Source organism: Amblyraja radiata, chromosome 4 (genome assembly GCF_010909765.2).
Source record: "Amblyraja radiata isolate CabotCenter1 chromosome 4, sAmbRad1.1.pri, whole genome shotgun sequence".
Taxonomy (NCBI): Eukaryota; Metazoa; Chordata; class Chondrichthyes; order Rajiformes; family Rajidae; genus Amblyraja; species Amblyraja radiata.
Window position 1 is genome coordinate 101,111,559 of NC_045959.1, and position 72,089 is coordinate 101,183,647.

Genomic DNA, 72,089 nt, shown 5'->3' on the forward strand with positions numbered 1-72,089 from the left:
TGAGACCTGGATGTCCTTGTACACCAGTCACTGAAAGTAAACAAACAGGTACAGCAGGCAGTGGAGAAAGCTAATGGCATGTAGGCCTTCATAACAAGAGGATTTGAGTATAGGAGTAAAGAGGTCCTTCTGCAATTGTACAGGGCCCTGGTGAGACCACATCTGGAGTATTGTCTGCAGTTTTGGTCTCCTAATTTGAGGATGAACATCCTTGCTATTGAGGCAGTGCAGCCTAGGTTGACGAGGTTAATCCCCGGGATGGCAGGACTGTCATATGAGGAAAGATTGGAAAGTCTGGGCTCGTATTCACTGGAATTTAGAAGGATGAGAGGGTATCTAATAGAAAGATATAAAATGATAAAAGGACTGGACAAGCTAGATGCAGGAAAAATGTTCACAATGTTGGGGGAGTCCAGAACCAGGGGCCACAGTCTATGAATAAATGGGAGGCTAATTAAAACTGAGATGAGTAAACACTTTTTTGTGAATCTGTGGAATTCTCTGTCACAGAGGGCAGTGGAGGCCAATTCACTGGATGAATTTAAAAGAGAGTTAGATAGAGCTCTAGGGGCTAGTGGAATCAACGGGTATGGGGAGAAGGCAGGCACGGGTTACTGGTTGTGGATGATCAGCCATGATCACAATGAATGGTGGTACTGGCTCGAAGGGCCGAATGGCCTACTCCTGCACCTATTTTCTATGTTTCTATGTAACTTTATTTATGCCAGGAGTAAAATTGCTCGGCCAACCGTCATAAACACAAAATACATGAAACATTAAATTAAAGTGATGAATGGGAAGTCCAGGATTGGGGATGTGCAAAGATTGGTGAGGGTGGGGGGGGAGGGGAGTCAGTCTCAGTCTCCCCCACGACAGAAGGGGGAGGAGTTGTACAGTTTGATAGCCACAGGGAAGAAGGATCTCCTGTGGCGTTCTGTGCTGCATCTTGGTGGGACCAGTCTGTTGCTGAAGGTGCTCCTCAGGTTGACCAGTGTGTCACGGAGGGGGTGAGCTGTATTGTCCAGAATGTTCCACAGTTAGAGGAGCATCCTCCCCTCCAAGACCAACCTCCCGTGAATCCAACTCCAACTCCGCCCCCAGGATGGAGCCAGCCTTCCCGATGAGTTTGTTGATCCTGTTGGTGTCCGCAGCCTTCGGGGAATTTAATTTAATTTAGTTTAGTTTTGTTTAGTATAGAGATATGTATGGCGTGGAAACAGGCTTTTCGGCCAACCGAGTCTGCACCGACCAGCGTTCCCACCACACTAACATTATTCGGGAATTGTTTTCGGTTTTGGGCACTATGCTATGGGAAAGATATTGTCAAGCTGGAAAGGGGTGGGGAGATGATTTACGAGGATGTTGCCAAGCCTGAGCTTTAAGGGCCTGTCCCACTTGACAATTTTTTGGGCGACTGCCGGCATAATTGACTGACTTATCAGGTCACCGAAAACAATAGACAATAGACAATAGGTGCAGGAGTAGGCCATTTGGCCCTTCGAGCTAGCACCGCCATTCAATGTGATCATGGCTGATCATCCCCAATCAGTATCCCGTTCCTGCCTTCTCCCAATATCCCCTGACACTGCTATTATCAAGAGCCCTATCTAGCTCTCTCTTGAAAGCATCCAGAGAACCTGCCTCCACCGCCCTCTGAGGCAGAGAATTCCACAGACTCACCACTCTCTGTGAGAAAAAGTGTTTCCTCATCTCCGTTCTAAATGGCTTACTCCTTATTCTTAAACTGTGGCCCCTGCTTCTGGACTCCCCCAACATCGGGAACATGTTTCCTGCCTCTAGCGTGTCCAAGCCCTTAACAATCTTATATGTTTCAATGAGATGCCCTCTCATCCTTCTAAACTCCAGAGTGTACAAGCCCAGCTGCTCCATTCGATCCAGCGTGATGCGGCGTGTCTCGACGGTGATGCGGCGTGATGATGTATTGACACGCGGCGATTCCTCAGGTCACAACATTTTTTGAAATGTTCAAAATCCAGCAGCGACTGCCAGCAGTCGCCGAAACAAATCACCGAGTGGAACAGGCCCTTTAGGGAGAGGTTGTGCAGGCTAGGACTCTATTCACACAAAGGGCAGCGGGTGTATGGAACAAGGTGCTGGAGGAGGTAGTTGAGGCAGGTACCTTCGTAACATTTAAGAAACATTTAGACAGGTACATGGATAAGACAGGTTTAGAGGGATATGGGCCAAACGCAGGCAGGCGGGCCAAGTGTAGATAGGACGTTGGTTAGCATGGGCACGATGGGCCGAAGAGCCTGTTTCCACGCTGTGTCTCTATGACTCTATGGCCATCCCTCCACTTCCTAGTGCTCCGAATAGTCTGACTGTCCCCTTGTTTACATTTTATCTCTGTATACTTCGTTGTCTATTCTACATTATCCTTGATGTATATTCATCCCCTTTGATGTCTTGTTTTTACACCTTACCCTTCCTTATCTCTGTGTCTCCCTCTCCCCTGACTCTCATTCTGAAGAAGGGTCTTGACCCAAAACATCACCCATTCCTTCTCTCTAGAGATGCTGCCTGTCCCGCTGAGTTACTCCAGCATACACCACCAGGGGGCTCCATACGATTGGCAGCCTCGCCAACAGTCTGTCTGTTTTTTTAAATCTTTTTTTGTTATTTTTAGTGCGTTTTGAACATTTGTTTTAATGTTCTTTGGTTTGTTTTATGTGAAGGAGTGGAGGAGGGGGTCAAGGGAAACTTTTTTTCAATTTCTTACATTGCCTGAGATGCGATTGTTTTCCAGATCGTATCTCCGGTCGCTCTGCGGCCTAACATCATGGAGCTGGAGGCCTTGCTTGAGACTGACTGACCCCCCCCGCGGGGCCATGGACTTACCATCGGAGCCTGCGATCCCTTGCCTGGTATCAACGCTCCAAACACGGCCTGCGGATTTCACCATCGAGAGCTCGCAGTCTCGGAAGAGACCGCGGTTGTCGGGTGTTCCAACGACACAGAAGGATCGACAAGCCCGACCTGGGGTCCGATCGCCGGCGCGGAGGAGCTGAGATCCCCCGATGCAGGAGTGATCGCCCCGACGCAGAGGGCCTGACTGCCGCCGGCTACGGGAGTAGGATCGTCCCGTCAACGGAAGGCTCGAGGCCCCCGACCGCGGGTGAACAAAGAAGGGAAGAGATTGAACTTTCTTTTTGCCTTCCATCACAGTGAGGAATGTGGAGGAGTCACTGTGGTGGATGTTTATGTTCAAATGGATTTTGTGTGTTCTGTTGCTTTTTATTTGTATGACTGACTTGGCAAATGAAATTCCTTGTATGTTGCAAAACATACTTGGCTAATAAAGTATTATTGTATTATATTTTCATTTTGCGTCTATCTTCAGTCACAAAGAAACATAGAAACATAGAAAAATAGGTGCAGGAGTAGGCCATTTGGCCCTTCGAACCAGCACCGCCATTCAATATGATCATGGCTGATCATCTAAAAACAGTTTTTCCTGCTTTTTCCCCATATTCCTTGATTCCTTTAGCCCTAAGGGCTATATTTAACTCTCTCTTGAAAACATCCAGTGAATTGGCCTCCACTGCCTTCTGTGGCAGAGAATTCCACAGATTCACAACTCTCTGGGTATAAAAGTTTTTCCTCATCTCAGTCCGAAATGGCCTACCCCTTATTCTTAAACTGTGACCCCTGGTTCTGGACATTGTTCCTGCATCTAGCCTGGCCTATCCTTTAAGAATTTTATATGTTTGCATAGATGGAGGTGAAATCTGGCAGAGAGGAAAGAGGCAGTAGAAAAAAACACAACATTTTAAACGCAAAATTATTTTTCTGGATTTGAATACGTAATGAGATGAATAGAATGCAGCAAAAGGTTTTGTGCCTCATTACCATTTCTCATATTCTTTCATGGTAATTTAAACAGTGCAAGAAAATTACAGAGAGAAAAAAAAATCAAAAAATCGCCACGTCCTTAAGGCCTGTGAAACCTTATCAAAGGGCAATTGTTATAACATTTTGCAGATATCTATAGGGGAATGAAAATAATTAAACTGTGAATTTCCATTCAGAGGAGGGCAATGCGAGGCAGATTTGTAGCTCGTATTAACACAGCTAGTACTTTTCCTTTCGAATTAATCGCTAACAGATTTATAAATGATTTAGCCGCACCAACAAATTAACTTTACTCGTGCAGTCAGCCCAAACCAACACTCATTAATGGGCCTAGCAAGCGACCAGGTACGGTGGTGCGGCACAGTGTTGCACCGGTAGAGCTGCTGCCTCACAGCGGCAGAGACCCGGGTTCGATCGTGACTATAGGCGCTGTCTGTGCGGAGTTTGTACATCGTCGTCCCCCCCCCCCCCCCCCCCCCCCCCGTGAGCTGCCTGGGTTTTCTCCGGGTGCTCCGGTTTCCCAAAAAACTGCAGGTTTGTAGGTTAATTGGCTTTGGTACAAATTGTAAATTGTCCCTAGTGTGCGTAGGAGAGAGTTGGTCTACATGTTAGTGTTAGTCTTAGTCTACGGGGTCCGTTGGTCGTCGGCCGAAGGGTATCAAACTAAACTAAACTAAACTCAGTGGATCTGAATATAGTTTAGTTTAGTTTAGTTTAGTTTAGTTTGGAGATACAGTGCAGAAACAGGCCCTTCGGCCCACCGGGTCCATGCCGACCAGCATATTAGCACACTAGGGACAATTTTTACATATACCAAGCTAATTAACCTACAAACCTGCACGTCTTTGGGGTGCGGGAGGAAAACAAAGATCTCGGAGAAAACCCACACAGGTCACGGGGAGAATGTACAAACTCCGTAAAGACAGCACCCGTAGTCGGGATCGAACCCGGGTCTCAGGCGCGGGAAGCGCTGTAAGACAGCAACTCTACCGCTGCGCCACCGTGCCGCCCTGAATACTCCAGCACTTCTTTTTGTAAAGCAGCATTGTCAGTTCATAAGTTCATAGGTTGTAGGAGAGGAATTCGGCCCATCAAGTCTACTCTGCCATTCAATCATGGCTGATCTATCTTTCCCTCTCAACCCCATTCTCCTGCCTTCTCCCCATAACCCCTGGCACACGTACCAATCAGCATCTGTCCATCTCCGCCTTAGAAATAGCCAAAGATAGATACAAAATGCTGGAGTAACTCAGCGGGACAGGCAGCACCTCTGGATAGAAGGAATGGGTGACGTTTCAGATCGAGACCCTTCTTCAGACTGAGTCAAAAATATCCATCTACATTCCTTGTTTCTACAATTGATAAATTTCAACCAACAAATACAAACGTAAATTGGACTCAAACGAATTCACAAAAGGCAGTCTTTGCCTTTACACTGTTATATCTGTATTGTGTTGGTTCACACGCTTGATCAATGGTGTTTTATCATTAATGTTTTATTATTATTAATGTTTAGTGCTTTCTGAGTCATTCGTAACTGTCACTGTATGTCATGTTGTTACTTGTGGGCGGAGCACCAAGGCAAATTCCTTGTATGTGAATACTTGGCCAATAAGCTTACTTACTTACTTACTTATCTCTGGTTCTCGTGTAGTATACAGATTATATGTCCCAATTCACATTCATTCATGTTAATGCACAGATTCCTTGCAAATATCACGTTGTGGTGAGACCAGGCAGGTAAAGCAAAATGTTCTTTCTTAGCGAAACAACACTCGAACTACACGTTTGTACTTGGTCAGGAATAAACGATCTAAGCTCCTGTCGTCGTGAGGAGCATTAGCTACTGAACGCACTGAAAAGCCCGCGAACGGACCACCGGTCACGTGACAATCCCGACCAATGACGAGGGTTCTGAATACACAGCATCACCACTAGGTGCCGCTACATGATCCCCCCCTTCCCCCCCAGAACCAGAGGAAAGAAAACAAGCGAGAGTCCGAATAAGGCGGCCAGACCGCGTGGACACAGGCACAACAGGCGCAACAGGCACAACAGGCACAACAGGTGCAACAGGTGCAACAGGTGCAACAGGCAAAGGCGGGGGCGGGAGAGCCGGCGGACGACCTCTACGACGGGGCCCTCCTGCCGGCCCCTGACATCCAGAACGAAAGTCGCGACGCCGGGTCGCAACACCCGGAAAGGAATAAACGATCTAAGCTCCTGACGTCGCGAGGAGCACTCACTACTGAACACATCGAAAAGCCCGCGAACGAATCGCCGGTCACGTGACAGTCCCAACGAATGACAAGGGTTCTGAATACACACCTTCACCACTAGGTGCCGCTACAACGTATGCATTCATTTCAACACGACCTTGATGTACATTACAAGTACTTGTTCTGTTACCTGTCAAAACGCTGTTGCCAAGAACATGTTCACCCATCACCTCAGTCCTTACATCTTGTTTCATTTGTACCGAGTCTGACAATTATTGTCCTTGTTTGTGATTCCCTCCAAGCTCACGTCTGGATCTGTCTATATAATCACTTCCTGCTTCACAACAAGCCTACTGTAAGTCTGGCACTGCAAGGCTACAGATCCCAAAGGAGTGGTGGGCTTGAAGCAAATTGGAAGCATCAAGTCCATTTTAATTATGAACCCGGCTGCAAACCATATAATTTTGAACACTACAATAAAAGCTAGTCGCTGGCAGAATCTAAGCATGAGAGAGGCCAAAATAAGTGCTCTTGCTTATTTTTCTAAACTCTTTCCTTGCCAAGAGGTATAGATAGGCCCCTCGGATAAACATTTTAAGATGATAAGTCCATAAGTTCATGTTACGGGAGCAGAATTAGGGCATTCGGCCCATCAAGTCCACTCTGTCATTCAGTGATGAAGGAGATGAGGAGGAATGTGATCAGGGGGTATGGAGAGAAGGCAGGTACAGGATACTGAGTTGGATGATCAGCCATGATCATATTGAATAGCGGTGCAGGCTCGAAGGGCCGAATAGCCTACTCCTGCACCTATTTTTTATGTTTCTATGTTTCTATGAATTTCTTTAGTCAGAGGGCGGTGAATCTGTGAAATTCATTGCCACAGAAGGCTGTAGAGGCCGTCAATGGATATTTTTAAGGTGTAAATTTACAGATTCTTGATGAGTATGGGTGTCAGAGGTTATGGGGAGAAGACAGGAGAATGGGGTTGAGAGGGAAAGATAGATCAGCCATGTTTGAATGGCGGAGTAGACTTGATGGGCCGAATGGATCAATTCTGCTCTTATCACTTATAATGAACCGTAAGACATGGCTCAATGGTTTCTCTGTTATCACACATACCAAAGTACAGAAATAATTAGTACAATGGAGCAGAATCATGTATAGTTTTTCGTTGATCGGGTAGCACGCAACATTAAAGTTTTTCACTGTACCTCAATACATGTAGATTTTTTAATCTTGTTTGTCTGGGTGTCTAAATGTTTAGCTAATTAAGTTATTACATCGGATGGAAGTTGCATTCCAAATCTCGTTGTACCTCTGTGCAATGACAATAAAGATATATTATTATTATTATTATTAATATTATGTGACTATAATAAACTAAACTAATTAGGCCATTCGGCCCATCGAGTCTACTCAATGTTGAGACGGAGGTAGGGCGGCCATTTTTAATTTTGATTAGTCCGGGTGTCAGGGGTTATGGGGAGAAGGCAGGAGAATGGGGTTGAGAGGGAAATACAGATCATAAGATCATAAGTGATAGGAGTAGAATTAGGCCATTCGGCCCATCAAGTCTACTCCGCCATTCAATCATGGCTGATCTATCTCACCTTCCTAAGGTCAGATAGATCACCACAACCACTCCTTTCTAAAGCTACGTCCTTTTATTTTGAGTCTTATGGACATGCCAAAGGGCAAGAGGCTGTTTGTATCAATTTAAAGGGGAGTATTATTTCTTAACTTCTGTAGGTTGAATTGCTGATGCCTTAAAGGGCCTGTCCCACTTGGCTGTCATTTGCGCGCCATTTACGCGGCCTGGTAGCATGTGGGGAGCGTGTGGGTAGCGTGTGGCTAGCGTGGGACGGGCGCATGGAGTGGCGTGGAGGAGTGTGGAGTTGCGCGCGGTTGTGGTGGTACAGTTGATGCCTTCCAGCGCCAAAGTCCAGGGTTCGATCCTGACCACGAGTGCTGTCTGTACAGATTTTGTACATTCTCCCCGTGACCAGCGTGTGTTTTCTCCAAGATGTTCGGTTTCCTCCTGCACTCCAAAGACGTACAGGTTTGTAGGTTAATTGACTTCGGTAAAATTGTAAATTGTCCCGTGTGTGTGTAGGATAGCGTTAATGTGCGGGGATCGCTGGTCGGTGCGGACTCGGTTAGGCCGAAGGGCCTGTTCTGCGCTGTATCTCTGAACTTAACTAGAGCTAAAGGCCAGGTACTTGTCAAGAGACTTCCCCGCATTCCTTGTGGTCTATCAGGGGAAGAAATCCAATGCCCTTCATCCAAGCCTGAATTAACAGACTACATGCAAGCTCCTTTCACATTAACAGCTAGATTTCCAGACTTTGTTTTTATTTCAGGTTATAAAGTCGGCAATAAGTTGAAATGCCTTCCAAATTACTTGCTCTACTTACATCCTGACTTTGTGTTTCCTAAATGAGAACAATCAAGAACCTGGAAACAGGTTTAAGGTGAGAGGGTAAGATTTAATAGGAACCTGAGGGGCAATGGTTTTACACAAAGGGTGGTAGGTGTGTGGAACGAGGTGCCGAACGAGGTGGCTGAGGCTGTGGTTTTTTAGATTGGTTTAGTTAGAGATAACAGCGCGGAAACAGGCCCTTCGACCCACCGATTCCGTACCGACCAGCGATCCCCGTACACTAGCACTATCCTACACACTGGGGACAATTTACAATTTTTACAGATGCCTGTTGACCTACAAACCTGCACGTTTTTGGAGTGTGGGAGGAAACAGGAGCACCCGGTGAAAACCCACGCGGTCACCGGGAGAAAGTGCAAACTCATTACAGTCAGAGTCAGGATCGAACCCAGGTCTCTGGCGCTGCAAGGCAGCAACTCCACCTCTGCGCCACCGTGCTGCCCTATCACAACGTTAAAACAAACATTTGGAGAGGTGCATAGATAGGGTAGGTTTAAAGGGATATGGACCAAACGCAAGCAGGTGGGAATATCGGGAGTGTCGTAATGATGGAGAGAAGGCAGGAGAATGGCGTTAAGAGTAGAAGGATAGGTCAGCCATGATTGAATGGCGGAGTAGACTAGATGGGTCGAATGGCCTAATTCTACTATCACATGACCTAGTGCAGACAGGGCTTGTTGGTCGGCGTGGGCAAGTTGGGTCAAATTGCCCGTTTCCACATTGTATGACTCTATGATAATAAGATCACTTGATACAACAGCATTCAAGAGGGTCACAGTAAAATGAGTGCACAAAGTGTTGAAGGCAATATTAGCATGGCTTTGGGCCACAGAGATGGCATAAAATTGGGACGGCCATGGTTCCTAGTTAGACAGCTTTGCAACTTGGTGAAAGTATGCTTTTCAAGCTGATTTTCAAGTATGTTGCCAGGTCTCAAGTGCCTAAGGGTGATCTTGTAGAGATGTACAAAATCATGAAGGAGAAACACTCACCACCCTTTGTGTAAAAAAGTTACCCCTCAGGTTCCTAATATCTATGTCTAATATTGAAGGGACAGATTTGTCCAAATACTGAGGTTTATTTGTTACTAGACTAAGTGGGACCAGTTGGGTCCCATGTTCACACAGGAGGGCTGGTCCCCCGACGCTATATTCCACCTCTCCACCAATTCCAATATTGGTGGCCAGTGGGGGGGGCTTTCTGGAGCGCTGGTATGGGTTCTTGGGGTGGCAGCTCAGTCTCTCAAGCCTGATCTGCTGGCCGCTCACTCACGGCTGGTGGGCTGGCAGTTGACTCATGGCTATTCCATTTCAAGCAAGGGTGCAAGGCCAGCAAATTCAAAACCATTTTCCTACCATTTCAAGCAGGGTGCAAGGCCACCAAATTCAAGTGCAGTTTCCTACCACTTCAAGCAGGGTGCAAGGCCACCAAATTCAAGTGCAGTTTCATACCACTTTATGCTGGATCCAAGGCCACCAAATTCAAGTGCAGTTTCATACCACTTTCAGCAGGGTGCAAGGCCACCAAATTCAGTGCAGTTTCATACCACTTCAAGCAGGATACAAGGCCGCCAAATTCAAGTGCAGTTTCATTCCACTTCAAGCAGGGTGCAAGGCCACCAAATTCAAGTGCAGTTTCATTCAATTTCAAGCAGGGTGCAAGGCCACCAAATTCAAATGCAGCTTCATACCATTTCATGCAGGGTGAAACCACCATAAAACCACACAAAACACCAAATTCACAGTTCAGTAGACATTCAGCGTGTTCAGTTCATTTACAGCTCAGACAGAGTCGTGACCTCTCCCTCCCCCATCATGCAGAGACTGAGCCACACCCACACTTCCGGGTTTTATAACCCCTCCCCCTCCCACCGGAAAAGGTGTGACCTTCATGGCGTGATTGACAGGAGAGAGATTCTCAACATTTTTTAAACACTAATAACACTTTTATTTTTCATTGATGGGAAGAATGCTCTGCACCTGCTGAGCAGAGGGGGACTGAGTAAGATGGCCAAAAATCACAGCCGTAAGTGGTAGCGTTTTATCTAAAATCAATATAGAGTGCAAACAGGAAGTGCATTTGCAGTAGTGCCTTTTAACTTCAAGCCAAAGCACACAAACCACCATTTACAATAAGTAGTGCCTTTCAACTTCGCCAAAGCACCCAAGTCACCATTTGCAGTAAGTAGTGCCTTTCAACTTCAAGCCAAAGCACCCAAGCCACCATTTGCAGTAAGTAGTGCCTTTCAACTTCAAGCCAAAGCACCCAAGCCACCATTTGCAGTGTCGTGCCTTTCAACTTTAAGCCAAAGCACCCAAGCCACCATTTGTAGTAAGTAGTGCCTTTCAACTTCAAGCCAAAGCACCCAAGCCACCATTTGCAGTGCCTTTCAACTCCAAGCCAAAGCACCCAAGCCACCATGTGCAGTAAGTAGTGCCTTTCAACTTCAAGCCAAAGCACCCAAGCCACCATTTGCAGTAAGTAGTGCCTTTCAACTTCAAGCCAAAGCACCCAAGCCACCATTTGCAGTAAGTAGTGCCTTTCAACTTCAAGCCAAAGCACCCAAGCCACCATTTGCAGTTAGTGCCTTTTAATTTCAAGCCAAAGCACCCAAACAACCATTTGCAGGCAGTGCCTTTTTACTACAAACAAACCATATTTTCATTTTCAAACCACATTAAGGGGACTAACAGTTGAGTAGACACGTGTTCAGTGTTATTCAGAGCTCAGAGAGACGTGACCCTTTGGCTTCATCCATCTTGCAGGGACTGAGTGAGGCACACCACTTCCTGGTTTTATAGTCTCTCCCCCTCCCTCCAGCAGGGGCAGCAGAGAGAATGGTGAATTTTTTTAAAACATTAAAATCTCTCTGATTTGTCATCGATGGGAAAAATCCTCCGGTCCAGGAATGCGGAGGGGGGCTCTGAGCGAGCTGGCCAAATATGATGACCGTAGGTGGCGGCGTTCTCTCGGAAATCGCAGCACAGTGGGCCAAAAGTGTTCAAGATCAAACTTTTAGTAATATAGATTATGCAGTTTGGGCGGCACGGTGGCGCAGCAGTAGAGTTGCTGGCTCACAGCGCCAGAGCCCCGGGTTTGATCCTGACCATGGGTGCTGCGTTTATGGAGTTTGCACGTTCTCCCTGTGACCTGCATGGATTTTCCCCAGGTGCTCCGGTTTCCTCTCACATTCCAAAGGCGAGCAGGTTTGTAGGTTAATTGGCTTCTGCAAATTGTCCCTAGTGTGTGTGGGACAGATCTGGTGTGCGGGTGATTGTTGGGTGCGTGGAGGACCGAAGGGCCTGTTTTCATGCTGTATCTCTAAACTAAACTAACTAGGTGAAGAACAGCCTGAACAACAGTCTGAAGAAGGGTCTCGACCAAAAACATCACCTATTCCCCTTCTCCAAGGTAGGGCAAGTCAAGCTAGAACGGGTACGGAGAAGATTTACAAGGATGTTGCCATGTCTAGAGGGTCTGAGTTATAGGGAGAAATTGAGTAGGCTGGGACTTTTTTCCTTGGAGCACAGAAGGATGAGGGGTTATAAAATCATGAGAGGAATAGATCGGGTAGATGCACAGAGTCTCTTTCCCAGAGTAGGGGAATCGAGGACCAGAGGACATAGGTTTAAGGTGAAAGGGAAGAGATTTAATAGGAATATGAGGGGTAACTTTTACACACAAAGGGTTGTGGGTGTGTGGAACAAGCTGCCAGAGGTGATAGTTGAGGCAGGGACTATCCCAACATTTAAGAAACAGTTAGACAGGTATATGCATAGGACATGTTTGGAGGGATTAAGAAGGAACTGCAGATGCTGGAAAATCGAAGGTAGACAAAAGCGGGTGCAGCAGCATCTATGGAGCGAAGGAAATAGGCAAAGTTTAGGAAACGTTGCCTATTTTGTCTACCACAGGTTTGGAGGGATATGAACCAAACGCGGGCAGGTGGGACAAGTGTAGCTGAGACATGTTGGCCGGTGTTGGCAAGTTCGGCCGAAGGGCCTGTTTCCACACTGTATCACTCTATGACTCTGCAACTCCAAAGGTGCTGTCTTGACCCTCTGAGTTACTCCAGCTTTCTGTGTCTAACTAGTTGAATGATAGAAATTTGGGGGGAGATTGATGAGTATGAATGTTGAATTAAAAAAATAGGATTAGTACAGGATTAGTGTAGATGTGTGTATGATGTTTGGCACGGAATCTGTTTCCGTGCTGTGTCATTCAATAACTCCATCATAAAAAATTATAAATGGAATGAAACCAATGCAAGATAAATCATGTGTACTGAAGATGAAAGCTAATTTTGACATTAATGGGATTGAGTTTGGTGCTGTTTCGTCAGTGATTTATTCGGAATAATTCATTGGTGTCTGCATCTGCCCTCTGTGTATTCCTGCTACTCCATTCATTCCAGTGAATTATTACATATAATGAGCATTACTGCAGCATTAATAAATTTACTTTGACAGCCGTGGGCTCCGGAGACAACTGAGGCATCCTAGCGATGCTGAATACAGCGCGGAAAAATAATCCATTCATGGCCGTTCAATGTCATTCTTCTGTCAGATTGAGCGTCGAAAAAAAGATATCTGGAAACTTGAGTTGTCAGCAGCATATTAACAAACTCACCATTTTACATGACTTCACATCAAACTGAGTTGCTATCCGGTGAGTTCCTGCAAATAAAAATTGTGAAGCAACTTGATGCATGGTTTAGGGCGTCACGGTGGCGCAGCGGTAGAGTTGCTGCCTTACAGCGCCAGAGACCCGGGTTCGATCATGACTACGGGTGCCATTTGTACGTTCTCCCCGTGACCCGCGTGGGTTTACTCCGGGATCTCCGGTTTCCTCCCACACTCCAAAGACGTACAGGTTTGTAGGTTAATATCTGTTATATGCTGAGAGAATGGAGCGGCTGGGCTTGTACACTCTGGAGTTTAGAAGGATGAGAGGGTATCTTATTGAAACATATAAGATTGTAAAGGGTTTGGACACGCTAGAGGCAGGAAATGTGTTCCCAATGTTGGGGGATTCCAGAACCAGGAGCCACAGTTTAAGAATAAGGGGTAAGCCATTTAGAACGGAGACGAGGAAACACTTTTTCTCACAGGTGAGTCTGTGGAATTCTCTGCCTCAGAGGGCGGTGGGGACCGGTTCGCTGGATATTTTCAAGAGAGAGCTAGATAGGGCTCTTAAAAATAGCAGTCAGGAGATATGGGGAGAAGGCAGGAACTGGGTACTGATTGGGGATGATCAGCCATGATCACATTGAATGGCGATGCTGGCTCGAAGGGCCGAATGGCCTACTCCTGCACCTATTGTCTATTGATTGCTGTAACTGTAAAAAATTGTCCCTACCGTGTGTGTGTTGGATAGAGTCAGTGTGCGGGGATCGCTGGTCGGCATGGACTCAGTCGGCCGAAGGGTCTGTTCCAAACTCCATGCGACCATAATCAGGATGAAACCCGGGTCTCTGGCGCTGTAAGGCAGCAACTCTACCGCTGCGCCACCGTGCTGCCCCTGTCTGGCCAAAATGTGAATCTAGATCCACCAACGTGTTTGACTTTGAAATGGGCAAGCATGGCATTCGTTGGCACATGGCATTACCACAAAGGTGAAGCAGGGAAAAGAACAAACGCTACCTGGCATCAACCTACTGCCAACACTCAGAAACGACAGCGCCTCTCCCAGCCCCATCAACATTGTTTCAGTTTCAATTTTTGTTTCATTTTCAGTTTAGTTCATTCTCACGTGTACCAAGGTACAGTGAAAAGCTTTTGTCGCGTGTTCACAATCGTGTATGATTACAATCGAGCCATTTACAGTGCATAGATACATGATAAGGGAATAACGTTTAGTGCAAGGTAAAGCCAGTAAAGCCAAAAAAAAAAATAACCCGAGTCTCATGATCCGAGTCTCATGATCATGATACACCTCTATAATATCGCCCCTCATCCTCCTGCGCTCCAAGGAATAGAGACCCAGCCTACTCAACCTCTCCCTGTAGCTCACACCCTCTAGTCCTGGCAACATCCTTGTAAATCTTCCCTGAACCCTTTCAAGCTTGACAACATCTTTCCTATAACATGGTGCCCAGTACTGAACACAATATTCTAAATACGGCCTCACCAACGTCTTATACAACTGCAACATGACCTCCCACCTGCTATACCCAATCCTCTGGCTGATGAAGGCCAATGTGCCAAAAGCCTTTTTTGACTACCTTATCTACCTGCAACTCGACCTTCAAGGAACCATGCACCTGCACGCCTAGATCCCTCTGCTCTACAACACTCCAAAGAGCCCTACCATTCACTGTGTAGGTCCTGCCCATGTAGACATTCCCAAAATGCACCACCTCACATTTATCTGTATTAAATTCCATCAACCATTCCTCCGCCCACCTGGCCAATCGATCCAGATCCTGCTACAATTTTTCACAAACATCTTCAGTATCTGCAAAACCTCTTACTTTTGTATCAGCAAACTTGCTAATCTTGCCCTGTTTGTTCTCATCCAAATCATTGATGCAGATGACAAACAGTAACCCTGAGGCATACCAGTAGCCACAGGTCTCCAGTCCGAGAAACAACCTTCCACCATCACCCTCTGCTTCCTTCCATGAAGCCAATTTTCTATCCATTCAGCTATCTCTCCTTGGATCCCATGCGATGTAACCTTCCAGAGCAGCCTATCATGATGAACCTTGTCGACTGCTTTGCTGAAGTCCATGTACACATCTACAGCAATGTCTGTGCCAAACATGATGCCAAGGCCAACTCTTATCTGCTTGCACATAATCCATATCCCTCCATTCCCTACATGTGCCTATCCAGAAATCTATAAAAAAAACATTATCACATCTGCCTCCACCACCACCCCCAGCTGCGTGTTCCAGGAACCACCACACAACTTACCCAGCACATCCCCTTTAAACTTTGTCCCTCACAACTTAAAGTTATATCCTCTGGTATTTGATATTTCCACCCTGGTTAAAAGATTCTGTCCATGTTATATTTGATTCTCATAATCTTAAATCTTAAATATTTCCATCAGATCTTCCCACAACCTCCAGCATTACAGAGATAACAATCCAAGTCAGTTCGACCTCTCCATTTAGCTACTATCCCTTTGTTTATGTTTTAGAGATACAGCACGGAAACAGGCCCTTCAGCCCATCGAGTCCGCTCCGACCAGTGATCCCCGCACATCAACACTATCCTACACACACTAGGGTCAATTTTATATTTATTCCAAGCCAATTAACTTACAAACCTGTAAGTCTTTGGAGTACGGGAGGAAACCGAAGATACAAACTCCGTACAGACAGCACCCGTAGTCAGCATCAAACCTGGATCCCTGGCGCTATCAGCACTGTAAGGCAACAACTCTACCGCTGCGCCCCCGTGCAGATGCTGGTTAACACATAAAAGCTCGTAAAGAGCTGGAGTAACTTGTTAGATGACATCAATAAACTTAATTGTAATTTCAAGCAAAACAAGGCGGCACGGTGGGGCAGCGGTGGAGTCGTTGCCTTACTGCGCCAGGGATCTGGGTTCAATCCTGACTTCGGGTGCTGTCTGTACAGAGTTTGTACGTTCTCCCCGTGACCTGCGTGGGTTTTCTCCGAGATCATCGGTTTCCTCCCACACTCTAAAGACGTACAGGTTAGTAGGCTAATTGGCTTGGTATAAATGTAAATCCTCCCCAGTGTGTAGGATAGTGTTAGTGTGCGGGGATCGGTGTGGATTCGGTGGATCTCGGAGAAAACCCACGCAGGTCAAACGTACAAACTCCATACAGACAGCGCCCGTAGTCGGGATCGAACCCGGGTCTCCGGCGCTGCATTTTGTTGTAAGGCAGCAACTCTAGCACTTCGCCACCGTGACAGTATAAACCAGCATCTGCAGTATCCTTCCTATTCACGATTTTTTATTCCAGGAAGTCAAGGCATGAGAGGCAGAGGTTGCAATGTCTCTGTTGGCCAGTGTTCCCTGGAGCGGAAGTGCAGCCACTTGCACCAATGCAACCTCCAGTTCTGAATGTGTTGGAAGGAACTGCAGATACTGGTTTACACTGGATAGACATAAAAAGATGGAGTAACTCAGCGGGACAGGCAGCATCGCTGGAGAAAAGGAATGGGTGATGTTTCAAGTAGAAACCCTTCTTCAGACTGATTCCAATGACTATGTTGGCCAGTGTTCCCTGTAGCAGAGGTGCAGCCACTTACACCAATGCTCTGTGTGTCCTCCATTACCCACTTTGACCGGTCACCCTGAGGAAATGCAGCGTGTGAGGGTGAGGGTCAGGGTCAGGCCCGGCCCAGCTCAGCTCAGCTCAGGAGAAACAAATGATGGGCCTTTATATGCAAGAAGGAACTGCAGATGCTGGTTTAAATGGAAGATAGACACAACATTGCTGGAGTAACTCGGCGGGCCGGACAGCATCTCTGGAGAGAAGGAATGGGTGATGTTTCGGGTCGAGACCTTTCCTCAGAATAGGGGGGTTGCACGTAGGGTCATCGGGTCAAAGGGCGTGACCAGCTCAATCCATGTGGAGGACATGGCAGCTTCCGGCATATACTGTTAATATACAAAACACGTACTTTCTTACCCTTTAAAAACCGCTGAAAAGGTAATTTTTTGCGCTGTAAATAAGTGTGGAAATCGGGGTAAGTGTGAGAGACATTGAAAATATTGGGAATTATCGCGTTTGTTCACTACATCTCATATGACGCGTAAATGAGGCACAAATGACGGGCAAGTGAAACAGGCCTTTTGTGTTTTTTCTTTTTTACTTTGGTATCTAAAAAGTTTCAAAATTTTAAAATCGCCCATGATTCTGGTGGGTTTTTACATGCAAAAAGAAAACGCTTCTGAAGCTAAATTTATCCCAAAAAAATCTCCAGACGTACGAGTGGTGTGTGGAAAAGTAAGTTTTCTATCATTATGCTATTGAGATGTATATTTTGACAAATAATAAAATGTCTTGACAGCTTAAACACCCACTGCCTTTCAATAGGATATTGTCAATTTGCTGAGGTTGATTATGTCCAATTAACAGCTAACAATTATCCTTGGCTTGCATCCGAGTAAAATGTATTTCAAAACCCACGTATGGTTTGCGATTTTTTTAATGATAGATTTTGCTTCAGAAGCGTTTTCTTTTTGAAGAATAGAATGCCTTTTATTGTCATTCAAACAGCTTGGTTTGAACGAAATTGCATTTTCTACAGTCTTACATTACAAAAAAACCCAAGACCCACACTTAACACAGTTTACATAAACATCCATCACAATGAATCTCCAACACCTCCTCAATGTGATGGAAGGCAAAGTCTTATCTCTTTGTTCTTCTCCCGTGGTCCAGCAGTCCACCTGCAGCGTCGAGGCGAACTGGGGCTCCCGATGTTAAAGCCCCCGGCGGGCGATGGTAAGTCCTGTGGCCGTTTAAGCCGCACCGAGCGATGTTAGGCCCCGCTCCGTGTCCTTTATACCCCGCTATTCCAGCGGGAGAAGTTGCCGTTGCAGGAGCTCCTGAAAAGCGTTCTCCCACCAAGGACCTGCGAGCTCCCGATGTTACCGTCCACCGGGCCTGCGGTTGGAGCCCCGAAGCTCCGAAGTCGGGTCGCGCTGGCGCCCACACAGCTCTCCCCCTACAAATCGGCCAGCTCCGCGATGTCAGGTCGCGAGCTCCGCGATATGCTAAGGTTGGTCCGCGAGGCCGCTGCCGCTCACGAGGGCCCAACAACGGACCGACAGGGAAGAGTCTGGTCCCGAACGGAAGAGATTAGGTTTCCCCACCCCCAAACCCCCCACCCCCCACTATAACAGTAGGAAAATAATAAAATGGGTCAAGACTCATTTAACGGACAAAAAATTAAATAACAACGGACTGGTCGACCGCCGATAGCCAGCCGCCACCCCGAAACTGGCGATTTTTAAATTTTACGCGATTTACCAATACTGACTTTTAGATCAAGAACAAAAAAACACAAATAATGCCTTACTGTTGATGAAATGCAGTGAGCAAACGCGATATTATCTGAATGGTGGCCGATTAGGAAAAGGGGAGATGCAACGAGACCTGGGTGTCATGGTACATCAGTCATTGAAAGTAGGCATGCAGGTGCAGCAGGGATTAAAGAAAGCAAATGGTATGTTAGCATTCATAGCAAAAGGATTTGAGTATAGGAGCAGGGAGGTTCTACTGCAGTTGTACAGGGTCTTGGTGAGACCACACCTGGAGTATTGCGTACAGTTTTGGTCTCCTAGTCTGAGGAAATACATTCTTGCCATAGAGGGAGTACAGAGAAGGTTCACCAGACTGATTCCTGGGATGTCAGGACTTTCATATGAAGAACGACTGGATAGACTTGGCTTGTACTCGCTAGACTTTAGAAGATTGAGGGGGGATCTTATAGAAACTTACAAAATTCTTAAGGGGTTGGACAGGCTAGATGCAGGAAGATTGTTCCCGATGTTGGGGAAGTCCAGAACAAGGGGTCACAGTTTAAGGATAAGGCGGAAATCTTTTAGGACCGAGATGAAAAAAACATTTTTTACACAGAGAGTGGTGAATCTCTGGAATTCTCTGCCACAGAAGGTAGTTGAGGCCAGTTCATTGGCTATATTTAAGAGGGAGTTATATGTGGCTAAAGGGATCAGGGGGTATGGAGAGAAGGCAGGTACAGGATACTGAGTGGATGATCAGCCATGATCATATTGAATGGCGTTGCAGGCTCGAAGGGCCGAATGGCCTACTCCTGCACCTATTTTCTATGTTTCTATGATAATTGCCAATATTTTCAATCTCGATATCTGCACGGAGAATGTTCGCCAAGCACTTTAGCTGTTGTTGTCCCTTCAGCTGCCGCTTCTCTCTACCATCATTTCTCCTCACTTTTGGAATTCTGAAGTAGGATAAATGTTTCTCACGCTTACCCCGATTTCCATAATTATTTACAGCGCAAAAATTGACCATTTCAGCGGTTTTTAACGGGCCCGCAACGCTGGAAACAATGGTAAGTGCTTACCTGCAGTTCATCGCGTGTACTCCAGTTGGCATTGCGCGGCAACAGTACGGGTCACGGGTTGTGACCCGACTGCCATGCAACCTTCCTATAAGAAATGGTTGGGACAATTGTGTGAATGTGTGTGAGTGATTGGTGGTGGTCGGAGGGGCCGTAGGCGCAGATTGGCAGCCACGCTTACGTCAGTCTGCCCCAGGGCAGCTGTGGCTACAGAAGTAGCTTACCACCACCGAGTGTGACTGAGGAGTGAATGAATAATGCGATGTAAAGCGCCTTGAGTATTAGAAAGGCGCTATATAAATCCCATCCATTATTATTATTATAATAACAGCATTCAAAATACATTTGGACAGGTATGGTATGGTGCTTTATTTGTCACTTCTTTAGACCACTTCCTTGGCTGAACCCCAGAAATATCACCCATTCCTTCTCTCCAGAGTTGGTTGCTTGAGTTGATGGAGGGGAATTGGGTGCGCGCTCCCGCGGGGGGGGGGGAGTGGCTTGGTGCGTGCGCGCCCCCGGGGTTGGCCTACTTGCGTGCGCGCTCCCGTGGCGTCTACGTGCGCGCGCCCGCGGGCTCCAGGCAACCGGGCGAGGCAGATGGCGGCCATGACGGATGACCTGGACCAGCTCCTGGACGAGGTGGAGATGCGCTTCTGCAGGAGCGGCCCGGCGGCCGGGGGCAGCCTGGAGGGAGCGGAGGGAGCGGCCGGAGCCGGGGGCTCGGACAAGGAGGTGAAAACCAGGTTAAATGACCCACCATTTGTTTCTCCTGAGCCGGGCTGGGCTGGGCCTGACCCCGGCCTTCTGCATTCCCGCAGGGTCAAGGTGGGTCAATGGGGGAACGACACGCAGAGCTGGAGGTTGCATTGCTGCAAGTGGCTGCACCTCTACTCCAGGGTCCACTGGCCAACAGAGACATTGCAACCTCTCCCTCTCCTGCCTGGATGAAAGAGTCATGAATAGGCAGGGAACTGCAGATGCTGGTTTACACTGAAGACACAAAGTGCTGGAATAACTCTGGGTCAGGCAGCATCTTAGTTTCAAAGTGTAAGAAGGAACTGCAGATGCTGATTTATGCTGAAGACACAAAGTAACTCCGGGTCAGGCAGCATCTTAGTTTAAATACTTATTTAATATGCATCTAAGTGCTTATGTATAGTGATGCTTGTACTGATGATAGACACAAAATGCTGGAGTAACTCAGTGGGACAGACAGCATCTCTGGAGAAAAGGAATGGGTGACGTTTCGGGTCGAGATCCTTCTTCTGGATTCCGATCCGAAATGTCACCCATTCCTTCCCTCCAGAGTTGCAGCCTGTCCCACTGGGTTACTCCAGCATTTTGTGTCTATCTTCAGTTTAAATGTACAGCAGGCAGTGAAGAAAGCAAATGGCATGTTGGCCTTCATAACAAGAGGAGTTGAGTATAGGAGGAAAGAGTCCTTCTGCAGTTGTATAGAGCCCTAGTGAGGCCACACCTGGAGTATTGTGTGCAGTTTTGGTCCCCCAATTTGAGGAAGGACATTCTTGCTATTGAGGGAGTGCAGCGTAGGTTTACATGGTTAATTCCCGGGATGGTGGGACTGTCATATGATGAGAGAATGGAGCGGCTGGGCTTGTATACTCTGGAGTTTAGAAGCATGAGAGGGGATCTTGTTGAAACATATATGATTATTAAGAGTTTGGACATGAGGCATGTTCCCGATGTTGGGGGAGTCCAGAACCAGGGGTCACAGTTTAAGAATAAGGGGTAAGCCATTTAGAACAGAGACGAGGAAACACTTTTTCACTCAGAGAGTTGCGAGTCTGTGGAATTCTGTGCCTCAGAGGGCGGTGGAGGCTGGTCCTCTGGATACTTTCAAGAGAGAGCTAGATAGGGCTCTTAAAGATAGCGGAGTCAGGGGATATGGGGAGAAGGCAGGAACGGGGTACTGGGGATGATCAGCCATTGTCACATTAAATGGCGGTGCTGGCTTGAAGGGTCGAATGGCCTACTCCTATACCTAATGTCTATTGTCTAAACCAGTATCTGCAGTTCCTTCCAACACATTCAGAGCTGGAGGTTGCATTGGTGCAAGTGGCTGCACCTCTTCTCCGGGGAACGGGCCAACAGAGACATTGCGACCTCTGCCTCTCATGCCTCGACTTCCTGGATAAAAGAATCATGAATAGGAAATAAACTGCAGATGCTGGTTTGTAAAGAAGACACAAAGTGCTGGAGTAACTCTGGGTCAGGCAGCATCTTAGTTTCCATGTGGAAGAAGGAACTGCAGATGTTGGTTTATACCGAAGATGCACACAAAGTGCTGGAGTAACTGTGGATCAGACAGCATCTTATGGGCCTGTCCCACTTCGGCGATTTTTCAGGCGACTGCCGGCGACTGTCAGAGTGGAACACACACACACATCGCTTCCTTCACCAGCCCGTTGTGCAGGCGCGGGACAGGGCAAGCGGGGGGAGCGCTGTCTGAGTGAAATTCACACGTTACAATGCCAAGGTGATACAGACACACACCACGATGAACAGGATGGTTGGCGCTATAATTAAGACGGCTAAAGCACAGTGCACGGTAAGTCCTTTAAAAGAGGGGGGGAGAAGGAGTGGAGACAACTTTTAAGAAGCCAGAGATACACGGCTGTGAAGCTCGGCGGACATTTAGCATTACCGGTCGGTTATCCTTGGTTCTGAAAACTACTGCTTATGGGTTTTTTTCCCAATGAGCCAATGGAATTCACCGGTCAGCACCGGCTACAACCTACGAGAACCTTCGACCTCCTGGCAACCCACCTTGCTACTCCATAGCGGCTTCATTCTGGTTGCCGCTAGTTTTTCAACATGTTGAAAACATTTGTGGCGACAATAATGAGGCCGCGATTGGTTCCCAGAATGCGAGAACTCCTCACGACCATGAAGGCGACTCCCCAGCAACCACCCGCGAACATGTGGCGACAATGTGGCGACTGCATAGTCTCCTGCCGTCGCCTAAAAAGTCGCCTAAGTGGGACAGGACTATTCGTTTAAATGTTGATGAAGGAGCTGCAGATGCTGGTTTACACTGAAAACATAAAGTGCTGGAGTACTCAGTCGACTTTACCGGCTTTACCTTGCACTTAGCGTCATCCTTTACCATGTATCTGTACGCTGTGAATGGCCGATTATAATCGTGTATTGTTTTTCCGCTGACTGGGTAACACGCAACAAAAGCTTTTCATTGTACCTCAGTACGCTTGACAATAATCTAAACTAAACCATCTTATAAAACATTTACAGTTTTATATTCTCATCATATCCATTCAATTGTATTTTGGATGGAATTAACTCGAATCAAAATGCATTAGTGTTATCATCTGAGACAGACACAAAAAGCTGGAGCAACTCAGCGGGACAGGCAGCATCTCTGGAGAGAAGGAATGGGTGATGTTTCGGGTCGAGATCCTTTTTCAGCATCTGCAGTTCTTTCCTACACACACTGTTATCATCTTGACCATCAAAGTAAATTTGTCACTCTACCATCAGATGTTGCTGTTAAGGGCACATGTTTACATTGAGGTTTCTTATTTGAAAGCTGAAAGGCATTCTTGGTGATTTAAAGAATATGAAACTTACTATTTGCAAATATTGACTAGCCTGTGTATTTTGTGCAGGAAGGAACTGCAGATGCTGGTTTCCACCGAAGATAGACACAAAATGCTTGAGTAACTCAGCGGGACAGGCAGCATCTCTGGATAGAAGGAATGGGTGACGTTTCGGGTCAAGACCCTTCTTCAGACTGTGGCTCGACCCGAAATGTCACCCAAACCTTCTATCCTGAGATGCTGCCTGTCCCGCTGAGTTACTCCAACATTTTGTGTCTATCTTCTAGCCTGTGTATTTCTGATGTTTCCCATGTTTATTTCAAATTTATTGGCTATACTTTTAATCTACTCTATTCTGATTTTCAGATCACCGACAGTCCCATCAGTTGATGATGAAGAGGAAGATGATGAAGAGGGAGAAGATTTAAATGACCTTATTAAAGATATTTTCCAAGATGATCCAACTGTATTGGACCTTTCTGTAAGTTGTGTGAGATTTCTTATGTATAAACTCATTTATAAAATTCTACAAAAGTTTATGTAACGTGTGTGTTCAAGAGAGGAATTATACGTGACGATTCTTTAGATTTTATTTAGAGATACCACGTGGAGACGGGCTCCTCAGCCCACTGATTCCGCACCGACCAACGATCGTCCCATTCACCTACCCTATTCCACACACTATGGGCAATTTATAATTTTACTGAAACCAATTAACCTAGAAACCTACACGTCTTTGGAGTGTGGGAGGAAACCAGGGAAAACCCGGAGTCAGGATCGAACCCAGGTCTCTGCCGCTGTAAGGCAACAACACTACCGCTGCGCCACTGTGCCGATTCATTTTAACATTGTCATTATGTTAAAATCTAAATCTCCCCAACCTAAGATGAAGCAATTCCTTGAATTACATTACGGCTTCTTGTTTTATTGCAGTAGTTATCTGTGTTCAGATTGCTGTTAGGTGTGTTACCTGTTGAGAGTGCTCATCAAAAATTTGACTACCTGCTGAGTGTGCTTTTCCCAGTAAACGTTGAGATATTTGAGACATCCTACTGGAAGCGAATGGCATGGTGGCCTTCATAACAAGAGGAGTTGAGTACAGGAGCATAGAGGTCCTTCTGCAGTTGTACAGGGCCCTAGTGAGACCACACCTGGAGTAGTGTGTGCAGTTTTGGTCTCCATATTTGAGGAAGGACATTCTTGCTATTGAGGGAGTACAGCGTAGGTTCACCAGATTAATTCCCGGGATGGCGGGACTGTCATATGCTGGGAGAATGGAGCGGCTGGGGTTGTATACTCTGGAGTTTAGAAGGTTGAGAGGGGATCTTATTGAAACGTATAAGATTATTGAGAGTTTAGACACGCTAGAGGCAGAAAACATGTTCCCGATGTTGGGGTGTCCGATGTTGGGGTGTCCCTCATGTAGTCTGTCGATCTGTGGGTGACCACATTTTTCATTTATTTTTCTGGCTTTTACCCGAGCCAGACTGATAGAGATCATTCTACTGACTCTCAAAGCCTGTCACTCCCTCTTCTCCCCACTCCCTTCAGGCAAGAGAAGAAAACGCGCACCTCCAGATTCAATGACAGTTTCTTCCCGGCTGTTATTGGGCAACCTGAACCATCCTATCCCATCCTCTCCACTCCCGAAGAAAACCCACGCGGTCACAGGGAGAATGTACAAACTCCACACAGACCACCCGTAGTCCGAGTCTATGAGGCAGGTATTCTACCGCTGTGCCACAGTGACGATTATTTTATCATCTAAATCTCCCCAACCTCTGAGAGGTTGGTTCTGACCTACTGTCCACCTCAGTGGAGAGCCTCGAACTATCGTTAGTCGATCTTTACTGGACTTTATCTTGAACTAAACGTTATTCCCTTTATCCTTTATCTGTATATTGTGGACGGCTTGATTGTAATCTCATGCATTGACTTTCCGCTGATGGGTAGCACGCAACAAAAAAGCTTTCCACTCTACCCTGGTACACGTGACAATAAACTAAACTTTATCGTGTGAGTTTAAGCAGGCTCAGTCAATTCCTGGTGCATTTGAAACCATGACAAATGGTTGGTGTATCTGTGAAGTTCATTACCACAGACGGCTGTGGAGGCCAAATCAATGGATATATTTAAGGCAGTGATTGACAGATTCTTGATTAGTACGGGTGTCGGAGGTTCTGGGGAGAAGGCAGGAGAATGGTGTTGAGAGGGAGAGATGATTGAATGGCAGAGTAGACTTAATGGGCTGAATTTGTGGAATTCCCTACCACAGAGGGCAGTGGAGGCCATGTCACTGGATGGATTTAAGAGAGAGTTAGATAGAGCTCTAGGGGCTAGTGGAATCAAGGGATATGGGGAGAAGGCAGGCATGGGTTATTGATTGGGGACGACCAGCCATGATCGCAATGAATGGCGGTGCTGGCTCGAAGGGCCGAATGGTCTCCTCCTGCACCTATTTTCTATGTTTCTAATTCTGCTCCTATAAATTATGAACTTATGGCGCATGCTAGATTCTAAAAATTACTATTGAATTGTATGTGGAGTTAATGAGCTTATATTTAGCTTAAAATAAATGCTTGGCTGATTACCACCAACTGAGTGACACGATGCTACATTGGTAGTGTTGTTGTCTTACAGCGCCAGAAACCCGGTTACGATCCTGACCACGGGTGCTTACCTTTACATTCTCCCTGTGACCTGGGTGTGGTTTCTCCAGGATCTCCGGATTCCTCCCACACTCCAAAGACGTCCAGGTTTGTAGGTTAATTGGCTTGATGTAAATGTAAATTGTCCCTAGTGTGTGCATGATAGGGTTAGTGTACGGAGATGGCTGTTCGGCGCAGACTCGGTGAGCCGAAGGGCCTGTTTCCGCGCTGTGTCTCAAACTAGGGAAGCAAACTTTAACACGAGTGATTATAATAAACACTTGAAAGAAAATGTAAACCAGATTATGCTGTTGGGTTCAGATACAAATGGACATTTGCGATGCATAAACCTTGGCAGCATTAATATCGAGCAAAAGACTTAGTTCTGTGCTGGGTATAACAGGTAATCGATAAACTGCTGTATGCATTTCCATTTCTGAGGTTGCAAATTGATATTGATAGCACAATGGTTAAAATAAATTATCAGTGACTGTGGGTCTAATGTGCTGGTGCTGAGGGAGGGTCATGCAGCTAAGTGAATTCAGATCTAAACGGTTTGACTTGAAGAGATAAATTATTCATTGCAAGGGTTTGCATAGAATCCTTAGAGGAGCATTGCGGAATCATAGACAGGGTTGTGTTGTGCAGTCATTTACATAAGCATTCCCAGGATATACGAGCATAGCTAACTTTAAGTGCGGCACAGCGGTAGAGTTGCGGCCTTGTCGCGAGACCCGGGTTCGATCCCGACTATGGGTGCTGTCTGTACGGAGTTTGCACGTTCTCCCCGTGACCTCGTGGGTTTTCTTCGGTTTCCTCCCACCCTCTAAAAACGTACAGGTATGTAGGTCAATTGACCTTGTGTATGTGTACATTGTACCTAGTGTGTGTAGGGTAGTGTTAGTGTGAGGGGTGATCACTGGACTCTGTTTCCGCGCTGTATCTCTAAACTAAATTAAACACTCGTCAAGTCAAGAGAGTTTATTGTCATGTGTCCCAGGTAGGACAATGAAATTCTTGCTTGCTGCAGCACAACAGTATAGTAAGCATAAATACAGAACAGTTCAGTGTGTCTATATAGCGTAGACCATATATATACACATAAATAAACAGATAAAGTGCAAAAGGCCGTTATAGTTCAGTTTGTTTGATGGCAAATTTAATATCCTGATGGCTGTGGGGAAGAAGCTGTTCATGAACCTGGATGTACCAGATTTCAGGCTTGTGTACCTTCTACCTGATGGCAGCGGAGAGATGCGTGTGTGCCAGGATGGTGTGGGTCCTTGATGATGCTGCCAGCCTTTTTGAAGCAGCTCTGCGATAAATCCCTTCGATGGTGGGGAGGTCAGAGCCGATGATGGACTGGGCAGTGGTCACAACTTTCTGCATTCTTTTCCGCTCCTGGATGCCCAAGTTGCCGAACCAAGCCACGATGCAGCCAGTCAGCATGCTCTCTACTGTGCACCTGTAGAAGTTCGAGAGAGTTTTCTTTGACATATCGACTTCTCAGGAAGTAGAGGCGCTGATGTGCTTTCTTTATAATTGCATCAGTGTGCTGGGACCAGGAAAGATCTTTGGAAATATGCACGCCCAGGAATTTGAAGTTCTTGACCCTTGTCCTGTTGATATAAACAGGATTGTGGGTCTCTATCCTACCCCTTCCAAAGTCCACAATCAGTTCCTTGGTTTTGCTGGTGTTGAGAGCCAAGTTATTGTGCTGGCACCATTTGGTCAGTCGGTCGATCTCACTTCTATACTCTGCCCCATATACACCTAAACCTTACCTATCATGTTCATGATAGGAGTAGAGTTAGGCCATTCAGCCCATCAAGTCTACTCGACCATTCAATCATGGGTGATCTATCTTTCCCTCTCAACCTCATTCTCCTGCCTTCTCCCCATAACCCCTGACACCCGTACCATCCATGTACCTGAAGTTTAGTTTATTGTCAAGTGCACCAAGGTGCAGTGAAAAGCTTGTGTTGTGTGCTAACCAGTCAGCAGAAAGACAATACATGATTACAGTCGAACCATCTGCAGTGTATAGACACATGATAAAGGAAATCATGTCCCAATGTCTTTTAATGTTCTAAAATGAGACCTAATTTGAGTTATTTAAGAAGGAACTGCAGATGCTGGAGAAACTCAGCGGGTGAGGCAGCATCTATAGATGAGTTTCTCCAGCATTTTTGTCTACCTAATTTGAGTTAAATCAGATGCTCTATAATAAAGAAAAAATGTTAAATTTTGATTTTTATTAAATTCATCGGTTGAACTGTCACTCTTTGTCTTATTTTGTTTTCAGAAGTCAAGTGGAAGAGCAGTAACAAATTGTGCAGCTCATCAGGCCAATGGTAGAAAGTAAGTTTAATGAATACAATAGTTACATTATATTTATTTTTTATTGATAAAGTTCTGATCTGTGCACAGCAATGCTAAACGGTGGAAAATGTTAAAATCTTTATCTCAACCTGTTTATTTTTTTCTTTTGCTCCCCCTTTTTTATGCCAAATGTACTGATATTATATCAAAGATAAATGTTTATACTGCTTAAGAAGGAACTGCAGATGCTGGAAAATCGAAGGTAGACAAAAGTGCTGGAGAAACTCAGCAGGTGCGGCAGCATCTATGGAGCGAAGGAAATAGGCAATGTTTCGGGCCGAAACCCTTCTTCAGGCTGATGCAGGGTGAGGGGTGGGGGGGCGGGAAGAAGAAAGGAAGAGGAGGAGCCAGAGGGCTGAGGGAGAGCTGGGAAGGGGAGGAGACAGCAAGGGCTACTGGAAATTGGAGAAGTCAATGTTCAAGCCGCAGACTGCCCGAAACGTTGTCTATTTCCTTCGCTCCATAGATTCTGCCGCACCCGCTGAGTTTCTCCAGCACTTTTGTCGACCGTTAATGTTTATACTGTTGCTGATTTATATACTAGAAGTCTGGACGGCAGAATGATAATTTAGCCACCCATAAAATTGAATGATTAAGATATTGCGCAGCGGTAGAGTTGCTGCCTCACGGCACCAGAAGACCCCGGTTTGATTCTGACTATGGGTGCTGTCTGTATGGAGTTTGTACGTTCTCCCCGTGACCTGCGTGGGTTTTCTCCGGGTGCTCCGGTTTCCTCCCACACTCCAAAGACGTGCAGGTTTGCAGGTTAATTGGCTTCTGTTAAATTGCCCTTAATGCGTGGGATGCAAAACAGATAACATAATAGTATGGGTGATCGTTGGTCGGCGTGGACTTGTTGGGCCAAAGTTCACGTTCCCACGCTGTATCTCTAAAACTAAGTTTGAAGCTCTAGGTCGAGAACATAAAAATGTGGCGATCCAAAACAGAATTTCTGTCCACAAATTCTGGAGAAACAGTATATTACTAATGAAAATATTAGGTCAATTATTAATTATTTAAAAAAAACCTGAGCTCCCTTTAATTAGATGTTTATTATCAACCCTTTAATTAACTTTGGGGCACAGAGTAATTTAGATAATGAATCCATTATTTCCTACATACCAGATCTCTTACCACCTACTAGTTGATTGCTACTCCCAGAGCTATAAACAGTCGGTAACATTTATGCGGCATGGTGGCGCAGCGGTAGAGTTGCTGTCTTACAGCACCAGAGACCTGGGTTTGATCCTGACCATGGGTGCTGTCTGTACGTTCTCCCCATGACCTGAGAAGGTTTTCTCCGGGATCTCTGGTTTCCTCCCACACTCCAAAGACGTATAGGTTTGTGGGTTAATTGGCCTGGTATCATTGTAGATTGCCCAAGGGTGTGTAGGCTCGCGTCAATGTGTGGGGATCACTGTTTGGCCGGGAGTCCGGGACTCTAGTGGGCCGAAGATATGTTTCCGCCTTGTATCTCCAAACTTAACTCAATTAATTTAGTTGATTTACTCCTGCTTTTCTTTATCTCTCGCACAAAACATAAAGTGTTGGAGTTCTGAAGAAATTTCCTGACCCGAAACGTCGCCTATCCAAGTCCTCCACAGATACTGCCTGGCCCGCTGAGTTCCTCCAGCACTTTGTTCTGCTCAAGATTCCAGCATCTGCAGTTCCTTTGGTCGCTGTCGTAATCTCTTGCCTTTCATTCTCATTTCTGCTTAGCCTGAGACTTGCAGTAACGGGAGTCAAGGGAGACCAGAGTCAAGAGTGTTTTATTGTCAGATGTCCCAAAACAGAACAATGAAATTCTTACTTGCAGCAGCACAACAGATATATGTGAACATTGGGAGGTCATGTTGCAGTTGTGTAAGACGTTGGTGAGACCGCATTTAGAGTATTGTGTTCAGTTCTGGGCACCAAGTTATCGGAAAGATGTTGTCAAGCTTGAAAGGGTTCAGAAAAGATTTACGAGGATGTTGCCAGGACTAGAGGGTGTGAGCTATAGGGAGAGATTGAGTAGGCTGGAGCCCTATTCCTTGGAGCGATGAGGGGTAATCTTATAGAGGTGTACAAAATGATGAGAGGAATAGATCGGGTAGATGCACAGAGTCTCTTGCCCAGAGTAGGGGAATCGGGGACCAGAGGACATAGGTTTAAGGTGAAGGGGAAGAGATTTAATAGGAATCCGAGGGGTAATGTGTTCACACCGAGGGTGCTGGGTGTATGGAACAAGCTGCCAGAGGAGGTAGTTGAGGCTGGGACTATCCCATCGTTTAAGAAAAAGTTAGACAGGTACATGGATAGGACAGGTATGGATGGATATGGACCATACACAGGCAGGTGGGACTAGTGTAGCTGGGACATGTTGGCCGGTGTGGGCAAGTTGGGCCGAAGGGCCTGTTTCCGCACTGTATATAAAACACAAACAAACAATTATGATGCAACAACAATACCTTCCAAGTCTATGTAGTCCTGTGCATAGTTGGATATTGTAGTATTTACAGCCTGACTGTTGTGGGGAAGAAGCTGTTCCTGAACCTGGATGTTACAGTTTTCAGGCACCTGTACCTTCTTCCCGATGGCAGGGGTAAAATGAGAGTGTGGCCATGGTGGTGTGGGTCTCTGATGATGTTGGCTGCTTTATTGAGGCAGCAACTCCTGTAGATCCCTTCGATGGTGGGGAGGTCAGTACCCGTGATGGCCCGGGCAGTGGTCACAACATTTTGTAATCATCTTCGTTCCTGGGGGTTCGAGGTGCCAAACCAGTCTTAAGTTCTGTACCGTACACCTGTAGAGGTTCAAGACAAGTATTTGTTGATATACCGAAACTTCTCAATCTTCTCATTCATGGGATTTCTTTATGATTGCATCAGTGTGCTAGGTCCAAGGACAGATCTTAAGTCAACAAGATGCAAGTTTTGACTCTTCAGAGTACACTAACTTCTACTGGTCTTCCTATCCTCCACACCTCCGCTCAGTCCGCCTAAACCTTCCTGATCTCCCGATTGCTCAGCACATTAACTCCCCCTCCAACTCCCAATCTGACCTTTCTGTCCTGGACTATCAGAGTGAGGCCCGGCGCAAATTGGAGGAAGAGCACCTCATATTTCGCCTGGGCAGCTTACATCCCAGCGGTATGAACATTAACTTCTCTAACTTCAAGTACCCCTTGCTTTCCCACTCTCTCAATCCCCCCCCCCCCTTTACACTTCTCCGACCAGTCTTACTACATTTTATCTGTTTGCTTTGTTGTTACCTTCTCCCAACTAACAATGATCCGCATCCCCTTTGTCCTGTTTTCACACCCTATACTTCCTTATCTATGCACCGCCCACTCCCCTGACATCAGTCTGAAGAAGGGTCTTGACCCGAAACGTCACTCATTCCTTCTCCAGAGATGCAGCCTGTCCCACGGAATTACTCCAGCATTTTGTGTCTATCTTCGATTTAAACCAGCATCTGCAGTTTCTTCCCACACATAATAATTAGGGATCTTGGTTCAGAGATACAGTGCGGAGACAGGCCCTTCGGCCCACCGAATCGACACCGCCCATCAATCTCCGCACATTAACACTCCTACACACACTAGGGACAATTTACATTTATACCAAGCCAATGAACCTACAAACCTGTACGTCTATGGAGTGTTGGAAGAAAACGAAGATCTCGGAGAAAACCCACGCGGTCACGGGGAGAACGTACAAACTCCATACGGACAGCACCCGTAGTCGGGATGGAACCCGTGTCTCTGGCGCTGTGAGGCAGCAACTCTACCGCTGGGCTACCTTGCAACACTTGTTTACAATGTGCCCCATATTCACTTCCTTTTGTGATCCGGCATCACTTTTTGTACGTTTTTTAATTTGACGACAATGCTTTATTTTTAGATGTTCTCCAGTTTACCTTGGTGGCAGTTCTGCACCCCACGGACTGGGAACAAATACTTCTCACAGGTAACTCACGCATTTTCATGTTTTTTCTACTCACCTAGAATTTAACTCAACGAGACAGAAGATTATGAGGGATAGAGAAATAATATTTTACATCATCCTACAGTCATAGAGTGATACAGTGTGGAAACAGGCCCTTCTGCCCAACTTGCCCACACCGGCCAACATATCCCAGCTACACTAGTCCCACCTGCCTGCGTTTGGCCCACATCCCTCCAAACCTGTCCTATCCATGTACGTGTCTAACTGTTTCATAAACGTTGGGATAGTCCCAGCCTCAACTACCTCCTCTGGCAGCTTGTTCCATACACCCACCGCCCATGTTTGGGCTCGTTTTAATATCTCTGCAATTTCTCGCAGTCTTGTATAGAGCTGTAGCTAAACTGCTCTACGATGCATCCTGATACAATTCTTGCTCTGCCGTTAGTTTTTTTGATCAGTTGAGTTCAGATCCAAGTGATAATGTGTCTAGTGATACCGAAAGGAAAATCAGTGAGCATTGAACAAGATTGAAAGACATTCTTTTTACAGTTCATAACTGACTGGAGCAGAATTAGGCCATTCGGCCCATCAGGTCTACCCCGCAATTCAATCATGGCTGATCTATCTCTCCCTCCCAACCCTATTCTCCTGCCTTCTCCACATAACCCCTGACACCCTTACTAATCAAAAATCTATCGATCTCCACTTTACAAACATCCATTGACGGCCTCCACAGCATTCTGTGGCAATGAATTCCACAGATTCACTACCCTCTGATGAAAGAAATTCCTCCTCAACCCCTTCCTAAAGGTATACCCTTTATTCTGAGGATGTGACCTCTGGCCCTAGATTTCCCCATTAGTGGAAACATCCTCTCCACATCCACTCTATCCAGGCCTTTCACTACTTGATAGTTTTTGGACAAACATTGAACTATAAAAGAATTTCTGAGAAATAATTGAGTCTTTATTAAGTATTAAACATATAAAATTCTTAAGGGATTGGACAGGCTAGATGCAGGAAAAATGTTCCCCATGTTGGGGGGGGGAGTCCAGAACCAGGGGTCACAGTTTAAGAATAAGGGACAGGCCATTTAGGACTGAGATGAGGAAATACATTTTTCACCCAGAGAGTTGTGAATCTGTGGTATTCTCTGCCACGGAAGGTAGTGGAGGCCAATTCACTGGATGTATTCAAGAGATCGTTAGATTTAGCTCTTAGGGCTAACAGCATCAAGGGATGTGGGGAGAAAGCAGGAACGAGATACTGATTTTGGATGATCAGCCATGATCATATTGAATGGCGGTGCTGGCTTGAAGGACAGAATGGCCTTCTCCTGAAACATTTTCTATGTTTCTAAGTGAAAAATAAGGTCTAATAACGTGTAAGGGGGATGTCAGAATAGTCAGATAGACGAAAGACGTACGGGCTTGTAGGTTAACTGGCTTGTTAAATGTAAACATTGTCCCTAGTGGGTGTAGGATGGTGTTAGTATGCGGGGATCGCTGGTCGGCGCGGACCCGGTGAGCTGAAGTGCCTGTTTCCACGCTGTATCTCTAAACTAAACTAAACGAATGATTAAATGTTATCTGTAGGATTCTATTATGGTTAAGCATAAATACTTGGTTTGAACAGTGTATTATGGAAAGATTTTTTAAAATATTTTATTTACAGAACATGTGATCAGCTGCGATGTACTACTTGCGACTTTAGGGTAATTGCCATTGATGACTGTGAATGGAACAAGTCTTGCGACTACCTTTTTTTCAGGTACGTTTGAACATATATCGTTATTGATGACAAAAGTCAGGGGTCAGGTCGGGGGGAGTTCCTTCCCCCCCCCCCCCCCCTCCCCCCACGGATACCATGTAATCCCGTGCTACCTGCTCCATGGTCGGATAGTCGGCGACTAAACCGTCTCCCCCACCTGGTTTGCCAGGTGAGGAGGGGGCTGTGGACCCCCAGCAGGACCAAAAACAGGACCCGTCAAAGGGCGGATGAGCTCCTAGCGAGCCAACGGCCATCCACACTTCAGTAGAATTTGCGATCACTGTCGTACACGGCATTGTAAGGCACCGTGCCCGTTGATGTTTTCAACGATGATGATGATGATGACATAGGGCAGCACAGCACAGGATGTACAGGTGTCAGAGGTTATGGGGAGAAGGCAGGCCTGGCCCATTGGCCCACAATGTCATGGCTGAACACGATACCAGGATAAACTAATCTCCTATGCCTGCACATGATCCTTATCCCGCCATTCCCTGCATCTCCAGATGCCTATCTAAGCGCCTCTTAAATGCCACTATCATATCTGGACTCCACCAGCACCCTTGGCAGCACGCTCCAGGCACCCACCACTCTCTGTATTACTTGCCCCGTGTATCACCTTTAAACCTTACTCCTCTCACCTTAGATCTATATCTGACAATCCAGTGTGGAATGGAGAACTTCCAACCAAATTCTTATGATATATGTTTCTTAGGTTTTTATGTTGCTATGGAGGCCATAAAATTAATGTGAATGGCTTCATGTGGCAAACGTCATATGAAAGTCCACAGATAGAGTAATTGAGTGATGCAGTGTGGAAACAGGCCCTTCGGCCCAACTTGCCCACACCGGCCAACAATGTCCCAGCTACACTAGTCCCACCTGCCTGCGCTTGGTCTATATCCGTCCAAAGCTGTCCTATCCATGTACCTGTCTCTTAAACAATGGGATAGTCCCAGCATCAACTACACCCTCTGGCAGCTCGTTCCATACACACACCACCCTTTGTGTGTAAAGGTTACCCCTCAGATTCCAAATAAATCTTTTCCTCCTTCACCTTGAACCGATGTCCTCTGGTCCTCAATTCCCCTACTCTGGGCAAGAGACTCTGTGCATGTACCCGATCTATTCCTCTCATGATTTTGTACACCTCTATAAGATCCCTAGTGTGTGTAGGATAGTGTTAGTGTGCGGTGATCGCTGGTCGGCGCGGACTCGGTGGGCTGAAGGGCCTGTTTCTGCTCTGCATCCTTAAACTAAACTAAGAGCAGCTTCCTCCTCTGTTACATTCTCGTAGACTTCAGATATTTTACAAACTTTCCACTTCAACGTCCACCACCGATTATCCGGCGGCGCCTTGCTTTATTATCGGTTTTGCCGGACCAGCAGAGGTCACGGCCTTGGGGGGGGGCCAAGATATTGGCCTGCAAAGTCGGCTAAGGAGACAGATCTGCCGGCTCTGGCTCCGGCCGGAGTTCCAGTGTCCCGGCCGCAGGAGGTAAATGCCACCCACTGATCGGCACCCTCACCCGGCCTAGGTGCTACATTTTTTGGGGGGATTTTGTGCGGATTAAAAGGGGGGGCTGGGGCACCAGTTGCCGGGAAATCGGTAGTGGACCTGCATTGGTAAAACGCAACAAGGCTCAGATGTGAGCATTGGCTGATTGTGTTCCAGAATTTGATAACTGCCGCGAGTGGTTTTTCTTTTCAAATCAAATGAAGTTGTGAGCAACAAGTACGTTAGATTCACGCGTGCAAGTGCCATTTTTGTAACTTTGGCCAACAGAAACAGCATGCCTGACGTTAGTAAACTGGAAGTAAAGGCACTGAGCAAGAAAGGGGCCCGAGCATACGCCTGCCAGTGCAGCTGGAGGTCCGTCCACACCCTGACCGATATCAGGGAAGAGCAGCATCTTCGATGGGTCTGTGGCAAACACTAAGGGCTGGCCTTGTCCATTCCCCTTCAGAGAGGTAAGAGGGGGGGGGGGGGTTCTCTTCCGATGTATTACCTGAAATATCACCACATTTCCAGAACTTTATTACATGCACGACAAGCTGCATCAGTTTAAGCGGGCCTGCTGTTCGGGAAAACTAAAGCTGCCATTGGAATTCTTCTACAGGATGCTTTGAGGACTGGGGGGGTTGGTGCCAAACTGAACCGTTCAATGCACATTGGCATTTTCAGTCCAGTGCATTTGGACTTGCAAGACCAGAGGTTATTGTGCGACTGTGGAAAGTAAAACGACAAAGGTGGAAGGTGAAAATAACCCATTAAAAAGAAAACAAGGCCTTCTATTTTTTAAATCCTTTCAGAATTGACTGCTTATCGACGAGTTGTCATGATGTCAGGATTGTCATCCTTTAACGTTTGAGGACTTCATTGGGTTGGATCTATTCATAGCGATCGGACTCGCTGAATATCATCCGGTGTGATGGCAAACCCAACTGTACATTTGCAACCATACGGTTCGGAAACAATACAGGTTTCCAAGATTAACCTTTGGAAAAAGAAGTGTCCCACAGTGGGAGAGAAAACGGTTTTAAAGGTCACCACGCATCAGCCTGGAAGGAATTTATTGAGTTTATTAAATGATGCAAATTGGAATGCCCAGTATCAAAATGCCTGTACACTGGATAAAGAAATAGTGGGTATTCCATTTTATGTTTGTTATAGTTTATACAACAGTTTTTTTTTTTTTTTTAACATTTTGGCACTTTTAGGTACATTCCCTGCTATGAAAAGTATTTCGTTAAATATGTAAATAAAGTTGAATATTGGCAAGCAATTGTTGTTGTAATTATAATGTTTCTGTGTAGTTGATGTCTTTATCAGGCTTCATTGCTGAGCCTGGCAAATCATACTCATTCTTAAAGATTTATCCCTAATGATAGTTTTCAGCTTTGCTAAAACGCTAATATATTTGCATTATTCCTCTTAATACGTTTCCCTTCTCATCCATTTTGTTCACTGATTGGAACTGCTGGACGATTCTGTGAACTTAGAAATTTACAGCCTACCAAATCTACACCAACCCATTTTCATTCATCTTACAGATTGGAGCTGGTGTATAATTCTTTAACTTTACTATTTACAGTCTACCAAATCCACCCCGGACCCATTTTTATCAATCCTACGTTAATCCCACTGTTTTATTCTTCCCGCGTTCTCATGAACTCCCTCAGATTTTACCATTCGTCAACATTCTTGAGGCACTTTACACAGGACAACTAACATACCAACCCACATGTCTTTGGGGTGTGGGAGGAAACCAGAACATCCAGAGGAAACCCACGCGGTCATGGGGAGAACGTACAAATTAGTCTAAGATTCAGTTTAGTTTATTGTCACATCTACCGAGGTACAGTGAAAAGATTTTGTTGCGTGTTAACCAGTCAGCCAAAAGACAAGACATGATTATCTTTTGTATTCCTTCTGCAGTTGTACAGAGCCCTAGTGTCCTTCTGCAGTTGTACAGAGCCCTAGTGTCCTCCTGCAGTTGTACAGAGCCCTAGTGTCCTTCTGCAGTTGTACAGAGCCCTAGTGAGACCACACCTAGAGTATTGTGTGCAGTTTTGGTCCCATAATTTGAGGAAGGACATTCTTGCTATTGAGGGAGTGCAGCGTAGGTTTACAAGGTTAATTCCCGGGATGGCGGGACTGTCGTATGCTGAGAGAATGGAGCAGCTGGGCTTGTACACTCTGAAGTTTAGAAGGATGAGAGGTGATCTCATTGAAACATATAAGATTGTTAAGGGCTTGGACGCGCTAGAGGCAGGAAACATGTTCCCGATGTTGTGGGAGTCCAAAACCAGGGGCCACAGTTTAAGAATAAGGGGTAAGCCATTTAGAACAGAGACGAGGAAACATTTTTTCTCACAGAGAGTGGTGAGTCTGTGGAATTCTCTGCCTCAGAGGGCAGTGGAGGCCGGTTCTCTGGATGCTTTCAAGGGAGAATTGGATAGAGTTCTTAAAGATAGCGGATAGAGGATATGGGATAAGGCAGGAACGGGGTACTGATTGTGGATGATCAGCCATGATCATGGCTCGAAGGGCTGAATGGCCTCATCCTGCACCTATTGTCTATTGTCCCTTGTATGTGTAGGAAAGTGTTAGTGTGCAGAGATTGCTGGTTGTCACGGACTCGGTGGGCCAAATGGCCTGTTTCCGCGCATAATATATATTTTAAAATATTTTTTCTTGATTCGGTTATTTCTTTACTCATTTTCATTTTGAAGGAGGCCAACTTGACCAAATGTTTAATCAGCTGCTGAAATTAATTGCAACAGTAGGTGGCGCTATGTGCAAGAGAAAAACGATTTCTAATATAGTTAACCAAAGACGTTTGTCTAAAAATAATAAAGTGATTTGGAAGAAGGCATCAAAAAACAATTGATGATAAAAAAAAGGGAAGAGAGCATTGGGAGTATAGAAGTTGGGAGGACATGTTGCAGTTGTATAAGACGTTGGTGAAGCCACACAGTTCTGGGCACCATGTTATAGGAAAGATGTTTCAAGCTGGAAATGGAACGGAGAAGATTTACAAGGATGTTGCCAGGGCTAGAGGGTCTGAACTACAGGGAGAGGTTGAGTCGGCTGGATCTCTATTCCTTGGAGCGCAGGAGGATGCAGGGTGATCTTACTGAGTTGTATAAAATCATGAGAGGAATAAGTAAGTTCGGTATTCCGAAAAACGCAAGGAATCATGGGATTTGTCAAAGGTCACTGGCTATAAAGAAAAAGTGAACGAAGCGCTGGCTTCATACACTGTATGTAAATTCTTATCTTTATTCATGATTTACGTGTAAAAATATATTTAATCTGAGGAACGGGGGTGCCAGGTAGCGGGAGAGCGGGCGTAACATCAAGAGAGGGAGGACAGATGTGAGTGGGAGACAGGGGAGAGCGCGCACAGACCCCGCCTCATCCGCAGTCCGGGTCGAGCCCGTGTCCCAGCGCTGCAGAGCTGCAGGGAAGAAGCTGTTCCTGAACCTGGATGTTACAGTTTCAGGATATGGAGTTATGTATAGGTAGATAAGTGATGGCCTTGGCACCAGGTTGGGCTCATACATTGTGGGCCGAAGGGCCTACCTTGTGCTGTTCTTTGTTCTAAAGGGCATAGCTTTAAGATGAGAGGATCAAAGTTTAAAAGAGATATGCGGGACAAGTATTTCACGTAGAGTGGTGGGTTCCTGGAACGCGTTGTCAGTGGTGGGGTGAGACACATCCAACAGTGGCACTTACGAGGATAGGCCTATGGGTATACAGGAGAGATACTGTCCACCCTATCCATGCTCATGATAATTTTCTATACGTCTATCAGGTCTATCCTAAGTCTCTGACTTCTTGCTATTGAGGGAGTGCAGAGTAGGTTCACAAGGTTAACTCCCGGGATGCTGGGACTGTCATATGTGGATAGATCAGCCATCAAGAGAGAGTTGGATAGAGCTCTTAAAGATAGCGGAGTCAAGGGATATGGGGAGAAGGCAGGAACGGGGTACTGAGTGTGGATCATCAGCCATGATCACATTGAATGGCGGTGTTGGCTTTTTAGGGCCAAATGGCCTACTCCTGCACCTATTGTCTATTGACACTCCAGAGAAAACAAACTGTGTTTGTCCTGTCTCCCCTTATAGTTAATAGCTATATGGATCACATGCATGCAGAGATGAGTTTAAGTTGGCACCAGAGTAGGCCGAAGGGCCTGTTCCTGTGCTATACTGTTCTACATTCTTAAAACGGTTAATTTGCACGTTTTGTGATTTCAATTTTTATTTCTTCACGAGTAGAACAAGGAGACAATGAGAAAAGTCTGAAGAAGGGTCTCGATCCAAAAAACGTCACCCATTCCTTCTCTCCAGAGATGCTGCCTGTCCCGCTGAGTTACTCCAGCTTTTTGTGTCTATCTTCGGTTTAAATCATCATTAGCAGTTCCTTCCTACACAATGAGAAAAGCGTAGTTGACTAGGGAGCAATTGGATAGAACTTACATAGAGCCATTATAGTCACGAAGAGTGGAATGGTCAGATTCTGAAGTACATGAACATTAAAAAATTGCATAAAAGGGGTAAATATTTGGATAATTTCAAATTAAAACCACAAGCATTGCTGGTCCAGTCGCAGCCTCACAGCAACCAGAGACCCGGGTACGATCCAAATCTCGGGTGCTGACTGCAGAGTTTGCATGTTCTCCCTGTGACCGCCTGGGTCTCTCCCAGATTGTCCAGTTTCCTCCCGAATCCCAATTGCCCCCCCCACGTGTGCAGGGAGTGGATGGGAAAAATGTGGGATAACATAGAACCCACTTGTGAGAATGGGTGATCGATGGTCAAAGCTTTACACTATACCTCGGTACACGAGACAATAAACTATACACTGAACGGAGTGGACAAGATGGGCCAAAGGGCCTGTTTCCATGCTGTATCCATAAACTAATCCTGTGACAAATCACTCCTAACAACCCAGAGTCTTTCAACCATCTATAAGGTTCGTCAGGAGTGATGGAGTACTCTCCATTGGGTGAGTTTGGCTTCAACAGCAGTCAAGAAGCTCAACACTGTAGGAGCCTTCTATCTGTGCCGAACATAATGCCGAGAAAAACTCACTTCATCTTTTTAGTTTACTTCAGTTTAGAGATGCAGCGACGAAACAGGCCCCTTCGGCCTACCAAGTCCGTGCCGACTGGCGATCCCCACACACTAACACTGTCCTACACACACTCGGGACAATTTATATTCCTACAAGGCCAATTAACCGACAAACCTGTACGTCTTTGGAGTGTGGGAGCAAACCGGAGATTGGGGAGAAAACCCACGCAGGTCACGGGGAGAACGTACAAACTCCATACAGATGGCACCCGTAGTCAGGATCGAACCCAGGTCCCTGGCGCTGTAAGACTAATCTACCTGAGAATGATCCCTATCCCTCCATTCCATGCATATCCATGTGTTTATCTAAACTCTTCCAATAAAAGCCATTATCATATCTGCCTCCACCACCACCCCTGGCATTGCGTTCCAGGCCACAGATTAAGAATAAGGGGTAAGCCATTTAGAACGGGGACGAGGAAACACTTCTTCACACAGAGTTGTGAGTGTGGAATTCTCTGCCTCAGAGGGTGGTGGAGGCAGGTTCTCTGGATGCTTTCAAGAGAGAGCTAGATAGGGCTCTTAAAAATAGCGGAATCAGGGGATTTGGGGAGAAGGCAGGAACGGGGTACTGATTGGGGATGATCAGCCATGATCACATTGAATGGCGGTGCTGGCTTGAAGGGCCGAATGGCTTACTCCTGCACCTGTTGTCTATTGTCACCCGTCACCCTCTGTAAGAAGCTTACCACACACCTCCTTTGACTTTATCCATAACTGATGCCATAAACCTATGCCGTCGAGTTTTAATTTTAGAGATGGCGCAGAAACTGGCCATTCGACCCACCGAGTCCATGCCGACCAGCGATCCTCGCACACCAATGCTATCGTACACACGAGAGGGACAAATTACAATGATACCAAGCCAACTAGCCTTCAAACCCTCGTCACCCACTCTTCCAACACGTCCAGGCACCAAAGGGGTTAAAATCCAGAAATAGCTTCCTACATGCAGTTCGACCCCTGGATGATAACCCCCGCACCTGTACGATAGATGCTCGGGTGAAACACCCACAATCAAAACCCCACACACTGACACTATACCCCGAGGAGTCCCTTCTATTGGGAGTGACAGAGACATGGCCAGTCTGGCTCTGCCTCAACCGCCTCAGAACACGGGTCGGATGGTGCAAAGCCCTCGTGCAGAAATGGGGGTACAACAACGATGGGCCAACCCAATGTGGCTGCGGGCAGACCACCCAAACTATGGAGCACTTACCTGCCTGCCCCCTCCTCCCAGAGCCCTGCAAACCAGACGATCTCAAGGTCTTCAACCCACGTGACCAGAGCCTGCGTTACGCAGTGGCTTGGAAAAGTGTAGCGACCCGGCAAGAAGTAGAAGAAGAAGCCTACAAACCTGAATGTTTTTGGAGTGTGGGAGGAAACCAGAGATCCTGGAGAAAACCCACATGGGTCACAGGGAGAACGTACAAACTCCGTACAGACAGCACCCGAAGTCAGGATCGAACCCGAGTCTCTGGCGCTGTAAGGCAGCAACTCTAGCTCTACGCCACCGTGCCTAACCAAAACTTTACTCTGGTAAAGGGGAGAGTTGTGATGTAGTTCCCTGTGCCATAGTGGTTGAAAATTTGTTCCACTTCCCCCCTCTACTGTATTCTGGAGTCAGTCTAGGGCTGACTGAGGACTGAACAAAATGGCAGGCTTGGGATGTGGTTATGAAGGGACATAATGTGCCTTCAGCCGGCCGTGAAGAACAATACAATTCATATTCAACCGTGAAAGCAGCGTCATGGTCCGTCAGTCCAGTGCGTTAGTGTAACGTCTCAGAGGGTAACTGGATAATTTTCTCCTTCAATACCACCTCCCATGGCGAACTAGTGGCGCAGTAGGTAGAGCTGCTGCCTCGCAGTGCCAGAGACCCAGGTTCAATCCCGACTTCGGGTGCTGTCTGTGTGGAGTTTGGGTGCTCCGGTTTCCTCCCACGCCTCAAAGACTTGCAGATTTGCAGGTGAATCGGCCCTCTGTAAATTGCCCCTCGAGTGTAGGGAATGCATTAGGCTTTTGGATGAGTATTTCACAGGACTTTGGTTAGGCCGCATTTGGAGTATTTCGTATGGTTCGCCCCAAACCAGGAAGGATATGAAGGCATTGAAAAGGGTGCAGAGGAGGTTTACCATTGTGGATAGGCATATGGATATGCAAGGAATGGAGGGATAGGATTACACATAGTTGGTCTTGACATCATGTTCAACACAGACGTTGTGGGTCGAAAGGGCCCGTTCTTGTGCTGCACTGTTCTATATTCAATATCATAGACAATAGGTGCAGGAGTAGGCCATTCGGCCCTTCGAGACAGCACCGCCATTCAATATGATCATGGCTGATCATCCACATTCAGTATCCCGTTCCTGCCTTCTCATCATATCCCTTGACTGCTATCTTTAAGATCCAACTCTATCTTGAATGCATCCAGAGAAATGTCCTCCACCACCCTCTGAGGCAGAGAATTCCACAGATTCACAACCCTCTGTGTGAAAAAGCTTTTCCTCATCTCTGTTCTAAATGGCTTACCCCTTATTCTTAAACTGTGATCCCTGGTTCTGGACTCCCTCAACATCGGGAACATGTTTCCTGCCTCTAGTGTGTCCAAACCCATAATAATCTTATATGTTTCAATATGATCCCCTCTCATACTAAATTCCAGAGTATATAAGCCCAGTATAACCACATATGACAGTCCCGCCATCCCAGGAATTAATCTGGTGAGCCTACGCTGCACTCCCTCAATAGCAAGAATGACCTTCCTCAAATTTGGAGACCAAACCTGCACACAATACTCCAGGTGTGGTCTCACCAGGGCCCTGTACAACTGCAGAAGAACCCCTTTGCTCCTATACTCAACTCCTCTTGTTATGAAGGCCAACATGCCATTCGCTTTCTTCACTGCCTGCTGTACCTGCCTGCTTACTTCCATATCTTAAACAAACCTGCAGATTCAACAAACTAATAGCACACGGAGAAACCCTGGGAGTGAAACTGAAGTGTCCCAACCCGAAACGTCACTTATTCATTTGCTCTAGGGATGCTGCCTGACCCGCTGAGTTACTCCAGCACTTTGTGTCTATCTTTAGTGAAACAAAGGATAAAGAACAGTGGCAGCCAAGCCTAGAGTCATAGAGTGATACAGTGTGGAACAGGCCCTGCAGCCCAACCCACCCACACCGGCCAACAATGGCCCAGCTACACTAGTCCCACCTGCCTGCATTTGGCCCATATCCCTCCAAACTTGTCCTATCCATGTACCTGTCTAACTGTTTCTTAAACATTGCGATAGTCCCTGCCTCAACTACCTCCTCTGGCAGCTTGTTCCATACACCCACTACCCTTTGTGTGAAAATGTTACCCCTCAGATTCCTATTAAATCTTTCCCCCTTCACCTTAAACCTACATATGTCCTCTGGTCCTCGATTCGCCTACTCTGGGCAAGAGACTCTGTGCATCAACCTGATCTATTCCTCTGGTACACAAAATTGCTGGGGAAACTCAGCGGGTGCAGCAGCATCTATGGAGCGAAGATCTATTCCTCTCAATTTTATACACCTTAATAAGATCATCCCTCATCCTCCTGTGCTCCAAGGAATAGTCCCAGCCTACGCAACCTCTCCCTATAGCTCAGACCCTCAAGTCCTGGCAACATTCTCATAAAACTTCTCTGTACCCTTTTCAGCTTGACAACATTTTTCTTATAACATGGTGCCCAGAACTGAACACAATTCTCTAAATGCGGCTCGCTCTATCTATCTATCTATCTATCTATCTATCTATCTATCTATCTATCTATCTATCTATCTATCTATCTATCTATCTATCTATCTATCTATCTATCTATCTATCTATCTATCTATCCCACTTCCGGTCTGCGTTGTGATTAAATTTGCGCAAAAATGATCCCCCATAGCGCTAAGACATTTCGCCACCTTACTCACCATTCTCTGCTGCAGGTCAAATATGTTTTGTTCCGATCAGTAAAATAGTACAGAAGATATGAAGGTTTAAAAATCGTAAAAACCGCCCCTTCCAGAACCCGCTGTCAATAACGCGGCGAGGGGAATAAAAAGCTGAAGGGGCGCAAAGTGTTGAGCAGCTCGTGGGGAGTGTGCAGCCAGTGCAGAGCGCGCGGCCCGCGCCACGGGGAGTTAGCAGCTTACGGGCTGCTTCTGCGACAACCAGCACGGCCAGCCGGAAGCTGCTGAGTTGAACCGGAAGCCTCTGAGTGAAGCCGGAGTGGGACCGGGATCTGCTGCGTGAGGCCGAAAGCTGAAGGTGCGGGGTGAGCAGAGTGCGAGCTACATCTGCTGCAACAACCCCCCTCCCCACACACCCTCCCTTCCCCCCCTTCCCCCACCCCCCCTTTCCCCACAATCCCCCTCCCACACCACCCTTCCCCCTCCCCCCCAACCCTCCCCACACACCGCTTTGCCCTCCCCCCACCTCCCCCCCCCACACACCATTTCCCCCCACCCCCTCCCCTCCACCCCCCTTCCCCCCACCTCCCTTTCCCCCACCCCCCTCCCTTTCTCCACACCCCCCCCTTTCCCCAAACCCCCCCTTCCCCAAACCCCCCCTTCCCCACCACCCCAAAGACGTACAGGTTTGTAGGTTAATTTTCATCTGTAAAAAACTGTAAAGTGTCCCTAATGTGTGTGGGATAGTGGACAAAAATGCTGGAGAAACTCAGCGGGTGAGGCAGCATCTATGGAGCGAAGGAAATAAGCAACGTTTCGGATCGAATCCCTTCATCAGACTGATGTGAGGGTGGGGGGGGCGGGAAGAAGAAAGGAAGAGGTGGTGCCAGTGGGCTGAGGGAGAGCTGGGAAGAGGAGGAGAAAGTAGGGACTACCTGAAATTGTGGGATAGTGCTAGTGTACAGGATGATCACTGGTCGGCGCGGACCTAGTGAGTCGAAGAGCCTGTATCTCTAAACCAAAATAAATCTTATTTTCTATCAACCGAAATTATGTCTCCCGGCTGATTAAATCTTTTTATATTCCATTCCATGCGAAAAGAATGCCACAGCTTACAGCTGCCGACATTATCATTTAATTCAACGCAGCAATACATTACTTTTCTAGTGGCATCCCACTCTGAAACGCTGTGGAGGCAAGTTACACAATTTCTGTAAGATATAAATATCTAGCAAGAACAGAAAATTATTGCTCAGTTGACCAGTTTTATAATCTGTAAATGCCTGCTGCTGAATAAAAGAGGAAGTAAGAACTGAACTTCAGTTTTGCTTTTCGTCGGTCCTGCAGTAGAAACAACTGAATTTCCCCTGAGCCTGAGTTTAAGCAAAATTCCCATCCCTCACCACTTGGCCAATGACGATAATGATGTGGAGAAATTATGGCGGCACGTTGGCGCAGCGGTAGAGTTGCTGCCTCACAGCGCCGGAGACCCGGGTTCCACCCTGACCACGGGTGCTGTCTGTACGGAGTTTGTACGTTCTCCCCATGACCTGCGTGGGTTTTCTCCGGGAGCTCCGATTTCCTCCCACATTCCAAAGACGGACAGATTTGCAGGTTAATTTGGCTTCGGTAAAATTTGTAAATTGTCCCTAGTGCGTAGGATGATGCTAGTCTACGGGGATCGCTGGTCGGCGCGGACCCGATGGGCCGAAGGGCCTGTTTCCGTGCTCTGTCTCCAAGCTAAAGATATTCCGAGTTGCAGTGTTTTTATAATGGCAGTCTTTATGACGTTCTCAAAGTCCAACTTCGAGAGCCATTACTCCTGGGTGGATGGACAGAAGGTATATTTCACGCACACACGACACAATTAGGATAGTAAAAACAAATCTTCCAAACGTTATTTCTTGATTAATTGGTCTTTAATTGAAGTGGTATAAAGCAAATAAATAATCCGTCACTTCTGTCCTTAATCTCTGTCATATAAATCATATGAAAGTTTCTTCTTATAAAAGTATGTCGTCTCATTAACTTGTGTGTGTGATCATGTCCTGTGTGTAATTGGTAAAAAGCTGTCTTCTCACCATCCTTCCGAGACCCAACTGACTCTTAATCTACGAGTCTGCGCGAGTCTCCTCTAGAAATAAACACACCCCTTCCACGTATCAAATCCCACCTACAAAAATACAGACAGATACAAACTAAAATATTAAACATGGCTACAATATACTGACTTAAGCTTAACGGCTCCTACAGTTTTTATTGCAAATAGTAGTGCTGTCTCGCACTGGCCTTCCCGGTATGTACACTCTACTCAGGCAGCGCAGACTGCGGTGGCTGGGCCATGCCCACCGCGTGGAGGATGGCCGTATTCCAAAAGACATCCTCTATGGAGAGCTGACATCTGGGAGGAGAACCATCGGCCGCCCCCAGCCACGTTACAAGGATGTCTGCAAGAGAGATATGAAGGCGCTCGACATCGATGTGGAGCCCTGGGAGAGCCTTGCAGCTGACCGCACGAGGTGGAGAGGTACCCTGAACCAACATCTCAAAACGGGGCAAGAGAAACTGTTGAAGGCAGCGGCAGACAAGCGGGCACATAGAAAGGAGCGCGGCAACTTCAACAAACCAGAGACCACACGCACAAATGTGACCTTTGCCACAAAGACTGTCACTCCCACATTGGTCTCTTCAGCCACAAGCGACGCTGCTCTAGCCGAGGAGCCAACAACTAGGATGCATCACCCATGGTCACAGTAGTGCTGTTATATAGTTATGTAATGTTCCTTTAATCTCACCAACCCCTCTTTTCTTCACCAGTGCACGATCACGAGAGGAATAGATCGAGTAGACGCACAGAGTCTCTTGCCCAGAGTAGGGGAGTCGAGAACCGGGGGGGGGGGGGGGAGGGTAGATTTAATGGGAACCTGAGGTGTAACTTGTTTTACACAAAGGGTGGCGGGTGTACGGAACAAGTCACCAGAGGAGGTAGGTGAGGCAGGGACTATCGCAACGTTTAAGAAACAACTGGACAGGTACGTGGATAGGGCAGGTTTGGAGGGATATGGGCCAAATGTAGGCAGGTGGGGCCAGCGTAGACGCGGACATGTTGGTCGGCGTGGGCAAGTTGGGCTGAAGGGCCCGTATCCACGCTGTATCACTCCATAACTCTTTCTATTACTTTGTCTATCAACGTTGAATCTCAGGCGTTAACTAATGCATTTGCACAATAATTTATGCAATGATGTAGAAAACTGTATCATCAGATCAGCACTGTACCACATGGTTCTGTTACATGACTGAATCACAGCCCACAGGCCACTGTGCGAACTATGTGGTCAGATGCTCATGTAGCCTTTACAGGAAGCTCCACAAGTCATTATTCACACTGAAGTTACTTCGTAAGGGTTTATTTATTTTACGCACAAAGGACTCTTACCTTGTGACACAGGATTCAGTTCTGCCTAACCAGCCCGTGTGAACCTAGACAGACACAAAATGCTGCAGTCGCTCAGCGGGACAGGCAGCACCCGGCTTGAACGTCCAGGAGTGAAAAAGACAACAAAAAGTTGTGACCACTGCCCAGTCCATCACCGGCTTTGACCTCCCATCCGTCGAAGGGATCTATCGTAGTCCCTGCCTCAAAAAGGCAGCCAACATCATCAAAGACCCGTACCATCCTGTCCACACACTCATTTCACCCCTGCCATCAGGAAGAAGGTACAGGAGCCTGAAAACTGTAACGTCCAGGTTCAGGAATAGCATTCTTCCCTACAGCCAACACAACAATGAATAAACTCTGAGCTCTGACCTGCAAAAGACTATATTATTATTGCACTATATTTGTTATTTATTGAACTTGTTCTTGTTTTTCACTTCCCCCGTTATGTACTATGTTTACATATTCTGTTGTGCTGCAGCAAGTAAGAATTTCATTGTCCCATCCGGGACATATGACAATAAAACACTCTTGACTCTCATCTCTGGAGAGAAGGAATGGGCGACCTTTCGGCTCGAGACCCTTCTTCAGACCACAAGTCTGAAGAAGGGTCTCGACCCGAAACGTAGCCCGTTCCTTCTCTCCAGGGGTGCTGCCTGTCCCGCTGAGTTACTCCAGCATTTTGTGTCTGCATTCCATTTCAACCAGCAGCTGCAGCTCTTTCCCACACACCAGCTTGTTAGGTGAGTTTAGTTTAGTGATAAAGCACAGAAACAGGCCCTCCCTGATGACGGTGACAATAATGTTTATTGTCATCCACCTAAATACAGTGAAATACCATCGAGTAAAATCCTACTGTAGATAAGCACAGTCACAGATACTGTAAGGACAGGCAGGAACGGGGTACTAATTGTGGATGATCAGCCATGATCACATTGCATGGTGGTGCTGGCTCGAAGGGCTGAATGGCCTACTCCTGCACCTATTGTCTATTGTGAATTGATCATGGGGAACAAGGACATGGCAGACCAATTGAATAACTACTTTGGTTCTGTCTTCACTAAGGAAGACTTAATTAATCTGCCGTAAATAGCAGGGGACCGGGGGTCAAATGATATGGAGGAACTGAGTGAAATCCAGGTTAGCCGGGAAGTGGTGTTAGGTAAATTGAATGGATTAAAAGCCGATAAATCCCCAGGGCCAGATAGGCTGCATCCCAGAGTACTTAATGAAGTAGCCCCAGAAATAGTGGATGCATTAGTGATAATTTTTCAAAACTCTTTAGATTCTGGAGTAGTTCCTGAGGGAGGGAGAGAGAAAACTTCCTGAGGCTTGTGGCTAAAGGGATCAGGGGGTATGGAGAGAAGGCAGGTACAGGATACTGAGTTGGATGATCAGCCATGATCATATTGAATGGCGGTGCTGGCTTGAAGGGCCGAATGGCCTACTCCTGCACCTATTGTCTATGTATCTATGTAATAATAGACTTCACCGACGTTTCTGGCACCCACAACCTTTCAAAGTTGATGCACAAAGTCTCTTGTCCAGAGTAGGGGAATCGAGGACCAGAGTACATAGGTTTAAGGTGAAGGGGAAAAGATTTAATAGGAATCTGAGGGGTAACTTTTTTACATGGGTGCATGGAACGAGCTGCCAGAGGAGGTAGGTGAGGCTGGGACTATGCCAACATTTAACAAGCAATTGGACAGGTACATGGATAGGACAGGTTTGGAGGGATAGGGACCAAACGTGGGTAGGTCGGACAATAGACAATAGGTGCAGGAGTAGGCCATTCGGCCCTTCGAGCCAGCACCGCCATTCAATGTGATCATGGCTGATCATCCCCAATCAGTACCCCGTTCCTGCCTTCTCCCCATATCACCAGACTCCGCTATTTTTAAGAGCCCTATCTAGCTCTCTGTTGAAAGCATCCAGAGATCCTGCCTCCACCGCCCTCTGAGGCAGACGAGCACAGCTGGGACATGTTGGTCGGTGTGGTCAAGTTGGGCTGAAGGGCCTACTTCCGCGCTGTATCCCTCCATGGCTCTTTGGAGTATGGGAGCAAAGCGGAGCACCCGGAGAAAACCCACGCAGGTCACGGGAAGAAGGTATAAACTCCGTACACACAGAAACGGTAGTCGGGATCGAACCCCGGTCTCTGGCGCTGTCAGGCAGCAACTCTACCGTTGCGCCACCTTGCCGCACACAGACGTTGACGGGATGCAGAAGGGTCATAAGGTCATGAAGTGATAGGATCAGAATTAGGCTCTTTGACCCATCGAGTCTACTTCACTATTCAATGGAATTCTCTGCTTCAGAGGGCGGTGGAGGCGGGTTCTCATGATGCTTTCAAGAGAGAGCTAAATAGGGCTCTTAAAAATAGCGGAGTCAGGTGATATGGGGAGAAGGCAGGAAAGGGGTACTGATTGTGGATGATCAGCCATGATCACATTGAATGGCGGTGCTGGCTCGAAGGGCCGAATGGCCTACTCCTGCACCTATTGTCTATTGTCTATTTAGTTACTGACCCTAACTGCATTCATGCTCGAGACCTTTAGCAAGTAGAGGAAAAACATGTAAGGGGAATGAAATAAATAGTAGAGACATGACTAGTACACAAAGTAAAAGCAGAATTCAATTCAAAACACAATATGAGGCAATTCAAGCACAGATGAAAAGGGAGGGGGACGTGGGGCTAAGGATAGGCAGAGGTGAAGAGATGGGTCTTGAGGCGGGACTGGAAGATGGTGAGGGACACGGAATTGCGGATCAGTTGGGGGAGGGAGTTCCAAAGCCTGGGAGCTGCCCTGGAGAAGGCTCTGTCCCCAAAACTGCGGAGGTGGGACTTGTGGATGGAGAGGAGACCGGCTGATGTGGATCTGAGGGACCGTGAGGGTTGGGGGGGCCAGATGGTGGAGGGCTTTGTAGGTGAGGACCAGGATTTTGTAGGTGATCCGGTGGGAGATGGGAAGCCAGTGAAGTTGTTTGAGGACTGGAGTGATGTGATGCCAGGATTTGGTGTGGGTGATGAGTCGGGCGGCTGCGTTCTGGACCAGTTGGAGTCGGTTGATGTAGGTGGAGCTGATGCCAAGGAGAAGTGAGTTGCAGTAGTCCAGTCGGGAGGAGATGAAGGCATGGATGACTGGATGGATTGAATGGCGGTGCTGGCTCAAAGGGCCGAATGGCCTACTCCTGCACCTATTGTCTATTGTCAATCATGGCTGATCTATCTTTCCCTCTTAACACCATTCTCCTACCTTCTCCCCGTAACCCCCGACACACGTACTAATCAATAATATGTCTCTGTCCCCCTTACATCTCTGTTACATTCAATCAACCATAATAATAATAATAATAAATTTTATTTATGGGCGCCTTTCAAGAGTCTCAAGGACACCTTACAAAAATTTAGCAGGTAGAGGAAAAACATGTAAGGGGAATGAAATAAATAGTAGAAACATGACTAGTACACAAAGTAAAGCCATGAAATATATTCAATGATTTTACTCCAATGTGACACTAGTTCCTTGGGGGAGTTAGTGTGACCCAACTGCTCTGTGTTCATCACAGTCCACCTCTGTCACCATGCTGTTTCATTGAGTGTCGGAGTATGGGATGATTGCTACGAGGCCTGTCCTGTCACATCCACCATTACGTTAGCTCAAGATGGACACAAAAAGCTGGAGTAACTCAGCGGGACAGGCAGCATCTCTGGAGAGAAGGAATAGACAATAGACAATAGGTGCAGGAGTAGGCCATCCGGCCCTTCGAGCCAGCAAAGCCATTCAATGTGATCATGGCTGATCATCCCCAATCAGTACCCCGTTCCTGCCTTCTCCCCATATCCCCTGACTCCGCTATCTTTAAGAGCCCTATCTAGCTCTCTCTTGAAAGTATCCAGAGACCTGGCCTCCACCGCCCACTGAGGCAGAGAATTCCACAGACTCACAACTATCTAGGGGCTAGTGGAGTCAAGGGATACGGGGAGAAGGCAGGCACGGGTTATTGATACGGGACGATCAGCCATGATCACAATGAATGACGGTGCTGGCATGAGGGCCGAATGGCCTCCTCCTGCACCTATTTTCTATGTTTCTATATCTGTGTGAAAAAGTGTTTCCACGTCTCCGTTCTAAATGGCTTTCCCCTTGTTCTTAAAGGAATGGGGAAACGTCACCCATTCCTCTCTCCAGAGATGCTGCCTGTCCCGCAGAGTTACTCCAGCTTTTTTGTGTCTATCTTCGGTTTAAACCAGCATCTGCAGTTCCTTCCTACACATTACGTCAGCTCAATTAACCCAATGAAAGGCAGCAACAGTTCCAGATATGGACCATTGGTTTAGGAGCTCAATGTGGATAGAAGTTAGTAACATCAGGCGGAAGTTACTGTACACATGGTTACGTCGCATATGGTACATATGCGACCAGTGCTTATGGAATCATAGCAGATATGCACACAATATCTTGCACGTACGCAGATTACTTCACCACAGCCGCCATTAATTAATAAACTTAATGTTTTTCTTATCCACACAATAACTTAGGACAGTAGCTAAAGATAGACACAAAATGCTGGAGTAACTCAGCGGAACAGGAAGCATCTCTGGAGGGAAGGAATGGGTGACGTTTCGGGTCGGGTCGAGACCCTCAGAGTCATAGAGTGATACAGTGTGGAAACAGGCCCTTCGGCCCAACTTGCCCACACCGGCCAACAATGTCCCAGCTACACTAGTCCCACCTGCCTGCGTTTGGTCCATATCCCTCCAAACCTGTCCTATCCATGTACCTGTTTCTTAAACGTTGGGAAAGTCCCAGCCTCAACTACCTCCTCTGGCAGTTCGTTCCATACACCCGCCACCCTATGTGTGGAAAAGTTACCCCTCAGATTCCCATTAAATCTTTTCCCCTTAACTTTAAACCTATGTCCTCTGGTCCTCGATTCCCCTACTCTGGGCAAGAGACTCCGTGCATCTACCCGATCTATTCCGCTCATGATTTTGTACACCTCCATACGATCACCCCTCATCCTCCTGCGCTCCAAGGAATAGAGACCCAGCCTACTCAACCTCTCCCTATAGCTCACACCCTCTAGTCCTGGCAACATCCTCGTAAATCTTCTCTGTACCCTTTCCAGCTTGACAATATCTTTCCTATAACATGGTGCCCAGAACTGAACACAATACTCTGCTCCAACTTCTTATACAACTGCAACATGACCTCCTAACCTCTATACTCATTACTCTGCCTGATGAAGGTCAATGTGCCAAAATTATTTTTAACTACTTTATCTACCCGCGACTCCACCTTCAAGGAACCATGCTCCTGCACTGCTAGATCCCTCTGCTCTACAACACTCCCTAGAGGCCTGCCGTTCACTGTGTATGTCCTGCCCATGTTTGATGTCCCAAAATGCAACACCTCACATTTCTCTTCGGACTGAGAATCGGGGGGGGGGGTGACATAGAGATATGGAAGGGCATGGTGTGAAAACACAGATCAAAGGGGATGATGATCAAGGAGAACGTAGAATGGTTCATTGCTGGCTGAAGGGAAGGTGACAACGAGGCATACAATCAGTAAAATTTCATCAAAAGGACAGTGAAACTAGTCGGAGAGCTAGGATGGGGGAGAGATGGAGAGAGAGGGAAAGCAAGGGTTACTTGAAGTTAGAGAAGTCAATATTCAATAATAACAACAATACAGCTGGGGTTTACAAGGTTAATTCCCGGGATGGCGGGACTGTCATATGCTGAGAGAATGGAGCAGCTGGGCTTGTACGCTCTGGAGTTTAGAAGGATGAGAGGGCATCTCATTGAAACATATAAGATTATTAAGGGTTTGGACACGCTAGAGGCAGGAAACATGTTCCCGATGTTGGGGCAGTCCAGACCAAGGGGCCACAGTTTAAAAATAAGGAGTAAGCCATTTAGAACGGAGACGAGGAAACACTTTTTCACACAGAGAGTTGTGAGTATGTGGAATTCTCTGCCTCAGAGGGCAGTGGAGGCCGGTTCTCTGGATACTTTCAAGAGAGAGCTAGATAGGGCTCTTAAAGGTAGTTGAGTCAGGGGATATGGGGAGAAGGCAGGAACGGGGTACTGATTGTGGATGATCAGCCATGATCACATTGAATGGCGGTGCAGGCTCGACGGGGCTGAATGGGCTTCTCCTGCACCTAATGTCTATTGTGTAAGCTGCCAAAGCGAAATACAAGGTGCTGTTCCTCCAATTTGCATTGGGCCTCACTCCCACTGTGGAGGAGGCCCAGGACAGAAAGGTCATGGAAACATAAATGCAGGAGTAGGACATTCGGCACTTCAAGCCAGCGCCGCCATTCAATATGATCATGGCTGATCATCTAAAATCAGTACCCCATTCCTGCTTTTTCCCCATAACCCACGATTCCTTTAGCCCTTAGCTAAATCTAATTCTCTCTTGAAAACATCCAGTAAATTGGCCTCCACTGCCTTCTGTGGCAGAGAATTCCAGATTCACAACTCTCTGGGTGAAAAGGTTTTTCCTCATCTCGGTCCTAAATGGCCTAACCCCTTATTCTTAAACTGTGATCCCTGGTTCTGGACTCCCCCCAACATCGGGAACATTTTTCCTGCACCTAGCCTGTCCAATCCCTTAAGAATTTTATATGTTTCTATAAGATCAGTGTGGGAATGTAGCTAACTTTTCCTACTTTGCAGTAAAAAATAATTTATTTAAGATTGTGTACAAAGCTAGCCACATTGACCACACAATAAAAAAACAATATAAAAGTCAATACTTCCCTAAAGTAATTGTAGAGTTTGATATTCTGCTCAGCTGTGTCCTGTATATTAAAAAATAGCTCAACTGAACTCAAAAATAAACTTATTCTATATTAGAGTTTTGATCCAAAGATTCAGTCAAGTGCAAAATGATCACGAAATATGACCAAAACATGGAACTGCAGAAGCTGGTTTACAAAAAAATACAAAGTGCTGGAGCAATTCAGTGGATCAGGCAGCATCCCTGGAGAACATGGATGGGCAAGGTTTCAGATTGGGACCCTTCTTCCGATGGAAAGGCTCTTCTGAGCATGTACAAAGAGTCATAGAGTGATACAGCATGGAAACAGGCCCCTTCGGCCCAACTTGCCCACACGGGCCAACATGTCCCAGCTACACTAGTCCCACCTGCCTGCACATGGTCCATATCCCTCCAAAAGCGTCCTATCCACATACCTGTACTGTCCATGTACAGCAGGGCTGTCATATGCTGAGAGAATGGAGCGGCTGGGCTTGTACACTCTGGAGTTTAGAAGGATGAGAGGATATCTTATTGAAACATATAAGATTGTTAAGGGTTTGGACACGCTAGAGGCAGGAAACATGTCCCCGATGTTGGGGGAGTCCAGAACCAGGGGGCACAGTTTAAGAATAAGGGGTAAGCCATTTAGAACGGAGACGAGGAAACACTTTTTCTCACAGAAAGTTGTGAGTCTGTGGAATTCTCTGCCTCAGAGGGCAGTGGAGGCCGGTTCTCTGGATACCTTCAAGAGAGAGCTAGATAGAGCTCTTAAAGATAGCGGAGTCAGGGGATATGGGGAGAACGGGGTACTGATTTTGGATGATCAGCCATGATCACATTGAATGGCGGTGCTGGCTCGAAGGAGCGAATGGCATAATCCTGCACCTATCGTCTATTGTCTATTGAGCCTGAAGTGAAAAATAAGTTAAAATCCACCTTTTCCCCAACAGCTTCACCAACGTACACAATACAAAATCACTCAGTAATATACTTAAAGACACAAAGTGCTGGATAGGATAGGTTTGGATGGAAATGGGCCAACTAGGTAATGAATAATCAACAAATGGGACGAGCCTGATCCGCCAACTTGGTCAGCATGGACTAGGTGGTCCCGTTTCCGTGCAACACAGATCTATAACTCGTATAGGAAGGAACCGCAGATTCTGGTTTAAACCCGGTTAGACACAAAAAGATAGAGAAACTCAGCGGGACAGGCAGCATCTGGAGAAAAGGAATGGGTGACGTTTCGGGTCGAGACCCTACTTAGGACTGAAAATCACGGGAAAGGGAAACTAGAGATATAGACGATGATGCAGAGAGATATAGAACAAATGAATGAAAGATATGCAAAAAAGTAACAATGAGAAAGGAAACAGGCCATTGTCAGCTGTGTGCTAGGTGAGAACGAGAAGCTGGTGTGACGGGTGGGGGAGAGATGGAGAGAGAGAGGGAATGCAGCGGTTACTTGAAGTTAGAGAAATCAATATTCGTACCATGGGGTTGTAAGCTGCCCAAGCGGAATATGAGATGCTGTTCCTCCAATTTGTGTTTAGCCACTCTGACAATGGAGGAGGCCTAGGACAGAAATGTCAGTGTGGGAATGGGAAGGGGAATTAAAGTGTTTGGCAACCGGGAGATCAGGTAGGTCCAGGCGGGCTGAGTAAAGGTGTTCAGCGAAACGATCGCCCAGTCTGCGTTTGGTCTCGCCGATGTATAATTTAATTTAATTTAATTTAATTTAATTATTTATTTCGAACAGAATAAAAGAATAAAAAGCAAGTGTGAAACAGCATACAAAAAACAAAAAAACAAAACAAGAATCCTCCTCCTCCTTTTCTCCTTCCTTCTCCCCGCCACCCCCTATCAGTCTGAAGAAGGGTTTCGGCCCGAAACGTTACCTATTTCCTTCGCTCCATAGATGCTGCTGCACCCGCTGAGTTTCTCCGCATTTTTGTGTACCTAAGAATATTTATAAAGTGTCATAAACAATATCTATAAATAAATGAAATCGTATGTGTCCGAAAAGGAGCAGGAAGAAGCCAAAGCTTAATAATTCCCACCCCTTATTCAACTGCTTATAATTATCTTATACAAATTTAGCAGCTATATAATAATAATAATAATAATAAATTTTATTTATGGGCGCCTTTCAAGAGTCTCAATGACACCTTACAAAAATTGAGCATGTAGAGGAAAAATATGTAAGGGGAATGAAATAAATAGTAGAGACAAAGTAAAGACAGAATTCAATACAAAACACAGTATGAGGCAATTAATGCACAGATGAAAAGGGACGGGGACGTGGGGCTAAGGATAGGCAGAGGTGAAGAGATGGGTCTTGAGGCGGGACTGGAAGATGGTGAGGGACACGGAATTGCGGATCAGTTGGGGGAGGGAGTTCCAGAGCCTGGGAGCTGCCCTGAAGAAGGCTCTGTCCCATGTACACCATATGTACACCAGCAGCTATATGTACACCAAATTATTTACATTTATACACTAATCAAATATTTACAGCCATACAAGAGAAAAAAAGAAAAAAGAAAACAAAAAACCCTCATATACTATACAGTATCTTAGTCATATATACAACCCATCACCCTATAATCACCCTTCCCAATACAATCAGTATAACAAATATCCCACTCACAATCACCTATCCTCATCCCAATATCCTTTTAAAAAGGTATTTTCCACATCTTGAACAATGGATACAGTAGATGAGGTAGGAGGAGGTGCAAGTGAACCTCTGCCTCACCTGAAAGGACTGTCGGGGTTCCTGGACAGTTGTCGAGGGAGGAGTTACGAACCACTGAGCTACTCCAGCACTTTGTGCCTTTTTTCTCCACCTATCACTTGCCAGGCTTAGTCCTTCTCTCACCTCCCATTTCCACCATTTCTCCACCTACCACAATCAGTCTGAAGAAGAGTCCTGACCCAAAATGTCACCTGGCCATTCCCTCCACAGATGCTGCCTGACCTGCCGAGTTACTCCGGCACTTTGTGATCTACTCAGATTCATTACCTTTGGCAACGGGATCTGGATTACAATGGGATGGTTAAGGATTGAATCCCATTGCCTTCAGGTAGAAGGTACAGGAACCTGAAATCTGCAACATCCAGGTTCAGGAATAGCTACTTCCCCACAGCCATATTAAGCTCAACTCAAACAAAAATCTGAACTTTAATAGCCTATTGCACTTTATATGCTTATTTATGTGTGTATATATATTTACAATTGTATGTGTACACACTGAACTGTTCTGTATTTATTTATGCCCAATATATTCTGTTGTGCTGAAGTAAAGCAAGAATGTCATTGTCCTATCTGGGCCACATGACAATACACTCTCTTGAATCTCTTGAATCTTGAATCCATTGGATCTGTCTAGTTTTGTAATGTTAAACCAAAATGTACAATATGCAAAGTACAAAAAACAAATAAAAATAACAACAAATTGAAATATTGCAATAAACAAAATGTTGGATGGATAAAAGATCACATCATGATACCTTTACAAAGGAGATGAGAAGGAATTTCTTTGGTCAGAGGGTGGTGAATCTGCGGAATACATTGTCACAGAAGGCTGTGGAGGCCAAGTCAATGGTTATCTTTAAGGTGGAGATTGACAGATTCTTGATTATGATACTATACGATAGAACTTTATTTATCCCAGGAGGGAAACTGCTCATAAAACACAAGATACATGAAATTAAAGTGACGAGTGGAAAGTCCAGGATTGGGGATGTGCAAAGATTGGGGAGGAGGGAGTCAGTCTACCCCACGACAGAAGGGGGAGGAGTTGTCCAGTTTGACAGCCACAGGGAAGAAGGATCTCCTGTGGCGTTCTGTGCTGCATCTTGGTGGGACCAGTCTGTTGCTGAAGGTGCTCCTCAGGTTGACCCGTGTGTCATGGAGGGGGGGTGAGCTGTATTGTCCAGGATGCTCCGCAGTTTGAGGAGCATCCTCCCTGTGTCAGGGGTTATGGGGAGACGGCAGGAGAATGGGGTTGAGAGACCGGCCATGATTGAACGGCGGAGTAGCTTGATGGGCCGAATGGCCTAATTCTGCTGCTTTCACTTATGAAGTGAAGAAGTCAAAGACAGGTAGATAAAAATGCTGGAGAAACTCAGCGTGTGAGGCAGCATCTATGGAGTGAAGAAAATAGGCAACGTTTTGGGTCGAGACCCTTCTTCAGACTGATGTGAAAGTGGGGGGGGGGGGGGGGGGGAGAAGAATTTAAGAGGCGGAGACAGTGGGCAAGCTGGGAAAGGGAGGAGAAAGTAGGGACTACCTGAAATTAGAGAAGTCAATGTTCATACCGCTGGGGTGCAAACTGCCCAAGCGAAATATGAGGTGCTGCTCCTCCAATTTGCAGTGGTCAAGGACAGGAGTTCATCTCATAAACTAAAGACATATTTTGTGCCTGTGTTTACACAACATTGGAATGTGGGTAGGTGAGACTTTCTTGTTTATATTTTATGGTCAAGGGCTAGGTTTGGCCTGTTTTTCTAGAAAAACAGGATCTTGCTTCAGGATAACAGCAAGAAACAGTAAAACATACACAGAGAACAAACTACAAAATGCAGGTACTCGTGTCTAAAACCATGAGAGGAATAGATCGGGTAGACGCACAGAGTCTCTCGCCCAGAGTAGGGGAATCGAGGACCAGAGGACATAGGTTCAAGGTGAAGGGGAAAAGATTTAATAGGAATCTGAAGGGTATCTTTTTCACACAAAGGGTGGCGGGTGTTCGGAACGAGCTGCCAGAGGAGGTAGTTTGATGATCGTTTAAGGAACAGTTGGACAGGTACATGGATAGGACAGGTTTGGAGGGATGTGGACCAAACGCGGGCAGGGGGGACTAGTGAAGCTGGGACATTGTTGGCCGGTGTGGGCAAGTTGGGCCGAAGGGCCTGTTTCCGCGCTGTGTCACTCTAAAATAATTACAATGGAAACCTTGGAGGACAAACTTGGTGACTTTACTCCATTCCAATCGAGTGAATAACATGTTCCCGCCCGCCCGCCCGCCACATAGGAGACCCGGGTTCAAATCCAGGTCAGTGCTAAAACATGGAGCTGTGTGTGAGTGGTGAGGGTTTTAGATAGGCACATAGGGAATGGAGGGATATCAATCACGTGCAGGCTGAGGAGATCAGTTTAACTTGGCGCTGTGCCCACCACAGACATTGTGGGCTGAAGGGCCAGCACCTGTGCTGCACTGTTCTATGTGCAACAACAGCCTCTTACATTGGTTTAGGGGCAGCACGGTGGTGCAGCGGTAGAGTTGCTGCCTCACACAGCGACAGAGACGCGGGTTCCATCCTGACTGCCGGTGCTGTCTGTACGGAGTTTGTACGTTCTCCCTGTGACCTGCGTGGGTTTTCTCCGGGTGCTCCGGTTTCCTCCCACTCCCCAAAGACGCACAGGTTTGCGGGTTAATTGTCTTTGGTATCATTATAAACTGTCCCTAGCATGTAGGATAAAGGTCAGCAAGAACTGGGTGGGCCGAAGGGCCGGTTTAGACAATAGACAATAGGTGCAGGAGTAGGCCATTCGGCCCTTCGAGCCAACACCGCCATTCAATGTGACCATGCCTGATCATCCCCAATCAGTACCCCGTTCCTGCCTTCTCCACATATCCCCTGACTCCGCTATTTTTAAGAGCCCTATCTAGCTCTCTCTTGAAAGTATCCAGAGAACCGGCCTCCACCGCCCTCTGAGGCAGAGAATTCCACAGACTCACAATTCTCTGTGAAAAGTGTTTCCTCGTCTCCGTTCTAAATGGCTTACCCCTTATTCTTAAACCGTGGCCCCTGGTTCTGGACTCCCCCAACATCGGAAACATGTTTCCTGCCTCTAGCGTGTCCAAGCCCTTAATAATCTGATATGTTTCAATAAGATCCCCTCTCATCTCCAAAACTAAAATATATTCCCTTCCATCTCATTCTCCTGTCAACCTTTTATACTTCATTAGTGACTAACAGACATATAGATGTACCACGCATCTGCACAGCTGGTAGAATTGCTGCCTCACAGTGCCAGAGACCCCGGTTCGATCCTGACCTCGGGTACTGTCTGTGTGGAGTTTATGCAGTCTCCCCGTGACCGCGTGGGTTTCCTCCGGGCGCTCCGGTTTCCTTGCACACTCCAAAGTAGGTTAATTGGCCTCAGAATTGCTCAGTGTGTCGGGAGTAGATGAGAAAGTGGGATAACATGGACTTAGTGTGGATGGGTGATCGATGGCTGGTATAGATTCAGTGGCCTGAAGAGGCCTGTGTCCACGCTGTATCTTTCAATCACCTTAATCATTGCCACTGTCACAAAACATTGGATTAGAAATGTTTGTACGAAAACACGCATTAACACAACGTGTCATGAGATCAAATGTTTCATGCAGTTGTCAGCTGGAACCACAGCTGGAAGTAACAGAGTGATGGGGAGGGCTTGCGCTAAAGAATGCAGTGATGAATGCAGAAACATGAACCCTTGCAGCGCCAGAGACCCAGGTTCCATCCACACGACTCCTCCAAATGATGAGCGTTTGACCGCACTAGGCCTCTACTCGTTGGACAATAGGTGCACGAGAAGGCCATTCGGCCCTTCGAGCCAACACCGCTGGAGTTTAGAAGGTTGAGGGGGGGACCTCATTGAAACTTACAAAATAATGAAAGGCATAGAGTGGATGTGGAGAGGATGTTTCCACTGGTGGGAGAGTCTAGGACCAGAGGTCACAGCCTCAGAATTAAAAGGAGTTCTTTTAGAAAGGAGGTGGGGAGGAATTTCTTTAGTCAGAGGGTAGTTAATCTGTGGAACTCATTGCCATAGAGGGCTGTGGAGGCCAAGTCAGTGGATATTTTTAAGGTAGAGATGGACAAATTCTTGATTAGAACGGGTGTCAAGGGTTATGGGGAGAAGGCAGGAAAATGGGATTAGGAGACAGAGGTCAGCCATGATAGAATGGCGGAGTAGACTTGATGGGCTGAATGGCCTAATTCTGCTCCTATAACTTTTGAACTATGGGTGCTATCTGTACGGAGTTTGCACATTCTCCTCATGACCACGAGTTTTATCTCCGGATACTCCGGTTTCCTCCCACACTCCAAAGACGTACAGTATATGTTTGTAGATTAATTGACTGCCGAACAATTGTAAATTTGCCATAGTTTGTAGGATAGTGCTAGTGTACGGGGATCGCTGGTGGGCACAGTCTCAGTGGGCCGAAGAGCCTGTTTCCAATCTGTGTCTCAAAAGTCTAAAAGTACCTGTTCTTTGACGATCAACTCTGCACAAGTTCCATTTGTGGCCAAATAATTTCATCTTTATTTGATTGATTGATTGAGCATATAACGGGGGTCAGGGGTGAAGGCAGGAAAATGGGATTAGGAGGCAGAGATCAGTCATGATTGAACGGCGGAGTAGACTCGATGGGCCGAATGGCCTAATTCAACTCCTACAACTTGTGAACTTGATAACAGGCCCTGAAGCCAACCAAGACCCTCGCGCCGACCATCGATCACCCATTCAAACCAGTTCTGTGTTATCCCAGTCTCTCTTCCACTCCCGACACACTCGGGACGATTTACAGTGGGACATTTAACCGACTACCCAGCATGTTCTTTGGGGAGTGGGAGGAAATCGAAGCATCCGCAAGAAACCTATGCGGTCACAGGGAGAACGTGCAAACTCCACACAGACAGCGCCCGAGCTCAGGATCGAACCTGGATGGGTTGGCGGCGCGACCGACGTTGCAGCGGCCTCTGCAGTCCGTCTGTCTTTTTTTATTTTATTGTCCTGTTGAGGGTACAGTTTGTGGGGGGTTTTTGACTGTGTATGTGTGGGGGGCGGGGGGGGGTGGGTGGGCGAAACTTTTAGATCTCTTCCCTGTACGGGGACCCGACCTTTTCCCTGTCGGGTCTCCGTTGCCGTTGGGGCCTAGCACCGTGGAGCGGCCTCCAACCGGAACGACAGCTCAAGTCACGGAGCCTGCGGAGCTGCGGACCTACCATCGTGGAGCTGGCCGGCTTCGGAGCGTGGAGAGCTGCGGTGGCGCGCTGCTGCGACCCGACTCCGGTGGATGGTGACACCGGGAGCTCGCGGGTCCCCGGTGGGAGACCGCTTTGCGGGGCACCGGCAACGGCGACTTCTCCCGCTCGAAATGCGGGGTTGAAAGTGACCTGGAGCGGGGCCTTACATCGCCCGGCGCGGCTTTAAATGGCCGCGGACTTGCTAGCGCCCGCCGGGGGCTCCAACATCGGGACCCGGAGCAGGGCCTTACATCGCCCGGCGCGGCTTTAAGTGGCCGTGGGACTTGCTAGCGCCCGCCGGGGGCTTTGACTTTGACTTCGGGAGAGGAATGGAGAGCAGGGGAGAGACAAGACTTTGCCTTCCATCACAGTGAGGAGGAGATTCACTGTGATGGATGTTTGTGTAAATTGTGTTGGTGTGTGTCTTGGTTCTTTTCTTGTATGACTGCAGAAACCAAATTTCGTTTGAACTTCATGTGAGGTTCAAATGACAAATAAACGGTATTGTATTGTATTGTATCTCCAGCGCTGTGAGGCAGTGGCTCCACCAACTGAATCACTGTTCCGCCACATTGTAGAGACCAATAGTGCTCTATTTAACTGGCATTTAATTATTCCTCCAAAACATCAGAAGCCACATTCATTTTCAAAGAGATTCATTACTTAAGGATCAAGTTCGGGCAGATAAGGGCTGGTCTTGGCATCATGTTCAGTACAGACATTGTGGGCCGAAAGGCCTGTGCTGTTCTATGTTCCATCACCGCGCTTTAGCCCTGGGAGGTCAAGGTTTATCTCCTGCGATCATGATTCACAGCTCCTGCCCGTCTCCAAGTGTCTAATTTAATACCATGGCAATGAGTGTAATGAGAATGTAATAATTAAACAGTGGAGCAGTAAACAGTGCACTTCAAGCACTGATAAATGGAGGTTATATCTGGATTGATGTTGCACTTTGTAATCAGGGCCATTATGTGCATTGTGTGCAGTTTTGGTCCCCTAATTTGAGGAAGGACATTCTTGCTATTGAGGGAGTGCAGCGTAGGTTTACAAGGTTAATTCCCGGGATGGCGGGACTGTCATATGCTGAATGGAGCGGCTGGGCTTGTACACTCTGGAGTTTAGAAGGATGAGAGGGCATCTCATTGAAACATATAAGATTATTAAGGGCTTGGACACACTAGAGGCAGGAAACATGTTCCCGATGTTGGGCGAGTCCAGAACCAGGGGCCACAGTTTAAGAATAAGGAGTAAGCCATTTAGAACGGAGACGAGGAAACACTTTTTTCACACAGAGAGTGGTGAGTCTCTGGAATTCTCTGCCTCAGAGGGCGGTGGAGGCAGGTTCTCTGGATGCTTTCAAGAGAGAGCTAGATAGGGCTCTTAAAAAGTCATGGGGATATGGGGAGAAGGCAGGAACGGGGTACTGATTGTGGATGATCAGCCATGATCACATTGAATGGCTGTGCTGGCTCGAAGGGCCGATTGGCCTACTCCTGCACCTATTGTCTATTAACAGCACAGGGAGATTGTATTGAGTGTTCGTTAATTCATAAGTGATAGGAGCAAAATGAGGCCATTCGGCCCATCAAGTCTACTCCACCATTCAATCAGGGGCAATCTATATTTCCCTCTCAATCCCATTCTCCTGCCTTCTCCCCCTAACCCCTGACACCTGTACTAATCAAGAATCTATCTATCTCTGCCTAAAAGATATCCATTGACTTGGCCTCCACAGCCGTGTGTGGCAAAGAATCCTACTGATTCATCACCCTTCAGGCAACTGAACAGTCCTGTCAATATCTAGAGATACCATCCACCTCATTGGAGACCCTCGGACTATCTTTAATGGGACTTTACCTTGCACTAAACATTATTCCCTTTATCACGTATCTGTACACTGTGGATGGCTCGATTGTAATCATGTATTGTCTTTCCGCTGACTGGATAGCACGCAACAAAAGCTTTTCACTGTACCTCAGTTCACGTGACAATAAACTAAACTGAAAAGAAAGCATTGATTCTGATCAATAAGGGTGGAAGAGGAGAGATGTTGTAAAAAAAAGTGCTTTGGACAAACCTATAGCCTGGACACCGTTCGATCCCGACTACGGGTGCTGTCTGTACGGAGTTTGTACGTTCTCCCCGTGACTGCGTGGGTTTTCTCCGAGATCTTCGGTTTCCTCCCACACTATAAAAGACGTACAGGTTTGTCGGATAATTGGCTTGGTGAGAATGTAAATTGTCCCTAGTGTGTGCAGGATAGTATTAATGTGTGGGGATCGCTGGTCGGTGCGGCTCCGTGGGCCAAAGACTTTGCTTCCGTGGTGTATCTCAAAATTAAACCAAACGTGTCACATTGTAGGTATAGTTAATTCACTGGATGATAGAGCCTGTTATTGTTTACAGGGTATGGCTTCCCCTGGCAATGCCAGTACTTATTGTCCATTCCTTGTTGCCCCTGAACTGAGGAGAAAGAGGTTTTGTCTCACTTTTGTTCCCAGCATAAATGACGCAAACAGTCTCGACCCGAAACGTCACCCATTCCTTCTCTCCAGAGATGCTGCCTGACCCGCTGAGTTACTCCCACATTTAGCGTCTATCAAGAGCCAGATGAACCAGCTGTACGGGGAAAACATCAGGGATGGGCCGCAGCCAAGGACAGTTCCCTGACAACTGGTAAACAGTGAGAGTTGGTGCATGGGAGGGGTCGAACAATCCAGCTGTTGGCAGCTGGCAAGGAGATAGGTTTGGCTGAATGCAGCAGATTCCAGAGGCACCAGAGAGCTAACCCGAGTTTAGATTAACACCTTCAAGTCATCAGACACAGTGACGCAGTGGTAGAGTTGCTGCCGTACAGCGCTTGCAGCACCGGAAACCCGGGTACGATCCCAATTACGGGTGCTGTCTGTACGGAGTTTGCACGTTAACAGCCTATTGCACTTTATCTTTGTCTTTGTGTGTGTGTGTGTGTGTGTGTGTGTGTGTGTGTGTGTGTGTGTGTGTGTGTGTGTGTGTGTGTGTGTGTGTGTGTGTGTGTGTGAGTGTGTGTGTGTGTGTGTGTGTGTGCGTGTGTGTGTGCGTGTGTGTGTGTGTGTGTGTATAGACACACACACACACACTGATCAGATCAGTGAGGTTATATATATACTAAGTGGGTCCCGTTGGGTCCCAGCATCACACAGGAGGGCTGGTCACCAACGCAATATTCCACCTCTCCACCAATTCCAATATTGCTCGCCAGTGGGGGGGGGGGGGCTTTATTGGAGGGGGGGGGGCTTTCTGTTGCGCTAGTATGGGTGTTGCGGGCCGAAGGTACTGGTTTCCAGAGGGCTAGTATAGACATTGTGGGCCGAATGGATTCTTGGGCTGGCAGCCAACTGTTGCAACGATTTTAAAACCCAAGGCAAACAATTTGGCTGCAGCCACCCGACAACCAAAATTCATTTTGTGAACACAAACTTGTTAAAAAGGCGAGGCAAACAATTGGGCAGCAGCCACCCGACAACCAAAATTCATTTTGTGAACACAAACTTGTTAAAAAGGCGAGGCAAACAATTGGGCAGCAGCCACCCGACAACCAAAATTCATTTTGTGAACATATTCGCAGCTCAGAGAGCTGTGACCCTCTCGCTTCCTGGGTCTGGCAGAGACTGAGTAAGGGATTACACTTCCGGTTTTATAGTCCCTCCCCCCTGCCGCCAGCGGGGGCAGCAGTGAGAATGGGGATTTTTTTTTAAACATTAATATCTCTCTGATTTATCATCGATGGGAAAAATCCTCCGGTCCTGGAAGGCGGAAGGGGGGGGGGGGGCTCTGAGCCAGGTGGCCAAAAATGACGGCCGTAGGTGGCGGCGTTCTCTTGGAAATCACACCACAGCGAGCCAAAAGCAGTCAAGATCAGACTTTTAGTAATATAGATAGCCACACTGATCTGATCTGTATTTATGACTACAATATCCTGTTGTGCTGAAGCAAAGCAAGAATTTCATTGTCCTATCTGGGACACATGACAATAAACTCTCTTGACTCTTGAATCTCACCGTGACCTGTGGGTTTTCTCCGAGATCTTTGGTTTCCTCCCACACTCCAAAGACGTGCAGGTTTGAGGTTAATTGGCTTGGTATAAATGTAAATCAACCCTAATGTGTGCAGGATAGTGTTAACGTGCGGAGATCGCTTGTCAGTGCGGACTCAGTGGGCCGAAGGGCCTGTTTCCCCGCTGTACCTCTAAACTTAAACTAAACTAATTTATTCAGATGCATCTATAGTCAGTTTAGTTTATTGTCACGTACCCCAAGGAAGTAGACAATAGACAACAGGTGCAGGAGTAGGCCTTTCGGCCCTTCGAGCCAGCACCGCCATTCAATGTGATCATGGCTGATCATCCCCAATCAGTACCCTGTTCCTGCCTTCTCCCCATATCCCTTGACACCGCTATCTTTAAGAGCTCTATCTAGCTCTCTTTTGAAAGTATCCAGAGAACTGGCCTCCACCGCTCTCTGAGGCAGAGAATTTCAGGACTCACAACACTCTGTAAAAAAAGTGTTTCCTCATCTCCGTTCTGAAGTGCAGTGAAAAGCTTTTCTGTTGCGTGCTAACCAGTCAGCAGAAAGACAATACATGATTACAATCAATCCATTTACAGTGTTTAGATACATGATAAAGGAATGTTAAAGAACGTGGAGCGATTGTAATATGTGTTGAAGGCAGTCACGGGTCATTGATTGGGGATGATCAGCCATGATCATAATGAATGGCGGTGCTGGCTCGAAGGGCCGAATGGCCTCCTCCGGCACCTATTTTCTATGTTTCTGTGTTTGTAGATCTGCTTCTGTGTCCAGCACGGAAATAATTGCCCGTGTTGGGCGCCATTTTGGAGGGGATATCAGCGATACCTGTATTGTATATAAAAATGAATTTCACTGTATCTCAGTACTTGATACTTCTTCTTGCGTACGGCGTGCAGAGCCTAAAGTTGTAGATCAAGGGGAGACATCCGGGCCAGGACAGCATCAGTTACTGGGTGGATGGCTTTGGGGAAAAGCCTCAGTGAGCATTCCTGCATGATGTGTGGGATGGTCAGGTCTGGATGTCCGCAGTCGCAGGCAGTCTGTCACCCCCCACTTGTACTTGATAAATAAAGTACCATTGAACCATGGACTCATACCAAGCAACCTTCCTGCTCCAATATAAACAATTAATAGACAATTCCCAGTTAATAGACACGGTGGCGCAGAGGTAGAACTATGGCTTTGGAGCGCCAGAGACCCGGGTTCGATCCTGACTACAGGCGCTGTCTGTACGGAGTTTGTTTCCCCGTGACCTGTGTGGGTTTTCTCAGAGATCTTCAGTTTCCTCCCACACTCCAAAGACGTACAGGTTAATAGAATAGAATGCCTTTTATTGTCATTCAAACAGACAAGGTTTGAACGAAATTTCATTCCCACAGTCTTGACATTACAAAAAAACCCAAGGCCCTCCGTAAATTGCCCCCAGCGTGTGGGGAGTGGATGAGAAAGTGGGATAACACCGAACGTGTGATCGACGGTCGGCATGGACTCGGTGGGCCGAAGGGCCTGGTTTCCATGGATCGACATGTGGTGGAGTAACTCAGTGGGTCAGGCAGCACCTGTGCAGAAAACGTATCACCTATCCATGTTCTTCCAAGATGCCCCCTGACCCACTGAGTTACTCCAGCACTTTGTGTCTATCTTCGGTATAAACCAGTATCTGCAGTTCCTTTCTACACGTGGGCCTGATTCCATGCTTTGTTTAGTTTAGGTTAACGACACAGCACGGAAACAGGCCCTTCGGCCCACCAAGTCTGCACCGGCCAGCGATCCCTGCACACTAACGCTATCCTGCACACACACTAGGGAAAATTTATACCAAGCCAATTAACCGACAAACCTGTACGTCTTTGGAGTGTGGCAGGAACCCGGTGCCCCCAGAGAAAACCCACGCAGGTCATGGAGAGAACGTACAAACTCCGTACAGACAGCATCCGTAGTCAGGATTGTACCCAGGTCTCTGGCACTGTATTGGGCCTGTCCCACTTAGGCGATTTTTTAGGCAACTACAGGCGACTAGTTTGTCGCCACACGGTCGCCGGGCGTCGTCTCCTCAGTCGCGCAAAGAGTCGTAGCGTCTTTTTGGTCGCCGCTAAATTTTCAACACGTTGAACATTTTTCGGCGAGTGGGTTTGACGCCAATGAGCGTAGCTTGACTTCTCCTGACGTGGGTGCTGTCGTGGGTTGTCACCAGGATGGCGTAGGTTGTCGCCGTTTTTTTCGGCGACCTGATACGACTATGACAGTCGCTGGAAGTTGCTTAAAAAAATCACCAAGTGGGACTGACCCATAAGCGCTGCAAGGCAGCAACTCTACCGCTGCACCACCGTGCCGCCAGGCTACGCTTGAAGCACTGCTGCTTCGTCTCCTACCCTTTCTGTAATGTGGTCCAATAAGAAGCTCAGGGATAGACAATAGGTGGAGGAGTAGGCCAATCGGCCCTTTGAGCCAGCACCGCCATTCAATGTGATCATGGCCGATCATCCACAATCAGTACCCCGTTCCTGCCTTCTCCCCATATCCCCTGACTCCGCTATTTTTAAGAGCCCTATCTAGCTCTCTTGAAAGTATCCAGAGAACCTGCCTCCACCGCCCTCTGAGGCAGAGAATTCCACAGACTCACCACTCTCTGTGTGAAAAAGTGTTTCCTCGGCTCCGTTCTAAATGGCTTACCCCTATTCTTAAACTGTGGCCCCTGGTTCTGGACTCGCCCAACATCGGAACATGTTTCCTGCCTCTAGCGTGTCCAAGCCCTTAATAATCTTATATGTTTCAATGAGATACACTCTCATCCTTCTAAACTCCAGAGTGTACAAGCCCAGCCGCTCCATTCTCTCAGCATACGACAGTCCCGCCATCCCGGGAATTAACCTTGTAAACCTACGCTGCACTCCCTCAATCGCAAAAATGTCCATCCTCAAATTAGGCTAGATGCAGGTCAGGCCCACAGCAGCATGCCCCATCAACTCAGTGGCCTCACCTACAGTGTCCCAGACCAGAGAGGGGCTGAATGCAATGACAGAATGTGAAGCAGGAAGCATCTGTACTCCCGAGGTGACGCAATAGCCGTCTGTTGCCAGTTGCAAGAGCGACTTCCAGAATTACAACATCTTGATTAACCGCACATCGCTCCCTTTCAGAGTCAAAGTCACACAGCACAGAAACAGGCCCTGCGGCCTAAAGGGCCTGTCCCACTTTCACCACCTAATTCACAACCTTTTTTACTCGTGGACATTTTTCATCAGGCTAGAAAAAACGCCCCGACCTATTTGATGCCACGAGTGCCTACGACTAGCAGCACGACCTGCTACGACCTACCTACGACCTCGTGACGACCGTGCTGCGGGTACGAGTCAAGGGCACACTCGGCACAGGTCGTGAATTAGGTCGTGAAATTGGGACAGGCCTATAGCTCAAAAAGGCCGACCTTTTTCTCTGGAACGAGGGCTGAGGGGAGACTTGATAGAAGCATACAAAATGATGAGAACCATAGACAGGGTAGACAGTCAGGGTAGTCTCGGTGGCGCAGCGGTAGAGTTGCTGCCTGACAGCGAATGCAGCGCAGGAGACTCAGGTTCGAGCCCAACTGCGGGTGCTGCCTGTACGGAGTTTGCACGTTCTCCCCGTGACCTGCCTGGGTTTCCTCCGAGATCTTCGGTTTCCTCCCACACTCCAAAGACGTACAGGTTTGTAATTTAATTGGCTTGGTAAATGTAATAATATTTTCCCCGGTGGGTGTGGGATAGTGTTAATGTGCGGGGATCGCTGGTCGGCGCGGACCCGGTGGGCCGAAGGGCCTGTTTCCGTGCTGTATCTCTAAACTAAACTAGAGGGCATAGCTTTAAGGTGAGAGGGGACGTTTCAATGGAGACGTGCGGGCAATATGTCAGGGTTTAATGGGACAAGGCAAGAGAATGGGGTTGAGAGGGACGACAGATGGCACAATGGGCTAAGTGTTCGGCTGGCAACCGGAAGGTAGCTGGTTCGAATCCCGCTTGGAGTGCATACTGTCGTTGTGTCCTTGGGCAAGACACTTCACCCACCTTTGCCTGTGTGTGTCTTTGGGCAAGACACCTCACCCACCTTTGCCTGTGTGTGTGAATGTAATTATGTGAAGCACTTTGGGGTCAATGCAAGTTGACTAAAAATGTGCTATATAAATAAAGAAACAAAAGAAACAGATCAACCGTGATTGAGTGGCGAAGTAGACCTGATGGGCCAAATGCCTAATTCTGCTCCTCGAAGTTATTAAATTTTTTTTTTTTTTTTAAACATTAAAAACATTTTAACACCCTGTCCCACTTAGGAGACCTAAACAGCAACCTCTGGTGACCTTGCCCGCCACCCAAAAAAAATCAAGTTCGAGGTGACCTGCAACCTCCTACCACCTCCCACGCATATGTTGAAAACCTTCCTCGACGATGAAGAAAACCGTGATGATCGATTTGTAAAACGGCGACCTATTTTTAGCCGAGGCCGGGTTTAATCAGGATGAAAAAATAGCAGCAACCTAGGTGAAGCCTCGACCACGCGGAAACCACTTTTGACCATTAGGGAGAGTGACCAAAACCTCCGGTGACCTCATGGAAACCTTGGGTGGCGGGCAAGGTCACCAGAGGTTGCTGTTTAGGTCTCCAAAGTGGGACAGGGGACAGGGGAATCGAATATAGGAGCAAAGAGGTCCTTCTGCAGTTGTACAGAGCCCTAGTGAGACCACACCTGGAGTATTGTGTGCAGTTTTGGTCCCCTAATTTGAGGAAGGACATTCTTGCTAGTGAGAGAATGCAGCGTAGGTTTACAAGGTTAATTCCCGGGATGGTGGGACTGTCATATGCTGAGAGAATAGAGCAGCTGGGCTTGTACACTCTGGTGTTTAGAAGGATGAGAGGGCATCTCATTGAAACATATAAGATTGTTAAGGGCTTGGACCTGCTAGAGGCAGGAAACATGTTCCCTATGTTGGGGGAGTCCAGAACCAGGGGCCACAGAATAGGATTAAGCCATTTAGAATGGAGACGAGGAAACACTTTTTCTCACAGAGAGAGGTGAGTCTGTGGAATTCTCTGCCTCAGAGGGCGGTGGAGGCAGGTTCTCTGGATACTTTCAAGAGAGAGCTAGATAGGGCTCTTAAAAATAGCGGTCAGGGGATATGGGGAGAAGTCAGGAACGGGGTACTGATTGGGGATGATCAGCCATGATCACATTGAATGGCGGTGCTGGCTCGAAGGGCCAAATGCCTACTCCTGCACCTATTGTCTATAAGACTGGTGGGGGCGTGGATCGCATTGCCAGGGGTGATGGTGGAGGAAGATATGAGAACGGCATTTAAGAGGC

At 47.0% G+C, this 72,089-nt stretch overlaps 1 protein-coding gene across 4 annotated transcripts; it reads left to right on the forward strand.

Annotated features, from left to right (window-relative positions):
• The first annotated feature begins 20,138 nt into the window (after window positions 1-20,138).
• c4h8orf37 (chromosome 4 C8orf37 homolog) lies at window positions 20,139-36,660 on the forward strand. 4 transcript variants are annotated; one of them, XM_033020069.1, is made up of 7 exons: window positions 20,164-20,313; window positions 23,512-23,626; window positions 28,099-28,154; window positions 32,060-32,125; window positions 33,779-33,874; window positions 35,661-35,845; window positions 35,995-36,660. In XM_033020069.1, the coding sequence occupies exons 1-6, from the start codon at window positions 20,168-20,170 to the stop codon at window positions 35,812-35,814; spliced, it is 633 nt and encodes a 210-aa protein (XP_032875960.1). In that variant the 5' UTR covers window positions 20,164-20,167; the 3' UTR covers window positions 35,815-35,845; window positions 35,995-36,660. The 4 variants fall into 4 exon arrangements, with proteins under 4 accessions (XP_032875962.1, XP_032875960.1, XP_032875961.1 ...); XM_033020070.1 differs by having other exon boundaries at window positions 36,188-36,660; XM_033020071.1 differs by having other exon boundaries at window positions 20,139-20,302; window positions 35,661-36,660.
• The last annotated feature ends 35,429 nt before the right edge of the window (window positions 36,661-72,089 follow it).

Excerpts from the sequence above, each read along its gene's own strand:
- c4h8orf37 (XM_033020068.1), top strand. The coding sequence starts at position 20,168 with ATGGCGGCCATGACGGATGACCTGGACCAGCTCCTGGACGAGGTGGAG. Across the intron at positions 20,314-23,511 it reads GACAAGGAGGTGAAAACCAG|ATCACCGACAGTCCCATCAG; the intron begins GTTAAATGACCC and ends TCTGATTTTCAG. Across the intron at positions 23,627-28,098 it reads CAACTGTATTGGACCTTTCT|AAGTCAAGTGGAAGAGCAGT; the intron begins GTAAGTTGTGTG and ends TTTTGTTTTCAG.